Here is a 72,089-nt window from a genome sequence, read left to right as displayed (position 1 = left end):
TAAAATACAATCTCCAGCTGATGTTGGCACCTCCCTGTCAAGCTAGCTAATGAGTACTGTGTTACTGTAAGAGTCAACTGTCACATTATCTCTGGCCTAATAAATCGATTCTAAGACAAATAACAATACACAACTAAAATTCAGACTGAAAGAGCTTTTCATTTACTGTAGACTGGTGCAGCCCCATGGAGGCTCTCTAGCTGTCAGCACCATAAGCGTTGTCACTTTGCATGGGAAGTATTCAATAAGGGCACAGTCAGTTCAGGCAAAAAGAAATATAACATTGCTCCTCCAAATTCAAAGTTTATAATGAATAGCAAACTATTATTAATTTTAATTTATATGTCCAAACGTGTTATACTATTTAGAAAAAAAAAAAAAAAAGTATGTCTAACCTGAGTCTACCAAAAACTGAGTGGACAATGCTTGTGTTGGGGAAATGGTCAGTCACACATGGGGAATTTTTAATTTAAATAAGAATCTATGTCTTGTAGTGTTAAGTTGATTAGAAACTAACTTCGGCTCAGAATGAGCTCCCGCTCCAGCCTTGGCAAAGCTTGTCTTTCCAGGATCTGTAACAAGGAGAAGACTTTGCATAAGGACAGACTTTGCATTCATAATTTTGTTGCTTCCCAATATAGTTTGGCTATTTTTTAACTTTTCCCAATTAGAAAAAGTATGTTTATATTATAATAATAAAAAATAATTTCTAAATAGTTGTAAAAGATCAAATTTTCTAATAATAATGTGATAAACATAGTAAAGGGGATGACATTGAAATTATTTTCTCTAGTTTTCAATTCCTGGGAATGTAAGAACTCCAAGGAAGGGAATGAAAAAAAGAGAGGGTGAGATGGAGATGAGGAGAAGAGAAGTGGAGGGGAGGAGAGAAACAGAAAGAAAATATAGGAATAATTCAATGCCTTTGTATACTCAAATATATTATTATTTAACACATCCATGTTTTCATAATGTTACTCCTGGTCAGTTTATAATAACACAATAAGCCGGAATTCTCCTCAACTTCAGGGAACATATGTTGCCAAATAAACGGCAAAGAGGCTCATGTACTCTTTGACTCTGTGAGAACTGCAGAGTGGGATAAAAGTACAAAAGAATAACCAAAATAGGTTTTTAGTCTATTCAGCCCAATATTCTATATTATAGAAGTAGCTTAAGACTTGTTAGCAAATTTTAATTGTCTTCAATTTTTGTTTGTTACTTTCCTGTTGTAAACTGAACTCCAAAGACCTAAGAAATCTCTTTTTATCCCTTACAATACAAATGCATACATGATGTACTCTGCACAATACTGGCACATAATAGCTGCCTAAGAGCTACCCTATTTCCCCGAAAATAAGACAGTGTCTTATATTAATTTTTTCTCCCAAAGTTGCACTAGGTCTTATTTTCAGGGGATGTCTTATCTTTCCATGCTCTAGGTCTTATTTTCGGGGGATGTCTTATTTTCAGGGAAACACGGTATCTGTCTCTCTTCCTGACTCTTACCTTGTTTAACACCATCCCTTTGTCACCCTCGACCCTGGATTCAACTTTCAAACATTAATTGTCCAGAAGAAAAATCATTGTTCTAAAGGTGTTCACTCTGTAACTCTTCCTGCCACTCCATCAAATTAATGTCAAACAAGGTGTTTGCAAAGATTTTTCATAACTAAGGATTAATTTTTTATTCTAATATTAGAATCATTATCAAAAAATTCTGGTTTAGTTTATTAAGCAAATGAGATAGTGAAAATGTTAGATATTATTATTGCCAATGCTATATTATTGTTGTTGTTGCCACAAACTTTATTCATATTTTCTTTGGATTTATATCACCCTTGGAAAAATGAGAGCCCTAGGTTCACTTTCTTTGATTTGGAGTAGTACTTTTTTGTTATTTCTTCTTTTTCTTTCCTACAGACCTTATAGGAAAAAAGGTTCTAAAGCCAGTGAGGTTAGGTGACTGCTTCTAAATTTACATATTTTCAAGCTTTTAAAGGCTGCTTTCTCATTCTTGTTCATCCTTATCATTCTTCCAAAGTTCTGGAGACCTTGAATATCCATTATTACCTTATTAAGAACTGCCGTATGGGTGGTATTCATAATCTTCAAAGATTTTCATGCAGAATCAAATCATTTCTTATGTTCTTACAACACATTTGTGAGGTAGGAATTAGGGTTTTGTATGTGAGAAGATTAAATATGACCAGGGATAAATGACCTGTATAAGGTTACACTGCCAGAATGCTGATGATTGACTGAAACACAGGTCCTCGGGTCCCCATGCCACACCCCTTCCAGCTCAGGTGTTGTCCAAATCCAGAACCCTGTCCACCCCATTTTTAGAGGATAGAGCTTGTTCCTTTGCCAGACTCTAGAATCATTTCAGTCTTCTTGATCTGCCTTCCTATGGCACGCCTTGGCCCCTTACCCACACACACCATCGATCGTTTTTACTATCTTATCAGAGCTTTCTCCATAGTGCAGTTTCTGAGGTACATTTACATTGCAGATGTAGACACTTGGTAGTTTTATTCAAAGAAAGAGGAAAGGAGAAAGGAAAATTTGAGAGGGTACCTAAAGATGAGGAGAAAAATTGCCTTCAGCAAACTTTACAGTAGCATAAATGTGCCCTGTTGTTATCTCTTATAAAGCCATTATTGAAAAGGACATATTTAGAGACCAGAGATCAGTTCTTCAAATACCATTTCAGCCAACAGTCAACAGAAGAGTGTGGCTGAATCCTCCACAGTGATTCCTTCCATGAAATACATACAACAAAAACAAAGGTTAAGATCTACATGCCACGCACTTTACATGAGGATTTATGTAATCCTTACTGTAACTTAAAGTAACTACTATTCTGGTTCTGATCTCGCAGATACAAAAACTGAGGCATTGCAAGTTAAATAACACAACGAAGGTCACATCTTAATAGTCAGGACTCAAAGTTAGGCTATCAGACCTCTCCCCTCTCATAACAACAATATTCTGCCACGAAAAGGAACTCCCACTTGAGTGTTTCTTAGGGTGTTTTCTTGGGGAAGGGATTATGATCAATATTTTATATTCTCCTTTTTACAAAGCATCTGTTTCCAGAATCTGCAGACAACCACCCTAATCTTATCCAACCCGCTGAGAGAGGGGTTCTGTTCTCAGGAGGCACTTGTGGGCACGAACTGGAAGATTTTCCCTCTTCCACCCAGTCCTAAGTAATGCATTGTTGTGTGTTCCAGGCCTGAAAGGAAGATTTTCAGTAAAAGGCACGAGCTGGTAACATTCGTGGGCTCTCTGTAAGGGCGCAGAACTCCGAATGGCTGAGCCAAAAGCCTGGGTTAATTGGCGAGGACTCAGCTCCTCTCACTAAGCAGGCTCTCAGAGGCAGTGTCAGAAAAACACACTCTTTGTTGTATCTTCTTTGTGTATGGGGTGGGATGCTTTTCCAGCTGTATCTATTTGATGCCAACTTCATGGACCTGGAACTTTTTAAAAATTCACTTAAAAAAATAGAGAGCATGTCTAAGAATAATAAACGAGAAATTTATATCTTCAAGATATGTAGATTTGAGATTTGTTTTTGGGGGAAAAAAATGCACAAGCTCTACTGAGCATCTGTAACGATGATATATCTACACATTATATGGCCGGCTATCTTTAGTTTGTTTTTATATCCTGTGGAGTGTGACATCTGTGCAAAAATTATGAACTGACTCATATACATGAGGTGCTTATTCAGAGTTTGAAAAATGGGCCTTTTCTTCTACAGTCCAATTATTTATGAAGAAATTAGAAAGAAACTTGAAAATCTTGGAATCTTTTTCTTAATTTATTTGCGTGTTACTCTAGTCAGCCTGATCAAGCAGAAACCCTCTGTAACGAGGGTGAAGGTTTTTCTAAGTGGGTTAATTATATTTATTTTCATGGCCACCAGTCCCTCATTTGCTTTTTATAAATTACTCAGGGCAAGGGGCTAATCTCTGTGATCGCTCTCCATCTAGACATAACAGCTCAACCTTGCATTTGAAGTGGATCTTTTCTACTACAGCCCTTTTATGAACCACCTGTGAAAGGAAGGCTATATCCACGTAAAAATATAGATATATGCATATAAAAATTTACAACTATTCCCTAATCACTCAGACGTATAGGCAAAGCATCACTTATTCTATTATCAAAGAAGTACATTTACGTGGGAAACTAGAGAAAGCTTTTATTATGAGAATAAATGCTCACTGATCCTTAACTCTAATTGTCCTATTCAGACAACAGTAAGGAGGTTCATTCATCTTTGTCAGTCCATACTTAAGCCCCCTTAAGTGTGTCTTCAGGCAACTAAGAGAAATTAGATGCTTCTCCCATTTTGCTATACTGGCATGAAATTCTTCCTCCCTCCTTCCCCCTTCTGGATTTTCCTTCTGCTCCTAAATAAGCTTTTAATTAACTTTCCAGTATTGGAATGGAAAGTTAATCCTGCATGTATTTTAAAATATTTGTAAACAGCTATTTGTCCCAACTGTTTTGACATCAAACCATGGTAAGGGCAGAGGTTTCGGCGGTGGAAGAGTGTGGGGGTATAGAACACACGTCTCCTGGAATAACCAACATCCAGCCAATTCACCTTTGAAAGTTGAGTTCAAGGTAGGGGGAGTGAGAGAGGGAAAGTAGAAACCAATAGAGAGGGGATGGGAAAAAGAAAATTACTTTTCCTTGAGCATCTATTATGTGCCAAGCACATTAATGTATAGTATCATAAGTAATAGGTTTTTTTTTTTCAATTTCTCTGGTTTGGGATGTTTACTTTGTGACAAGAAAATAATAAGCAGTTGAAAACTTATGAGCTTGGAATTAATTTTCCCTTTGGCTTTAGGGATCCTCACTATGTAAGACTAGACATGTACATCTCATAGATGGGCCTGCACCTTCCTAGACCTTGTAGTTTCTGTAGCAGGGGCCAAACGTATAGGGGATGTGTTCTCCAGCATCCCATTGAGCAGCGAAAGCTTTACAAATAAAATAGATAACTTGTCTACTGTATTAAAGGAATTATTTAGCCGAAACCGGTTTGGCTCAGTGGATAGAGCCTCAGCCTTAAGACTGAAAGGTCCCAGGTTCAATTCCAGTCAAGGGCCTGTACCTTGGTTATGGGCACATCCCCAGTAGATGGTATGCAGGAGGCAGCTGTTTGATGTTTCTCATCAATGTTTCTAACTCTCTATCCCTATCCCTTCCTCTCTGTAAAAAATCAATAAAATATATTTTACAAAAGAAATTATTTAACAGCACCTTCATTCACAAATTGTAACCCCTTCTCATGTCATTTTACCAGTAGATTTGTTTTTATATTCTCCACTTTCTATTTTTAGGTTTACAGATGGGTCACATGTTGAGTCAGCACTGGGTACTATCTTGTCAGTGAATTGTCTAGCAAGTATTAGTAGGAGATGATCAACTCCTTTGGGATATAAGACATGGGCCTGAAAGATGATCTAGGAATCCCATCTAAAAGGAAGGGTGGCTGGGAGGAAAGAAACTTTGAACAGAAGGAAGTGTGTTGGTGTGTGGAGATGAAGGGATAGATTTGTACAAAATCAATATCGGCTAGCTGTCTACATTTTGCTGAAGTGGAATGTAACACAATTGTATGAAAACACTGAAAAAAATAAGGCCATGTAAATTGATATATTTATAAATTTTATTGGCTGTTTTGACTTTTTAAAAATGCCATCATCGTGTAAATGCAGTCTCTGCCACCGAAAAGGAAAGCTGATTCTTGCTTCAAAGAGAACTAAGCGTATATGGACTATCTCAGGAAATAGCAAAATCAGTTGTGAGAGGAATGGGACTATGATTTTTTGAATCCTAGAGAATCCCTGAAAACAAGATTGCCAGGGAATTGGCAATCGTGGGTGGTGAAAAATTACTCTACTGTTGCTATTTTTCCTTTCTTTTTGTAAATAGCTTATTATTAAAAAAATTTTTTTTTCAGGTCACTAAAAATGAGAAAAAAGCAATCCGCAGAGACAAAGCCCCTTTAATATTTTGCAAGGCTGACATCATTGTTGTTAATAAGGCATTTATTGGGGGCCCACTGAGCAGTGTAACATTCCAGCCCCCCGCTCCCACTCCCCACCACGCTCCCCGCTGGACGCCAGCCTCCCGTGCACAGTTAAATGTCTGTGATGAAGCCCTCTCGGTTTATTGTTAATTAACTTTAAGTCTAGATTCCCTCCACATACAACTTAAAATACAAATTGTGTGCACTTTGAACACGAGGTCTTTGAACATTCCTCACTAATTGTTTAAATGATGTGTGGATTTTGTCTCTAGCAGTTAGTTTCACTTTAACCTCTGGACAAATTGAAAACTTTTTTTTTTCTCAGTAAAACTCCATTCTGCTTTGTAGTCTTAATTTTGTACCACAGGGACTGTTTAATAAGCAGTTTGCAGGTAGAAAAGAAAGACCTGACGACCCAATATTCTCTGTTTTCCCCAATGATTAGACGTAGAAATTAGTCAAAAAAGGAAAACTGGATTATGATTGGTTACATATAGAGAGAGACACAATTCCCTGAAGTCGTTAAGGGAGCAATAATGAGAGAAAGTTGTTGCTAAAATTGATTTTAGGCGGAAGCCAGTTTCATTTCCCTAAAAAATCTTTTGTGTATTTATTTAGTAATTGGTCATGAAATAGTGCTTCAGACAGGCATTTTAGAAAGCATACCTCCTGTTTAATAAATCTGAGACTTTGATAATTATTAATGCACAAATGCCGGCAGAGGGATGCTTTATTCCCTATGTCACGGTACAGCTATTAATGATACTCAAAGGAGTGGAAATTACCATTTCGGAAGTGTCCAAAGGAGTAAACTGGTAAACAAGCCTGCAGTTAGGGCTATGGATGATGTGAATCAACAAGGGTGAAAAGATTTGGTTACTCTGTATATTAGTGTTAATGGGAATAGATTATAGAGGAATATTTGTGATATGACCTTCTGTGCACTAATTGAAATAGTATTCAGAGTCAGCATTGGCATAATCAAGTTAAACACGGAATCATAAATCATCATGAAAAGTGCTGTCACAACTTGCCGTTAATGCCCTGGACTGCTGGGCAGCCTCGAGAAAATATCTGCTATACCGATCTTTAGGTTAATAGGAACAGAAATGGCATTTAAAGACTATTTGGATCAAATCTGCTCTGAGGTTGAAAGTGTTCCTCTGTTAATTTACTGGTAATTTGAAGTGATGTAGTTAGGGTTAGAAGGAGCGCAGCTGAGCCCCTTATAGCAAAACAAAGGGCTGTGGGAGTTTCTTCTACTATTTATTTAATTGCTTTAGGGTACAATGCTAATCAGTTTTAATATACACGTGTAGTTTCCTTTGTTTCTCAGATACAAAACACTTGGCAAGGTGATCCGATGCCCATTGTTAGCACTACAGCGTAAGGTGATGCACTTGACAAGAAACACTCCAGCATCCTTATATTTGTCAGGCAGAGAGGTTTTATTGTGTATACATGGAAATATTTCTGACAAGTTAAACTATGAAGTGTCCTGTGGAGGAATAAGAATTTACTAGCAATGTTTTTCTTCTGAACGTTCTCTATTGATTGAATAGAATCCGACTAACAGGCTTAAGAAAAAGCACAGAGGAATTTGTTAAGAGATGATATATACTATTGCCAATAATGCCGCATGTCTCAATGCAGGGAAAGGTTGTGCTAATTTAATCAGTTACTCATCAGATCATGTAGACAATAAGATGTATGATGCTAAGAAGTAAAGGGCTTGTTTATTATAATTTGCCACAAATGCCATAAATTAATATAAATTCCAGCAGGCAACTGATAATAGAATCTTTTCAAAAGTACCATATTTTACTTCAAAACTGGAAACACCTCAGCTCTACCCAACTTTAAATAATGTATTTAGAACTTCACAGGCAAGTTAGGTGCATAAGGGTAGGTCTGTTTGGTAAATAATCCTAGAGGGAAATTTCTTCCTAATTGTCTTTCAGGTGAGTCAGAAAGGAATGGAAGAAATAATTATTTACCTGTTCAGGACATGTTTGAGTCGCTACTAAATTTCAAAAGGCCTTCCAATTTGCCTACAGAAAGAAAAAAAATAGATGTAGAAAATCTGCGGTCAGTTTAAAGTTTAGGTACGTTAGGTTCTTCCTCTTCAATTGGAGGGTTTGGCAAGGCTTCAGGTTACTTGAGTTGTATTTTCAGGATTTTGCCTCTAGCAAGTTGCAGAGCACAGGTGGCTGGTCTCAACCCAAACTCAGCTTCTAAATAAGGCAACTGAGGTTCAGGGTGAAGCAGCTTGTCAAAATCCCAAAACTAGCCAATAGGTGCAGCATGTAATGGTAACTGCTCAACATAGATATCCCTAAAACAGTCCTCTGAAAATTCTCACTTTTGATTCTTGTTAAGAAAAGTTTCTTATCCTTTCTATGATATTTTGATTTTGTATGTAATATTTTTAAAACTTTTCTACCTTTGACAATGATCCTCGAAAACTTTCAGGTCATACCCTTAGTAGCCAATCACCTGCTACCAGTTAAGAGTACTAGATAGGTTTTCCTACAATTAACAAGTATCAGAAATAATACCTACTATGAAATGACTACATGTTAGCTAACAGAGTATGTTCACCACTTTTAAGAAATGGAGGTCAAATTTTAGGAAAATTACTTTAAAGAATGTTTTAAAATTATTCAATCACTTCATTGGGATCATAGGCTGATGATCTCTTTGCATTAATTTCTCTAACAATAAAATGGATTAGTTGTCATAATGCAGAGAATTGCCTACCTTTTGACTAAGACGCTGGTTCTACCTCAAATATGCAGAGTGAAGAGAGAAAGGAGGACTCTAACACCCCAGGAAAAATTGTATCTCTCATCCTTTCTTCCTTTGTCGCCAGACATACAAACATGAATTAGATATATAGTTGCTGATGTTGGTAAACTCCCAATTTAATAGGGACCTATTCCTAGAGTCAGAGAGCTAGATGTGACCTTAAAAAGCTCTCAGTGGGTTAGTGGCAGGAGCAGGGTTTGAGGCCACATCTCTGGACTCCTGACCGAAGGCCCTAATTCTCCACCACGGAGCTGTGCACAGTCCACCCCGCCCCATCCGCAGCTCTGGGATCCAGTGGGCAGGAAGGGAGGAATGCCAGAGACAGTCCCCACGTATCTGGGGATTCTACAAACATGCTCAACAGCATCGGAACTGGCTGTAGTCAACCCATAACACAATCACCCTTTCACAATAAGATATAGTCCCCTAAGCAGAAAATCTGAAAGGGACAGTCATGGAAATATCAGGGAAATACTTTGTAAAGTACAGTATATGATTGTCTAACCACTGTGCTATACACTTGAAACTAACACACTATAATATTGAAAGTGAGTTTTAATCTATGTATATATATAAGGCTAAGTGTCCATCCTTCCCTCCAACTGGTAGCTATGATGCACACTGACCACCAGGGGGCAGATGCTCAATGCAGAAGCTGCCATGATGGGCACTGGCCATTTAAAAATAAACAGCACCACGGACCTGGTACTGACCAACCAACACTTGACTTCCCCCAAGTGGGACACAGGCCCTGCCATCACCCCAAAGTGACACCCCACCAAATCACAGCCAATGCTGCCAAGACCCCCCACGGCACAAATGTGGCCTATTGCCAAGACCAGCCCCGAAATGGTCACTGTGGGTGCCGGGTAACAACGTGAATTTAGTTGACACTTCTATTATACAGAAAGAGTGAATAGCAAAATTAAAATATTCCTTCTAATTAATTTCCTTTCAATGTGCACAAATCCATGTACCAGGACACTAGTTTAAAAATAAAAATAAAAAGATAAGATTCAAATTTTTAAAAGAAAAATCTTCCTCTCATGGCAAGTAACAAATTGTTGTTTCTCATTTTTCAGGTGATACTTTCCATGTAATATCAATTAATATTTAAGGCAGTCAAATATATGTGTGTAAGGTGTGTGTTTTTTTCTTTATTGCTCTCTGCTGCCTTCCGGAAACTGAATACTGTTTTTGATTTGGGGTCTCCTTTCTCATTAATGACCTAAAATAATGCCTGGCACATAAGTGCTGCAGAAATATTTGTTAAATTTTAAAAGTTATTCAGGTTCTGTTTAAAATTTTTAAGATTTTTGTTTGCATATTTCTTAAACAGTAGAAGGGTGCATGGAATGGATGTCTGAGTGGAGATGTACCAATTCCACACCTGACGCTAAATTTAAAATCTTTCCTCCCAAATACCATCTCCCCACCTTGGCTTTATAGGCTGACCTGCCATCCGTGAGCAGGGCTGTGTCTCTCCTCCTCTTAAAGATCCCCAGGAGCATAATATAGTTGGTGGGAGTGCAGGACAGAAAAAAATACACACTGCTTTGCACACAGCCTGAAAAATCAAGGCATAAAAGAGGGAGAATAAATCAGTGCACCCCATTCTGTCTTTGCATGCATAATTCATTGGTAGAAATAAGTACCCAAAATATTTTACCAGTGAGTGTAGGACAAGCAACTTTATTGTTCATTAATATCTGAATCAATGCTACATCCCAGATCAGTCCAATGTAGATCATTTGGGCAATGTATTTAAGATATATAAATAGCATCAAGTTTTTGAGTTTAAAGATATTTTTATTATCTTAAAAGTAAAGTCCATTCTGTTTTAAGTTGATCTATAAAAATGAAAATAATGCAAAAACAGTTATATTCTTTTACAAACAGCTCAGACGATCAAAGCATCAGTGCCTTAAGATTTTGAATGGAATTGGCATTTATTGAACCTCTACAATATTTTGAACACTACAGTAAGCATTTTTTAACATATTAACTCACTTAATCTTCCCAGTTGGCCATGAGATTAGTGCTATTTTCTCCATTTGCAGATGAAGGCACTGAGGTCCAGAGAGATACATAATTCACCCATGATCACTCAGATATTGAGTGGCAAAGTCAAGATTTCATCCCAGGTTTCTCTGATCAAACATCTGTTACTACCTCATGCTGCTTCTCTAATTGGGTCAACAATTATATTTTTTAAAGCTCTGCTTTTGAATATATATATATATATATATATATATATATATATATATATATTCCATACTATTAGGTCAGTGGATAAATGTCAGCAGAATTGCAAGGCTTGAATTTGGGGTCCATTACCTACTTACTCCTTTTTTTATTTTTTAAATACATATTTTATTGATTTTTTTTTACAGAGAGGAAGAGGGAGGTATAGAGAGTTAGAAACATGATGAGAGAGAAACATCCATCAACTCCCTCTGCACATGTCCTACTGGGTAGGTGCCCGCATCCAAGGTACATGCCTTGACTGGAATTGAACCTGGGACCCTTCAGTCTGAAGACTGATTCTCTATCCACTGAGTCAAATCAAGTTTGGTTTTGTAGGGCTTCTTACTCCTTCTTTGCTCAGTAAGAATAACCCTTCCAGCCCCTTGCAAACATTTTCTTCTTGAAGTTCTCTCCTCTAGCAAGAAGAGCTTTTGGCATTTGGGGTTCGATGAGATGGTGGCTGGGATGGGGCAGGTGGAGAGAGCTCTGCTCTCCAGATAGTCTATCTGCCTTAGATATTTCTATTGCAATTAGACACCCAAAGGGATCACATACATCCAGAGATTTGCTTGGTAATAAGGGATGAAGGAAAAGAAGGCTAGGAGCAATAAATACAAAGGGGATAAACACCAGACACAGAATGTAAGGAAATGCTTTCTCAAAAAGTCTGAACTATCACCTTCCATTGTTATAAGAGTTCTGAAAGCACAGTCCACTCTCTGCAAAGTCACTCTCACAGGAATTATCTTGACCTGAGACCTCCATGCCAAGGCTGTTGGCCTGCATGCAAGTCACTCTCAGGTCTCTGTAAAGGGGTCAACAGGTTGAGCTTGAATCCCTCTCCCCCAATTCTCTGATAAAAGGGAATATTTAGCTAGATAATTTCAGGTAAATAAATCATCATGCTAGGTATGTTTTATAAATTATACTTTTAAAAATTTGAATATAACCCCCTAGATAAAAAGTTGCGATGAAATTCACTCTAACTACAGATATTTCAACCTGTGGTCTTTAAAAAAGCCTATAGCGAAATCATAGATGACATTTAATGCATTATGTGATCAATTAAAAATATTTTGTTGGTGTGAATACCCTGTAAATTGCATTTAAAAAATAAAATCTGTATAAATTATTGCATATTTAATATAGTCAAGTTTTATCACAGCTTTTTTTTAATCCTCAAAATTTTGCAAAGGCAATTATTCAACTCATGAAATAAGCATATTTATATCAACACTGTCAAATTCATAATGTTTTTCCAGGTCTAGTTTCCCAAGGAAGTTTGTCTGGGAAACATTATGAGCCTGCAATGTCTGTATATAAAAAGAGCCTAATTGAATTTTGACATAATAATTATATTCATCTTTTGAGATGTTGTCCTACACTAAGTCCTTAAAGATTTTCAAATTAAATTGTTCAATTCTAAAACTCCAATCATAGTTTATTTTAGTTGAGAGGTAAAAAAATGCTTGAAATATGAATTAATAAAATTCTATCCAATACATTACTCTGCTTGACAATGAACAAAGTGCTTGCAGGAGAGATAAATCTAATTTAACATTATAACTCTTTTAATAATAAAAATATATAGACTTAAAACCTCTTCGGTGACCCTGTCTCACACAGTATAATTCCCTAAAACTTCTAAGTCACTCAATGATAAGAGGCTGATCTAAACGCTTCCACTGCATTAATCAAATACCAGGTCTAATTAAAAGAGCCATGCACAAAGCTTTTTCAAAATGTTGCTCAGGTATTGCAATAATTTCTGATCACCCAAGCCTGGAAGACAAATAATTAGAGCTGCCAGAGCATTCTGATGAGTGATGTCAGCATCTCCAAGTGACCTTCCCTCCACTAATTAATTTTCATCTTAAGAAAAGAGACCCTGTTGTTGCACATTATTAATTGAGTTCACTAAAAGATGCGCCTGATTAATTTTTGTTGATAATACTTGTCATTCTAGGCAGCGGCTGTAATCATTCTATTGGGTTTTATTTTTTTAAGTTGATCTAAGTCCTTTGCAATGTGACTGATATATCTGATACAAAATATCATGCATAAGGGCATATCCTATAATGTGTCTGGGCTATTTTTCATTGCCGTTGTTTGCCAAGGTAAAATGAAATGTCAGAGGGGAGTTTTCTGATCTGTGGGTAACTGCGAAGGTGTCTTATCACTTTGCCCTGATAGCCTAGTGAGGCCACTCATTCTCAACTTCCCCAAAGAGATCACTGTACCCATTGTAGCCTCCTCTTGGGTCGTATAGTGAACTACCCCATCTCCAGAGAAAACACTGCACTCCTCTTACAGTTGTTCTTCATCCCATTTCTGTTATTACCAAAGGATTTCACACAACTTCCTTTGTTCACAGAATGAGATGGACGGTCTGCTAAGTAACTCCAGCCTTCTGACCCTGTGTGAGAACCCAGAACTTGGACTGTTGCCCTGTTCATTCAGAAAATATTAGGATTAGAAGACATTGAGAGAGAGCTATATTAAAGTATTTATTTCATTAGACTAAAATTAAACAGGAAATTCAGTCACACACCTAATGAATATAAGCTGTACTTTAACATTGGAACATTCACTTGTCATTGAATTGAACTATTAAAACCATCATATGTTTTCAGTGGAACCTTCTAAGTGTAGAATTAATTTATTGGGAAAATATTGTGTTTCAGTTTCTAAGTGAAAGTATTTCATTTGTACTGGGAAAATGAACTTGCAAGGCTTCTTAGATTTTAAAAGGGTCCTATAAAGTAAATTTATATAAATTAGTATAAGTGAACAAAAAATAAATTTCATGGATACATGTGCTTAAAAATTAAGAGAAAAAAAATGCTTAATGAAATGTCATTTTTGTTTTGGTAAATCTGAAACCTTTGCAAAGTATCCTGAGTCTTTGTTGAAGCAGGCAAGGTTTGGTTTTGTCATCCATGCTATATACTATTTACTATTTGCTTAGAGGTTGAAGGGAATCCATAAACATATAGTATAGAAGGAGAACTAACAAAACTATGTCTCTTAAAATCTCTTTTGAGGAAACCTCTTTTTTTGTTATAAGCCTGTTTCTGCTTTCTGTTTCCCAGTGGTGAATGCAAAATGGCCCTATACTACCCTAGATCTAACATCAGGTCAAGCAGTCCTATCATTTAAGCCAAATTCCCACCTCTCCATGAGCAATCTTCAATGGAAGAAAACATAGCACAGACTAATTATCATTAATCAATGCTATTATTAAATATCCACCAGGAACTGGATGATTTGTACATCTTTTAAATTTTGGGAGACCTAAAGCTGAGAAATTTCATGCTTTGTCTTCCCAAGGAAACAAAAATAGAAAACCCTAAGATTTGGGGTTAAAGTTTAATTCTTACGTCAGTTGAAGTATAGATTTATAATAATAAAAAAAAGCAACATGTATTGACACCAAACCTTATGTTTCATGGAATGTTTAATTATCACAGTATTTTAGAACTGAAAAGAACTTCAGCCATCACTTGTCCAACCCCAGTATTTTACATATAAGGAAACTAACTCCCAAACATTTGATTAATTGAATAACAAAGGACTTAACCCTTTGTTGTGCAAATAAATTAATAAAAATAACAATGATAAACACTAACTTGTATTTAGTTAAAACAACTTATTTTGAATCCAGAAATAGTATGCAGAGCATTGCTTGGTATCTGTATGCATCATTACATATGTATATATCAGTATGGATGTCTTTTTTGCTCTAGGATACTAAGGAACCATGCCTGTTTACTCTGCTGTACCTATTCAGATTATTGCCTTTTTCAAATAGGAGGCAATAAATGGAAGAACAAAGAGGAGGAAGGGAAATAGATGAAGAGAAAGAAAATTTAGGGAAGAAGAGAGGGAGAGAGGCATAAGATTATTTGGTCCCATTTCAATTTTTTTCTCATTATGCTTTCAAATTTTAACATGCAAACTTAGAAAAGGTTGTCTTCATCTGACAATTTGTGGGCAAGTGTAACTTCTTTTATTCAAAAAATTAACCTCAAATATTAAACAAAAAGGATAAAATAAAATTGGGAAGGTTTTATTTTATAATATTCCTCATAAATTCACTTAGTGCAGCTTCTACAAGCTTCTTACTGATGACCTAAGCACATGATAGTGACTGATCTCAATAAGTGATGGTGTATTTCCAAAACACTGTAAATGTGTATTTTTCTTTTTAATTTGAAAAAGACATAGTGATCTGAGGGAACAAACTTTTGGACTCAGGGAAGGAAAGACAAATATGATCTAGAATATATTCCCAAGGACGTTGAAAAAGAGGATGGAGTGGACTGTCAGGTAATGCTCTGAATCTGGTCAGTATATCTGAAAGAACAATGAGACTAAGAAGGGATTTTTTTTTTTTTTTTTGTGATGTGATTTAAATCAATATGGAGAGATCATCTTCGGGTAATATATCTGACATTAATTTTCTAATTAGATTTCACCTATAGTCTGTCAGCATTCTGTTCAGAAATCATCAATATTTTACTTGGATGAATACATCAGAACCTTTCTACTTTCTCTTGTGGCTTTATGCCTATTCTAATATTATTTCATTTTAGTAATCATACTTAACCAAACTAGAATCTGTAAAATGGTTTTCTGAACTTGGATTCTGACGTTTAGCTATGCCGTCACTCTTGACACCAAATGGAGTCTTCAGTTTTGTACAAAGAACACTTATACACAGTAGATGTCATTCAATAATATTTGGCCCTAGGATGTACATCCATCTCAGCTAATTAACTTCAATTTTTATCATAATTTATATTGACTGAGATGTCCTCAATCCAATAAGTATTTACCCGGCGAGTGAACAAATTTAATCTGTAGCCACAACATGTGTGGACATGAGGCCTCCAGACCCCCAATGGCATTCACATCTGTATTCGATGTGAAGGATGTGGTAGTAGTGGGGCTCAGAGGATACGTATAAAGTCTGGAGTTAGAAAAAATATATACTGTGAGATTTAGAGTTAATCTTTAGCTGGACTCTTTCTTAGAAAAGTTACTTAAATTACCTAAGACTCAATTTATATATCATAAAACTATAAATATATTTTACATTTACTTCACAGAATTGACAAGAAATAAACAAAATATTAAAGCACCCAATTCAGTGCCTGACACATCGAAAGAGCTTATTAAACATAATTGTATATTCCATTGAGGTTGATTAATCCACTTTATTCATGGAGAGATTTTTGCCTTTTTACCAGACCAACTTAACCTTCCCTCTCAAGCAAAGGAAACATGAAGAAACAATAAACTCTATAGAATCATAGCTGGGCCCAACCAACTGGGTCTACTACAGAAAGCGTGGCTTCCAAGACTGGTCAATGTTGCATGATGGGATTTGAATTCTAAAGATGTAGGGCAAAGTTTAAACCCTTACTCAAGATCAACCTTGTTAGAACATTTGAAATCATATGTCATAAAATACCTCATATTCAGCAAGTTTTAAAAAGGGTTGCTCAGAAGGTTTTAGATGCAAATAGGGTAGGAAAAGGATAGCCATTGGCAGTGAAATTTAAAGTAACAATTATGCTGTTTTCAACCTGAATTGAAAGAAGAGTGTTAAAGCTTATAAAAGGCTGGCAAGCGTCATGATTTATGGTAGTTTAACTCCTTAAATGGAGTTTCACAGATCTTGCTAACTTTTGACACATCTCACATCATTTAGTTTTTTAGGAGATGTATTTGACCCAAGGTTTTTGAAATACCTTTATATTTGACCTAAAAGTCACCTTCAGCCTAGCCTCTTTTAAAGATAATTTTGACAGAAGTTAGCTTTGGCTTGTAGCCATACCTCCATAAGTTTTGACCTTGAGTGAGCTCCAATTTCTAGTAGTATTTGAATAAGTGACTTTTAGATGAAAGTAAGAGGTCAGGAAATAAAATATCAAAGTTATCAGAATTGGTTTTTATTATTTCTTTCTTGTTAATTGCTTGTGCACTAGCCCTTTCCTTCCAATTTACTACTCTCTGAAAATTTTCTTCATTGTGTGGGTCATTAATAGTAATTTTAATGTAGGTCTTATTCTATTATAACAAACTAGAGGCCCGATGCATGAAATTCTGCAAGAGCAGGCCTTCCTTCCCCCAGCTGCCGGCACCTGCTTCCCTCTGGCACCTGGGACCCACGCTTCCCTCATAGTCCCAGCTTCATCTGGAAGGGCATTTGGTATAATTAGCACATTATGCTCTTATTATTATAGATTCCAAGACTTGTCTGATGGAATGTGGTAGAATGGAAAGAGCTTTAACCTTGGAGCAAAAGTGTCTGGATTCCCATCCTGGTTCTGCCACTAACTAGATGGATCAACAATCTTTACCTTAGATGAGATGATTATAATCATCTCTCCAGCCTCACAGGGTCTTTACATAGTTTACATAACTTTTTGCCTGTGAAAGTACATAGAAAGCTGTAAAATGTTGCACACGAAAAGCCTTACACTAATTAAAGTATGTTTTTGATTTATGGTCTCAAAAATTTGAAGATCAAATACTATTTCAATAAAAGACCCTTGGAAATAATTTTATTTTAAATATATACTGAAATGAAAATATTTGTATTTATAGAATTTAGGCTATAAAATTCACAGCTGCATTCCTAAAATAATTATATTCTGAAAAGTTGACCCTATATGGTAATAACAGCCTCATAAGAGGTCATGCTGCTTCTCTCCTTGTCCACTTAGACTCTATTTTCGACAGTTGTCCAAATGATCCTTTTAAATAATGTCAGATCATTTCACTCCTCTCTTCAAATATATACAATGACTCCCTCTGTCACTCAGAGTAAAAGCTAAAATGCTTATAATAGCCAAAAAGACTTAACATGATTGGGTCCCTATTCACTCTCTGACCTCATCTACTACTGAGTTCCCCAGATCCACATTCCTTCCTTAGGACATCCATTGCTTCCTGCCTGGAATAGTTTACTCTCTGTTATGGCTAACTCCCTCATGACATTCAAGTCTTTGTTCGGATGTCATTTTCCCAATTAGATTTACCCTGATCACTCTCCTTAACACTGTCTCCTCCTCCATAAACTCAATAACACTTATTTTGCTCTGATTTTTCTTTTTTCTGTATCACCTTTTAATACACTATATAATTTGCATGTTTATCATGTTTATTATTTACCTCTAGCCACCATAATTTATATAAACTCCTCACAGAAAGAATTCCATCTGTTTTATTCACTGATATAACCTACATATCAGTGCCTGAACAGTATAGTAAGTGCTCAAAAAATTACTCATTGAAAGAATGAATGAAATAATGATAATACCACAGACACCTTTGTCAGTAGCTGGGCTGACTTCTCTGACCTATTCTTGTTCTCTGACCTTTCAGAGAACATCTGTACCCCAAAAGTTGAGAAATGTGTGGCTATAAAAAAAAAAAAAAGAAAAGAAAACTATCCAGCTCTTCCAGACACAGAACTCATGACCTTGGAATATTTTTATACCTTTTTTAACCAATGGTGTTAACAGGATTTCCTTTGTCCTAAGTCTATAGAACATGGCAACATTAATCTCTTAGTAAATTTGCATAAAATTTGCAAATATAATTTCATGATCTGTAAAACCAAAATCAAAGTATAATATAGCAATTTCACTGACTTAATCTTCCAGAATTCTATCAAGAAAGTAATCAGATTTTCTTATCATTATTTATCCTTTTTTAAATGCTTATAGTCATCATCCTGCTATTATCCAGAGGTTGATTAGGAATTTTCCCCTTCATATTTATTCCAATATTTAGTTGAGATTAATTAATTATATCTGGTACTTAGAATTACCTGGTTCTTTCACCTTTTAAACTTACAAGATATTGCTTTTTAATTTATATTTAGAAATTTAAAGTTTCATACTGGTTCTTTAAACCCAGTATGTATTGGGTCAATAATTCTACTGCTTGAGTGTCTTATACAGATGATAAAGTTAGTGCCTATAATGAGGGCTGTCATACCTCCCTTCATCAATACTGTGATTTTAGTGGTGGCAACTGTGGTCTTCAGTTTACTGTTCCTAGTATCAGTCTTCTCCAGTTCACAGCTGTATACCAAAATGTTGATTCTGTCCCCAAATGTCCAATATGAAGCCAAGATATTCCATCTGAGCAGTCCGTGTATAAACAATAAAAACATAATGTGCAAATTGACCAAACAGCAGAACGACCATCTATCCAGGTGACACACACTGGCACCAAGCCAGCCAAGGTGGGTGTGATGCGATTGGTCAGGGAGCCTTCTCATTGCCCCATGATCTCCCCAAAAAGGGAGGCCCAGGCCACAGACCAGCAGCCTGCAGTAGGTAGGTGGGGCCTACCTCTGTGGGGCAATTAATACAGGGCTCCCGGACTGTGAGGGCTCAGGCTGGGCTGCCCCCACAGTGCAAAAATTTCATACACCAAGCCTCTAGTTGTAAATAAGAGATGGTCTTAGCAACTGGTCATGATTTTTTTAATTATTTCTATACATAGTCCATAGCATTAGCAATGTTGAGCCTTCCAATAATACCACAAGAGTAAGTCTATTTGTGCAGTCACTGAACCATGAAAGTTGTTATATTTTTAATCTAATCACTCAGTGACTTTTTTTTAAATACTTTGGCCAACTCTCTTTTTCTTTTTTCTTTTTTTCTTTTTTTCTTTTTTTCCCCCGGTTGGCTGAGCAACAAGAATGCCAAAGGGTTAGTGAACACTTTCCTAAGGATTTTCATTTTTCTTACTTCTAATCTAAAGCCTGAAATTCCCCGTTTCTCTTTTGTCTTCACTAACTGTGACCCACTCAAATGTACTCTCTTTGGTTTTTAGGGGAATTGAAATATTTATCAAAATTGAAATGAAAGGTAAACCTACATCTATATCTACTTCATGAGCTGGCAACTATATGTCAGATATAAAGAAACCTGAGTCTGTTTGTGTAAATAGGACTTATCAGACATTTTTTTTTTAAACAACACAGTGCTCCCGCCCCCCCCCCCACCCCCCCGTGTATAATCTGGTTTGTTTTGTAAAGTTTCAAACATGATCATACAACATCATTCTATAAATTTGTTTCCTAAAATTTCTTCATTCCTCTAGTTAGCCTTTAAAAAGTTCATTATTTGCTCCCTTACCAGAAGATATTTATCTAGAAACATTATGTGGATATTATCCAGGTGTGCTAACTCCAGGGTTTTGGCTATTGTCCAGCTTGAACAATTAGTTAAAATTCTCTTTTAGTTTTAACCAGATGTTATAGTCCTCATTTCCTGACCTAAAAGGCTCTTTCAAATTATGAAGAACTTTTAAATACTTGTCTCACTCACTTTCTGAGCTAGCTGCACCTTAGAGCTATCTTAATATGGTCTGATATTCAGCATATACATTTAATTGGTGAAGTTTATACAACATTTGGAATAAATCAGACTTAAAAATATTTACAAATAAGAAAGCAAACATTAATTAGCAAAGATTCACACATTATATATCTGTTGAGTTTAAAATCTCCTTTTGCCATAGTTTTAAGTTGAGATTTAGTTACTGAAGAAATCATTGCAATAATTTGAGCTTTATAAATTTCAGGTGATTTATCTATTCCTTGAGACTGCAATCTTTCTGAAGATATGCTTTTTCCACATTTTGCGGCTTATCCAGGACTTGGTCATTGCTGTTTATGTTGTAAGTCCTCAGTATACATGTACTAGTATTTACTAACATGTAAAATGAAGTTAAGTTATATATTTTTTATATTTGACTTTTTTAAAATATATTTTTATTGATTTCAGAGAAGAAGGGAAAGGAAGAGAGTGATAGAAATATCAATGATGAGGAAATCATTGATTGGCTGCTTCCTGCATACCCCTTACTGGAGACTGAGCCCGCAACCAAGGCATGTGCCCTTGACCGGAATTGAACCCATGACCCTTGAGTCCACAGGCTGACACTCTATCCACTGAGCCAAACCTGAAAGAGCTATATTTGACAATTTTGAAAAGCCACCAACAGAGTCAAATTATATTTAGCACTAATAAACATTATTCACCCTTGATCAGTATCATTTAATCTATTTTTTCTCTTGGTCTCTTATTTCCTAAATGTAGTTAACCCCTCATAGACCTTCAGGGAGCCCACGTAAAGCCATTGTTCCCACTCTTCATTGATTACCGTAATTCCCAAGAGTAGGCCCAGGATAGTTGATGGGCAAAAGCATCTCCCCTCAATTCTGAGCATCCAGGAATAAGAGTGATGGGATCTGTGGAGGAAAAAAATAAATAAATAAACATTTTTAAAATTCAATCAGGAGAAAATCCTCAAGATGCGGTCTACGCAATACACTTCTGAAAGAAAATACCAGCCAGAAGCTATCCTCAACCCTCCCAATTCCTTACCCTCATCACCTAATGAAACCAAATACTTAGGTATTGTAAACACAGTCTTCGGGTTGGCGGTGCTCTGTGTTTAGATAAAGTTGAGTTCAATATTTCTTTATTAATTTTAATGGTATAACAAGAATGGTGTATCATTTTGACATAAAGAGTTCAAAGTTACTCTGCAAGCACTCTTTCATTAATCTTTAAAACACATTTGCTGGGTGAGCAGCCAACAGAATCCTGCCTAAACATAAAAGAAAATAGAGAGCTTGTTGATACAGTGACTTGTTTAAAGCTGCCCAACAAGTGTTTAGAGAGAACGCTCAAGTTCCCACCGCCGCCTTGGCTGTGGGTGCCTCTTACTAGCACGTGAGGTGCTCAGGAGAACAGCAAGAAGCTGATGCTTGGGAATTGCAATTCGCTTGATAAAGGGGCCTCATTCTGATTAGTTCTGCACCTTTCAAAAGAGAATTGCATAAGTGAAATTTCTGAAAAGTTTAAAAGAGTATTTCACAAGTGAAAAAAAAAGTATTTTTTTTTCTGTCATATCAGTATTTTGAGTTGTATCCCTTGCACAGTGTCAGCTTTTAATTATCTAGAGAATAATTATCCATTTGTGGTTTATCAAAGTCCCTTTCTTCTCTATTGCTTCCTGCCCTTCAGCCATTTCACTGCTCATTAATATTTGCATAAGAGGCCAGATCTGCTGTTTTGCTGGTGAATCTGGTTAAAAGATCTGGTACATAAAGAGAGAGAAACCACTGAATATGTAAAATTTTGTGATTATCTTGAGTTTTAATCCATCTATAGTAGACCAGATAATTAAACTCAATAACAAATGATAATGTAATAATTCATTTGTCTGGGGGAAAGGGTTCACTCCTTTTTGCCTTTTACTTTTCCCTCATTCTATGCTTGATGCTTATTATCAAAGATAATTGAAATTTGACAAAAGGGGCAATCATCTGTCTGATGGCTTTTGACAATGTTCACTTTTTTAAAACTCTGTCTTTTCTCACCCCTAGAAAGAAACTTCAATAAATACATCTCACGTGTATTAAGGGATAAATAAAAGAAAGATGTGCTTGTTCCATATCCCTTGTGGGTTGGGACACTAACTATGGTCCTCAGCCCTCTGCCATCACTCCCCCCTCAAAGATCTCCCTGGTTACAGAGCCCAGGCCAGTGGTGGATTAGTAGGAAGTCAGGATGGCCTCGTGAATCGGGGTGGAGCTTCTCACAGGTGGCAGGGTAATCTTCCCAGTCACTCTGGGCAGTTCTGTATATTCTGTGATTATCTCACAAGGATATCCTTGAGGGAAAACGAGGCTGCCTCCCCAAAACACAACTAAATGGAACAGACAGAAAGGAACAGTGACCATGGAAGAGAGAGCAGCGGCAAGGATTCCTTTAGATCTGAATCTACACAAATAAAATGGAGTGTGTCGGTGAACTCCCCGTGCTGCTGCTCACAGCCCTATTCCTAGAGCTATGCTGACCACATCAAAACAATGCTGCTGCATAAGCAAGGAATAAACAAAGCAGAGACCCATTAGCTCAGTTTCCATTAGACACACAGAAGGTAAAGGGAAAAAAAAAATCAATAACAGGCAAACAGAAGATAAAATTGATAGGATAGAAATGTTAATTTTAGAGCTTTAAAACAAGGTATTGCAAACAATGGCATGCAATAAAACCTTAAATATTATTTTTAAAACTTTCAAAATCATTTGCATGGGGAAAAGAACTCTAAGCAGGAACACATACAGCATATTAAACTTTAGTGCATTTTTAATGACTTGTCTTAAACAAATTATGCATGAGATAGATTACATATCCCTCACCCACTTAACAAAAAGGCATACCCACGAACAAGAAACAAAACCAGGTGGCTTTTAAAAAGAAATTAAGTGTATACTGATTGGGAGAAATGCCAAGTGATGGAAAGGGCCTCATAGAATAGAGCTCTCTTGAAAGAAGCTAGATTGATGGGCTCTTCAGCCCAGACAGTAGGCAGAACAGTACAAACAATATCAGCCTCCACTTTGGGAGTCCATCCTGAAAATGTCCTCAGCAGACAGGAGAGGGGAGCTGAAAGAGCAGGACTCTGGGTGACAAGTCTTAGATTTCAGTTCCAGCCCCACCACTTAGTAACCCCAAACTCGGACAAGTACTTCACCTCCCCTTCTTTTCCTCCTGTGTAAGATGGAGATAATGATGATGATAATAATACTGTCTTGCTTTCCTAGCTTGGATTGAGGCTTAAACCTCACTATTTTTAAAGCTCCCACCTTACTAGTATCTATCTATATCTATATCTATATCTATATCTATATCTATATCTATATCTATATCTATATCTATATCTATCTATCTATCTATCTATCTATCTATCTATCTATCTATATGGCTAATATGCTAAGTGTTCGACTGTCTGGGTAATGATGTCATGTAGCAATGCCTAGCTTCCTCCTCTCCCTAGTGACTAGCCTCCTTACGGTTTCTGCAGGCTAGGAACATGACTTGCTTTATAAGCAGGTGGAAACATTTTACACTTTAATCAAATGTCTGTAAAGTGTTTTCATGTGCGTCATCTCATTTGATCCTCACAGAAGTTCTGGAGTAGGTAGATAGGAGATTTGGTGGAATCCTATTTTCTTTTCATTAGATGAAAAATGGAGATTTAGAAAGTTTAGAAACTGTACCTTGAAAATGACTTCAGGTTTTCTCATTGCACAGAATATAGTCAAACACTGTTGCAGTTAAATATTTTACCCTTTGTTCTACCTGCATGATTTACAATAATAATCTGCTTCATCTTGATATATACTGCTGTGTTGCTGACAATTACCTGGAAGAGAAGTTGGGATGCTTTACTGGGGTGGAAAAAGCTTAGCTAAATCATAAAGCAGGTCTAATTAAGCAAGTTTATTCTATATCTATAAAAGGCTAAGATGACTTGTGCATGCACAATACATATAAAGCTCTCACTGGCGCCAATCACACACATGTGTTTCCATCTATCATTGTCAATCGTGGATTTAGTTGACACCTCCAGTATAGAGAAAAGGCAAACAGCGATATTAAAATATTTCTTCTAATTAATTTTCTTTAAATGTGCATGAATTCATGCACCGGGCCACTAGTTATAATATATAGACATGGTTCAAAACTTCAGGGTGAATTGGAATCATCTGGAAGCATTTGCTAAAACACAGACAGCCAAGGTCCATCCTCAGAATTTCTGATTCAGTAGGTCTAGGGTAGAAGAGGAAAGAAATGCACTTACAAACTATCAGGTAAGTCTGATGCTGCTAGTATGGCGGCCACAGTTTGATAACTTTCAGTCAAGCCTTGTGATTCTAACATGGTCCACAGACCAGCAAGATCAACATCACCCCAGAGCTGGAGTCCAGACCCACCAATCCTTGTTGGAAATGCCAATTCCTTCTGTAATGCCAGAACAGGCATTTCGCAAGATCTCTGTGTGGGGGTTTGTATACACAGTATATAGGTAGTGGCATACTGCTCCAGAGTACCTTTGAAAGGAGTGGAACCAATAACAGATTGTGAAAATCTGCTGGAGGGTAGTTGTAAGAAAAGCCCCCAATCTAAGCAAAAATGCAGATTGTTGGCATTGGTATTTCCCACAGGAAGTCCTGTTTGTGAAACTGACAATATGCACCCATTGGAAATAGCTATTTTCACCAAGACTCCCTGCTGTGGGTGCCAGCCAGACTGCTGGTGCCTTGTGGAGAGCCAGGCCAGGTTGAACAAGTACTGTAGCATGTTTTCACTGTTAATATGAATTTTGTGTTTTTTGAGCATCATCGTTTCAGTCCTCGTTCTCTTTTCTGTCATCCTATGGAGACTTGCCTTGTGTTTCCTGTTGATGTGCTTGTTTTGTATCTAATTATGGGCTTGGTGGTGATAAGAATTTCGGTCAGAAGCAAAGTAAGCTGAAAACACCAAGTGCATTTCCACCAAAGAGTTCCTTTAGGCTAAAGTCACTGGGTTAAGTGTCAATGATCTAATATCAGCCTAGCATCAAAACAATCCCTTCATTCAAACAGGTCTTCCCATTACAGGGAATACAAATCAGAGCACCAGCTTCACATTTGTGAGATTTATATGACCATTTAGAGAAATTCTTCTTGTAGCTCCTCTGATAACATCACTGGCAATACAGAGCTGAATGGTTCAAATCAGATTTCATCTCTACTATGTAGTGGTTTAGTGTTTGAGGATAAACTTACGGACTATTAAATTTATAAAAAACAAAGACAAATATACAACATAAAACAATTCAAGTTCCAAAAGCTTTATATTAGCTTTTGGAATAGAGCAGCTACAAGAAGAAAAATGCAGTGAAGATAAAATCTTTTAAGATTCAATTTGTCTATCCTGCCATATAAGGCCTACTTGCTGGAGACATAGAATTATGCCTTTTAGTCTACAACTAAGAAAAGCAGCAGATACCATTGTGATCATAAGTTTTACAGTAAGATTATTAAGAAATATGCTAATTTCCAAGAATTACTAATAGTGTAAGTATTATGGCAATAATGTACATATTCAATATATCATTAAAAATCCATAAATGCATGGATTTTTTTTAAATTTTGCTTTCATGTGATTTCTTTCTTAAAGGTGAAGACATGGTAAACTATTAGAACCTGAGGGATATTTTAGGACTGAATTATTTTTCACCCTTACAGCCAGTCTTTCTTCCTACCAACATTTAAAAAAAAAAAAAAAAAAAGACTTATCTTTTTCACACAAATGAATCAGAACTCCAAGCACTGTCTCCCTTGAAGGAGAATGTGTCCTGCTTCTAATAGTTCTATCTTCTTAATCAGCTATTTCTCTATATAAAAGCTTCTTTTTTCTTGATGCTAATATATTGCAGTACTGAAATTTTTTCTTAGCTTTTTAAAAATTAAAGAATTCATGTTTCTCCACTGCCAGTGATAAAAATATTTCTGTTCCCTGCTTTTAGGCAACAGACCTTATTAATAAGTCATATTACATAACTTGTCACTTACCTGTGGAAAGAAGTGTGATCATTCCAAAGCTATATGTAGAGCCAAAAGTAGCTCAGTTGTCTTATTGTGTTTTATATATTTATCTTATTAATGACTCATTTCTGTGGGAAGGGATGATGTGCCTAAAAGATACAATGTATTTTTAAATATCCCTATTTATGCAGATACTAAACCCTGAAGAATATTAAATGTTGTTGAGGTAGCATTGCCTTAACAAACAAAATCTCCTAGGCCACAATTTATTTTATTTTTTTAAGTAGCCCAAATACCTTTTCTCAGACATCAGGAGACAAGGGAAGTTCGGAGCTGAATCTAAATCCCAGCTAGATGGTAACTCCTTGAAGGCAGGCATTCTGCATGCAAAGGGCCAGGGACTCTGCTTATTGAGTGGATGGATGAAGGACAGAACTTTCCCCAGTTATAACCGCTGTGTGCAACCACTTCCCTAAGTATAACCACATAGTTAAAAAAAAAAAAAAAAAGAAAGAAAGAAAGAAAGAAAGAAAGAAAGAAAGAAAGAAAGAAAGAAAGAAAGAACTGCTTCTAGATAGCAGTGTTAAACAGTGAGCTCTCATTAAGACCCTAGTCCAAGCAAAAAGAGAGGCTTTGAACTTTTGGAATAACTTCTGTTTACATCAGCTAGGACAGGATGTTAAGCTCCTTGAAGGTTTTTGTAAACCCCACCAGGCCTGATCCAGAGCTTTGTGCATAGTACATAGTTGTTCAATAAATTGAATAGGATTGACTCAGTAAAAGCCATGCACTGTTGATAAAAAATAAATACATTAATACACAACTTTAAATTTTACTTATTAGAGTCATACTGTTTTAAACTCTCCTTTCAGATTTTTTTTTTAATTATCAGCTAATGAATGCAGATGGTACAAAATTCAAAAGGTATAAAAGGGACATAGTGAAGAGTAAGTCTCCACTACTCTGGCTCACAGGTACTCAGAACTCATTGAAGAAGGAAAATCTGAAAACTCACCTTTTCTTTTCCTTTTTTTTAAAAAATATATTTTATTGATTTTTTACAGAGAGGAAAGGAGAGGGATAGAAAGTTAGAAACATCAATGAGAGAGAAACATCGACCAGCCACCTCCTGCACACCCCTCACCGGTTGCAGGGGATGTGCCTGCAACCAATGTACATGCCCTTGACCAGAATCTAACTTGGGACCTTTCAGTCCACAGACCGATGCTCTCTCCACTGAGCCAAACTGGTTTCGGCTGAAAACTCACCTTTTCATAAAAGGAAGGGTTTTGTTGTTGTTTTTAAGTACCCTGACAACTAATGTGGTCTGTGCTTTTTCTTAAGCATTTTATTTTATTTTTTAAATATATTTTATTGATTTTTTCAGAGAGGAAGGGAGAGGGATAGAGGGTTAGAAACATCAATGAGAGAGAAACATTGATCAGCTGCCTCTTGCACACTCCCTACTAGGGATTTGTCCATAACCAAGGTACATGCCCTTGACCAGAATCAAGCCTGGGACCTTTCAGTCCGCAGGCTGACCGATGCTCTACCCACTGAGCCAAACAGTTTTGGCTCTTTAGCATTTTAATCCTCATCTTTTTTTAGTCTTTTTAGATATGGAAAATAACTTTGCCTGTAAGATAAATAAAACTCAGTAACACAAACTGAGATCTACAAACTAAGTCTGATAGGAGCACATCTAAAAGCCATCACCTGAGACCAAAGGGCTCTCCTGTACCTTCTCTGCTATCAGCAAGAATCACTTTGCCAACAGCACCATCACAGGGCAGGTCTTCCCTCTAACAACCATGGTCCCTATACTAACCATCTGGATAGAAGATTGCATTGGAAGTTTCTTGTATTTCTGAGGTTATCCCTCAGAGATATTCAGTCAAACCGTACTTTAAGAAAGCAGTGAGTAGTTTACTGCTTTTCCAAATCCAGTGGATAAAGATAAACCACTCAGAATAAGAGTAAAGATTAAGGATTAAGATCAATAGACAAGAGCATATAACCGCAGTATTTCCTAATGTTTCAAATCTCCTGCTCTTGTATTTTGTTTTGCTTTGTTTTGCTTTTCTAGGCTTTTCACCTGCAAGGTATAGCAGTGCAGAAACTTCACTAATGCACAAAAGAAAACATATGTTTTTGTGTGCTAAGTAAACAAAGACACACAAAAATGCATTCTGGCCCTAACCATTTATGATTTTGCATTATGTTTTAGTAACTTGAGAGAAATTCTCTAAGATTTCTTTATATGCTTAGCAACTTTTACTCTAAATTGATTTTAAGGAAATAAAACAAAAAGAGAAAGAGTTAACTTAAAATATATATATACATTTTGGAGACAATGACAAAGGCATCCTATGAAGAATAATGAAACATTTCATACCATGCCAGCCTCTTTCACACAATTCGATAACACTGGCCTCAACCAGAGATAACTACTTTCTAGGCATTAGATAAGCATTAAATTGTCTTTGGATAGTTTTTAAGCACCTGCTATTTCTAAGGTACTACTTCATGCTAAATTAAATAAGAGAATACTACAAGCAAATCGTCTTGGGCATTGCAAGTTTGCAAATCAATTCCACAACTGAGGGTGCTATTTTGTTCTCAGAGCAGTTGGTGTAAAGTGATACATAATTTGAACGATCATCTACTAAAACTAGCATGCACATGCCTAATGCTGATTCTTCCAAAATATGTGAAAATGTACACTGTATATTTGGAGGTAAGACAGAGCTCTTAACATTCCCTAGGGATGTGTCTTTTTTCTTCAACAGCAATGGTCTTTGCTTCAGATTCTCTAGCCTAAAAATATTGTATGAATTATTTCAACTTTGAGAAAGTGAATCAGATTTAATCCAAAAAGAGAGATAGTAGCATTTACAGATTTCTGGAAGCTAGCAGCAAGATAAATCCAATGTGACAAGGCTCTGTGGGCTACTAAGTGGATTTTGTTATGGAAACTATACATAGGCATGCCTAATGAGAAAGTAGGGTGCTGGTTTTGAGAAAGAGGCTATTATTTTGAATACTAGGTGGCATCCAAAAGAAATACACTTAAGAATTTAAACACAGAATCTCTCCAGGGCCTGGACTTTGCTCTAAGCATTACTCAACTCAGAAAACATGGTAGGTGATCCTTCAGATAACCACACATTTTATAGGGTAATCCATAAGTCTTTCAAGCCTCTGGGCATTTCATTTTGTGAAGCAAGATTTCAATCTGGAATTGCCAAGGAGAAAGCCTGTGTCACAGTAGAGAGACCTAGGATTCAGAAATTTTAGATTCAAATCCTGCTCCAGACCCCAGTTTATTTATCTATAAAATAGTATAACACCTGCCAAAGCCCACTTCACCATGTCCTTGTGAAGTTCATTACAATGCATTCATTGGAAAGACATTTTGAAGTGCAAGTGTTTTAATACTTGGGAATTCATTGTGACCATTTAGGATTCCCTCTATGTCAAAATTGCCCCATGGCCAGAATGCGGCCAGGCAAGCTCCTCCACCAGCCCAGATTTTATCGCTAAAAAGAGCAGAACATTACTTCCATGAGTCAATCCCATTAATAGAGGAACTTTAATCTTTCCACCAGATTGTGTGTGATTTATAGGCCCAGATCTTGCTTTGTTCATCTCTGTGTCCCCAGCGTCCAGCAGAGTTGATTTTCACCAAATGAGTGAGAATGAGGTGAAACGAGTGAGATGTTTGCTATGAGCAGAGGACTATGTTAAGCATTTTGAGAGGAATAAGAGTGAAAATTCAAACAGAAGCAGAACCACTCGGAAATAGATACATACTAAGGAAGTTATTATAGGAATTTATCCATTTGGTTCTTACTCAATTGTGGGAACTGGTTGAACTGTACACAGAGGCTGTTGTTTTGGGGTTTCATGCTGAAGTCTAAAGTTAGCAGGGCAAGCAGCTGGGAAGAAAAGACAGTCGTGAAGAAGGGAAGCAAGGATGAGGCGCAACCTGCAAGGATGAGGGAAATCTGCAAAGAGGGACCAGAACCTACATCAGTGTCTCACTGTCTCCAGGACTCCAGTTTCAAGGATAAAGGTGTCTTGCAGGTAAACTGCATACTCTTCCCCAGAGAGCTAAACACACACCTGGCCCAGAAATTAGAGAACCTGGAGGAGAAGATTCCAGGAACCCAAACTCTGTCTGACACCAACCAGGTGAGCCAGCAAGTTAAGTGAGAGCATGCATGAGTTGTTACAGCACCTTAAGCCCTGTACAGATCTTCCAACCCAAAAGAAAATGGCGGCAGTTTCATTTCCATCTTCCAAATGGTCCATAAATGATGCAGAGAATGGAATTCTGGGAAACAAGTGTTAAACGTCTGCTAGTTTCCTGACACTTTGTTTACTCAGTGGAATCCTACAGCTCTGTAGACTTATGGTTTCTGTTTTATAGATGAACTCTCTAAAATCCCTTACATAACCTCCACGGAGTTTTGCATGCACCCACCCCCAGGCCTGCAGCCCTTGCCCTCTTCCTACACTTCCTCCTACAGAGCAGCTGGAGCTCTAATGCAGGTTCTCATCCTGGCTTTGAGCATGCCTCAGGGGAACTCTAAGAAAAATTGACAGCATCTAAAAAGAACTTCTTTAATTTCCCCATTCTCAGCAGCAATCTGGATACAGAGCTGATGATGGGCACTCTTCCACATTGTCACTTCAGCATCACTTAAAGAACTCCAGGGAGGAAGGAATTAAGAACCCAGAAAGCACCCTTGGAGTGGGAAGAGGTGAAAAAAGCTGATGGAGCCATCCAAGTCCTTAAAGTTTGGTTTAGGTCTCTTACTGAAAATGTTTCCATGTGCCCTCAACACATATAGCATGAGGATCCTTCAGGGGCCTGGCTGTATTTATACCTTGGGTTTCTGCATTTCCAGAGTGAGCACCCAGGTACCTTTACATCATAGCAACCAGAAGGCCCTTGTTACCTAAGGTTTCCAGAAAACAAGCTAACATTCCTAAATAGCCTCGTTAGTCATGTGGGTACATTTTACAATTCCTAGTTTCTAAAAGTCCAACTTCTCATACATCTATTTCTGGTAGTTGTGCTCTCTCCGGCACACTCCTCCAGCATCTCCTCAGGCTAGAAGTTCTACTGGAAGTCACATTTTATTTTATCACAGAGCATTTTTATAGCTTAAGAGTGAGGCAGAGAAGTCACCTGTGAGTCTGTAAATTTGAGGTTCATTACTTTTTCATGAAAAAAAAATTGTATTTTTAAATCTATTTTATAGATTTATGGGCAAATGTTACAGAGAGTGTGACATTTGAAAACTTTCAAATATTTAAATATAAACACTAAGAAAATCAACTAAAATGTAAGTTGTATTTTTAATGTCTCTTTTTGCTATTAATTGTGTGCATAAGTTGAGTGAGGCATAGATCAGTTCTATTTCATTTCAGAATTAGCATGTCTTTCTTCTACCCAAGGCAGGCCTTAGGCAAATTGGGAAGCTGAATATCTCAGAGCCCTCCAAAGCTACCTCCTGCCAGAAGGCATTGTAGAGTCCATAAGCCAGAAACTTCCAAACACAAAATTAATTTCTCCTCTGCCCCTTTTCTCTGAGTCCATCTATTATATCAAAAAAATTGGATTAATACATTTGTATACCAGGGTTAACAATGATCAGAGCTGATAGCACAATTTCTTTATACAAAGATCCTGAGCTTTAAGAAGTGATTGACAGAGGGGGGTTTTATTTTCCTAAAGGGCTAATGAGATCGATGTTTTATTAAAGTGGTCAAAGAAAGTCACAAAAAAACAAAAAAAAACAAAAAAACACAACAGATTTGCATTTTTAATTATAGAAAGATGGAAATTATACAGAAAAATATTGTGATCATAAAGTAAATAAAATGTGACTCATGGCAATTTGCACTTTTATGTAATTCATTATTTCCATGCAGTAATATATTTTTAGGAAGATAAAAAGCACCTTTCCCATCTCTCTTCCTATTTCACATTGCAGTTTTTTTCCCAAGGTCGTTAAAATGAAAGAATGACAGTAGACTTTCTTATCAACAGCTTGTTCCAACAGATACAATACATGGGTTGGGGATCAAAAAGATCATGAGAAGCATTTCTGCCAACATTGTAGAAAATATTGAACATCTGCTATATCTGGGATCCTGGGAGTTGTAATTATAATTTTTTGAAATCTGTACACAAGAGTTATAAATATTAGAACTGTAGCCTGTGAAAGCCATGAAATATTTAACTTGTTTGGCAGGCTTAAGCAAAACTCATAAACTTAATTTAAGCAAGCCAAACACTATAGTTTTACCAATTTTATATCTTTCATGTCATTAGTTAGATAAATTAAAGCAAGCTATAAAACAGCCTAGAGATTGCCAACTGAAAGTCCTGGGGTATACAAAAAAAGAAGTGCATTTTGAAAATTAACTCATTTTACTGTTGGTTTACCTTTCACCTTTCCCAGTTATCTACACTTATCAAAGATTCTTTGGTTTGGGAATGGGGATTCAGATTTGCTACTATAAAATGACCTCAGGGTAAAGAGAAAAGAAGGCTCAAGTATTTTATTTTATTTTTTAATATATTTTATTCATTTTTTACAGAGAGGAAGGGAGGGGGTTAGAGAGTTAGAAACATCGATGAGAAAGAAACATCAGTCAGCTGCCTCTTGCACACACCCCACTGGGGATGTGCCCACAACCAACGTACATGCCCTTGACCGGAATCGAATCCAGGACCTTTCACTCCGCAGGCCAACGCTCTATCCACTGAACCAAACAGGTTTCGGCAGGCTCAAGCATTTTAAGCAGGTCCACAATAACCACAATAAGAACGGGTGAATTCCACAGATACTGGTTTAATTTACAAAAAAAAAAAACATATGCCACCCTGAGTGAAAACCTTTCAAATATGAATACAAAGGTTAGGTAAGCAGCTCAGTGCTGCTGCAGGAGGTAAACTGAGAGACTAAGAGAACAACTAAGTTTCCATTTTGTTAGCTCTGTGACCCAGTTTCATCTTTGGGACTTATTGTTAGAAAGATATACAGGCTGGAATATATTTGGCTGTGTCCATCTAACATGTGCTTTTTAGAATTAACTCAGGAGAGTAATAACCAAGCCAGCTTTAGTGCCTATTTTTAAGATAAAAGTACTATACATATCTTCATTGTTTCCACATATCTTCATTTACATCCTCTCCATGTCCCCTACCATTATCCCAGACCCAGAATGTTCTTCATAACAGACAAAGGATGACGATATTCACATTATAGATTCTGAATGAGGAAAATAATTGGTGATGCTAGCACTTTATGTATATGAGACCCTCTGTGATTGAACCTCAAAGCAACACTTTTTAATACTATGTGTGACTTTTACACATTAAAAACAATAAATAGCCACTAGAAGTTACAAGGTACGCCCACTACCACACAGCTGATGGTCCTCAGCCTGGCCCTGAGGTCTCCTGATGCTTGGTGGAGTGCTCCCAGTCACAAAGAGTCAATAGAACATCTGGTCTACAGGAGACTGAAGCAAGAACAAGTCAACAGATTCCAGCCCCAGACAGTTGCTGGTGGTGTTTCCAGGACTCACGGTGCCCCTCCTCCTGGCCCTTTTCCACACCCTGGTGCTTTTCAGAGTCAGTATCTCAATGAAAGCTTCCTACTCCTCATTCCCTGCCTTCTCTCTCTCTCTTAACCCCTACAAAGGACTGAAACTGGCTGTCAGCTCGGGGGCTTGCCACAGTCATAGTAGCCTTTGTTAACAAGTTAAGAATCTACAGGAATCCTCTCTTTGCTGTCTTTACACTCGGTACATGAGAGCAGTCGAATGGATCAGCTGGGAACCCCTGGCTGCGAATGCATAAAAGAGCAAATGAATAGGAAAGTTCAAATGAGATATTTCACTGAAACATCCTGCTGATCCCGTTTCATTCTGCATTTAGGAAAAGAATACCCATGCCCAAACAGCCTCTTTCTCCCTGGAGCAGAGGATTGATATCACACAGACTGTTTACCAGGGGAACCAATTCAAGGCAGAACTGAAAGTTCCAATTCAATTCAATCAGCCTGTGTCATGTGTCTGGGGCCAGTCCAGCAGGGCGTAGGATGTGATCTGAAAGAAGCAATGTGAGTTGCTGGTGGTCCACACAGTCAGGAACCAATACTTCAGGGTTACTTGGATGGGCACCGAGCATTCCGGTTGTTTTAGTGTCTCCTGTGTGCCAGGCACCGTGCGAGGCTTTTGATCCGTGTTTCTTAGTTCAACCTCACAATAAGTTTATAGGATAGAGTTAGTACTAGTATGTGTCCCCCTTTCAAATAGGCATTAAGTCATTTCCTTAAGATTAAAAAGCCTATAAGTAGAAGATATAAATATTGTATGTGAATCTTCAGCAAATGGAAATTTTAGGAAGACTACATTTGACTCACTCTTGAGAATTGTTTATTTGTGGGCTGGCCTTGACCTGGGAGACAAAGCCAATATGGAAGGGAATATGCTAATCAGGCTGTCCTGGTCCTTCCCACTTGGGACAACTGTGGAGGTATTAAAAAACAATCCGAGTTAGTTCTCAGGGTGACCCTATGCAGGGAGGTGAGCCTGCATTCCCTCTCCAGCTCTTTTCTTCAGTCCCCCCAAAATAGCTATGGTCCCTGCAGGGCATGTGGTCCCATCTCCTAGTGACCAAGGAGTGAGGAACAGGACAAACAAGGGCCCTTGTCTTTTCTCCTGTCTTCCTTTTCCTTTTGATTCTCATCACAGGTAATGTAAAAACGTAATAAAAAAGGACCGGGATCAAGACTCAAATATTTTCCAACATGGAAATTAAAAAACACAAATTCCATGACTCATCATTACTTCTCCTTTTGCAAAGAACAATAAGCTGGAAATTTCAACATCTTGGCAGTGGCTTTCAACTCAGTTCCTTCTGTAGTTGAAAACTGTGTTCCTGCTTCCCTGGCACTGAGTTTTCTCATCCACAAGGAGGGCATCCCCTCTGATGACATGGGCAGACTGGAGCTCTTGGGGTCAGGCCCAGAGCGTGATGCCAGGAGAAAACAAAGCCGGAGTTTTGGGTGAGACCCGCAGTGCGTGCCGCCAAGCTCCTGGGTGCTGACACCTGGCCACGCGTGCTCTGGCTGTACACAGGCAGGGTGTGCTCAGGAAGCCTGTCCCGGACAGTTGTGCAAAAGGGGAAACTTACTGCGCCGAGACCGAGGAGTGACAGAGGCCACTCCGCTGGGATTTCCTCATCAAGCCACCACTGATGGGAACCTCATCTTCCATTAACATCGCTGGGCCTGTTTACATGTGCGCTATTATGAGCTACAGTAATCTGTCCACAAGAGACAGAAATCCTGGTATGTCAATCCTGAAAGCCTGTTGACATTTGTCCACTTGGCAGATCATAAAAGCCCCTCGAAAATCACAGGAGTAAATGTGTAAACCGCTTACCAAATTATATGATGTAAACGCCAAGAGGAGGCCTTCTGCAGGATAAGATCGCTGAATCGTGACTGCCTTCTGAACGGAACTTTAGCTGGGTCTTGGGTTACATGTGAGGTTTTGCCAAGAACAACGGAGAGAGACAGAGATATATGAATTCAGCCCAAGAGCTGACTTTCAAGTTCTCTGTCTTCAAAAAGGCTGGAGATTCTTTATTAGATGTAGTTTTATATAAACAATCTCTGCTAACAAGGTTTTCTCCAAATATCAGTTAAGTTTTAACTAGTTCCCTGTAAACATTATATGAGTGCCAGAAATGATCTCGGAGTTTTGAAGAAAAAAAACAAAAAACTAGAACTAGAGAAAGCTCCGTGGCATAAATACACAGATAAAATGCACACTGAAATGGTTGGAAGCAGTCAGACTGCAAAGGGGCTAAGAGTTCAAGATCACTGCCACCACGTTCCCAAAAAGATCTCCGGAGAGATTTCTCAGACGACTGAAGGGGGGTGTAGTAGGATAATTATGCATGAAGCAATGCTAAGCACTGTCTCGTATAGTGCAGGTGAATCTCTACCGGAAGCTGTTATGCCTGAATTGAGGCTTAGCCCAGGCTCTTTGAGAAATCAGGTCCAGAGTCTAAAACCCTCTTCCTATATCAGAGTAATCTCCATAGGTTCCGTTTTAAATCCCTTGCCTCAGTTTAACAATTAATTGCTTATATTTGAATCTTCTATAGAGACAGTACATTCGTGGTATTACATCTCTCCACTGTTTTACACATTGTACTGGATATTCAGCTAGAAGTGAGAGATGAGACTCAAAGAGGAAAGAGGGGAAGAGAGGAGAGAGAGGCCGGGAAAGGGAGAGGGAGTGAAATGGGAATGAATGCTACTGTGAATACCTAGGTAAAGATTTCCTTTAACAGTCATGCATCTCTTGCAAGAACAGTAAAGCTGATGATAAGCAGTAGTTTCCAGGTCTTCCCCCGGGTGACAGGAATCCCTTCAAGTGTGGAGAGCTCATATAGACAGGAGGGGTGGGACTTCCTCCTGTGGGAGGGGCCGGAGCAGGGTTTCTGGCACTAGCCAGGGTTCCCACCTGTTTACCAGGATGAGGGTTATAAATCTCCTTGCTGGCACCTAAGGTTTCGCTATGGGATTGTCAGACCTGTGACTGTTCTTCAACCCGTGGACTCCAGGTGCATATCACACTTTACAGTCCTAAGGGACCTTACAGGGCAGCCAGTTCAGCATTCTGTTGAATGCACACATCCTCTCTCCAGCATCTTCACTCACGTCTCATCCAGTCTGCACGGACAGAGACAGGGGCTGAATGCCCTGTCCCCAGGCTCAAACTCTCCAAAACTAATTTTTCTGAAATAACCAGTGCATTTTCTACCCACTGGCATTAATTCTATTCCCTCAGGCCCCTAAAGAACAAATGCAATTTCTCTCTTCCTGAAATATGAAACAGAATTCAGGGCAGTCATGCGTATCATCGGTAGCCTTTTCCTCGCCTTTCTCCTCAGTTTAGGAAAAGAAGAGAGAGAGTCTAGGATGCAGGCAGCTGCCCTTACCTGGGCTCCTTGGTTTGGGGACTCTGTGGCACACCTTGGCAGTACCACATTCCTGTGGGCCTTTATGGAGAACATCTCTTTGTCGATTTCTAGCATGTCAACTGTGCTACCTGTACTGATGGAAAAGATTTTTAACTTAATCCATGTGACAAACTCTACATATCCTCTATTCACTGCACATACATTGAGTGGATGACAGTTCTGTGCCAGTTCTAGATTTTATATTAAGTCCAGGGGAATGTAATGATGATTGAGACAAAATCTTTGCCTTTGAGGAGCTGAGTGTCTAAAGGGAAATCTAGACAAACAGACAGGTCTGCTACATCATGGTTAGGATCACAAGAGCTCAAAGAAAGGGCTCTAACCCAATCATTGGAGGTCCTAGAGGAACTGATGTCGAGAGAAGCAAACACTGCTTGAGAGAACAGTGCAGAGCAGGAGACTTCTATTTTTGGCTTCAAAATAGAGAGAAAAATAAACAAGTAAAAGGAACAATGACAGAATGCCTCCCAAAGGGAATAGGCAGGCCAGGAAAAGAGTGAGATATATTCCTGGAATGTCATAGCATGTAAGGGGGATGGGGACAAGTGCTTTTCAATATCCTGTGACTATATCACTGCATGGAAGATATGAGAATGATGCCATGGTTTACACCAAAGATTTTATGTATTGAACTGTGTGCTTGTGATTACATTACATTTGAACTTTAAGGGTTAAAATAAAAATCAGAGATCTAAGCACTGAGATGCAAAGAAAATGTTCTTGGCTTTGTGGAACTCATGGTCTGGTGGAGGGACCATTTTTTGAACTTGCATGCTGTCCAAAACATTATTTTCAAATAGCAGCACTAGTTATTTAGTTTCATGAAAAGTTTTTAAATTGTTTTGAGTATTTGAGTTAAGTCTTCTGAGGCAGAAACACAAAATAGAAGTCTTCTACTCCACACTGTTTTCTCTCCTCTTAATCAAAAATAGTGATAGTCATCGCAAATAGTAATCCCTATCCTTGAGTGTTAATTGAAAATCAAAATGCATTTTGGTCAGCGATTAGCTCAATGACTGTTCCTTCTATTGACCTTTGAGTCTCTACAGAGCTAAAATGATAAAGAGCTGAATAGAGCTGGAGGGGAGACAGGTGTGTAGAGTGCAGACATGGCAAGGAGTGGGCTGTAGGAAGACGCTTCCTGTGAGAAAATTCTGAAACAAAAGGAAACCATCACTAGCAGTTAAATGTTTACCAAGAAGAAAAGACTAGAGGACTAAAGAAGACAAACTTAGTCAAAGAAAGCTGTTCTGATTTCTACTTAAAACCTTTCCTTGCCCCCATTCAAGGAATGTTTTCTTGAAATATTCCTATTTTAAGTGGAGGTTTCTCAACTTTGGCACTATTGACATTTGGGGCTGGATAATTCTTTAGGCCGGGGGGGGGGGGGGGAGGGGGGTGGTGAGGGGGGGGGGCGGGGGGTGTTGTCCTGGCCATCATAGGACATTGAGCAGCATCCCTGGCCTCTGTCCACTGCATGCCAGTAGCTCCCCCAAATACACATCAGTTGTAACAAACAAAAATGTCTCCAAATATTTCTAAGGTCTCATGAGGAGCAAAACTGACTCCCTTCAGGACCACTGATTTATGCTAACAGGGATAAAGAGGCAGAATGATTTAGTGAGATCGTGAAAGGGATATTTATACGAAAAATTATTTTCATTTCACTATTGTAGATTATAAATATCCTCCAAAATTCTTAGCCTGAATAATCTTTAGAGTTTGTTTGACACACATGCACACACACAAATGAAGTGGATTTTTTCTAACCATTTTTACATTGTGTTAGTACGCAAATCAGTTGTGCGTAATATAAAAACTAAATGGCTTTCCAATTCAGCTTCCTGGGGTTTCAGAATAATTTTATGTTACTGTATCAGTGTTGGGGAAAAAAATGTATCTCATCAAAACTATTCCAGAAGCACCTCATTTTGATAGAAAAGTACTTTGTGATGATTACCTAATAGGCAGCATTTGTTGAAATGCTTTTAATAGACCTTTTTTATCACATGGAAAAGAATTTCAATGCTGGTTCAGTCTCCTGTTTCATTCTGTCATGAATCAATTTGTAGAGACATTTAGAAGTCAATAATCCACTGCAGCTTTGATGACAGGTGATTAATTTCTACATTTTAGAGACATAATAAGATTTAGCAATAAAAAGGCCTTGAAGTAACCTACCAAACAGCTTTAATCTCAGCCTTGGGACTGTTGCTAAATATGAATGCTTGTACACAAATGTGAATGATTTAAGTTAGTAGGTTTTATTGCAGACTCCTTGTGTTTTCGTTTTAATCTTGCTTTACAATCAGCCTATCTATACAATCAATTTATGTTGGATTTTTTTTTCCAACACAATGCTTGGAGAGAGGAGGGGGCTAACAAATTATTTACACACAAAGGGTTGGTTCTACAAAAGAAGTCATTTCACATGCTTATTGCTGAGGGGATGACTGATTTTATTGTTGTAGTCAGGGAAGAAAAAAAAAAAGTGAAGGTGGCCTTCAAAAGATTCAGACAGGGGACAGGTTCAAAAAATGGATGGTGATGAATGCTGAACAATAGCTAACATGTCCTTCCAAATAATCAGCTGCTCTTGTCTTTATCGTGCCTTTCTTTCCATCTTTTTTATTTTTAAGATTAATAGAGGCCTCAGAATACTTTCTAACACTTATCAAAAGATATCTGTAAATCCAAGTGCTAATAAAAAAAAATGAAATTAACCTCACCTAAGAATTTGTCTTCTGCTACGGAGAAATGTTTATAAAGACCCAAGTGCGGATATTTGTTTAAAAATAAATATATAAACAAAGACTCTTACATCTGATGCTCTACATAATTTATCATTTCTGACCAACAAATGGTATGTTCTTAGAAACACTAAGTATTCCTAAGGCAGATGTTCCCAGTTCGGTCAAGTTGTACATGCTTGTTAAATCTTGGTTGCTGGAACTTCTGCTTTGTTCTGACATGTTTTTGATGTGAATGGAGGATCATTCCTGAGAGTCTTTATGGAAGAGATGTTCTTTTGCTTTGTTGTTGTTTTTTTCTTTCAAAAGGAAATGACTAGAAGAGATGTGGCTGCTTGATACAAATACACACAAAAACAGGAGACAGCATGCTTCTGGGGAAGATCCAAGAACAAGACTTAGAGACAAAAATAAAAGACATCTCAAGAGACCACCCAACCAACCCAAACTCACACTCACCTCCCATCACTGTGCTCTTTCCTTTCCCCAAACACCACAATCGAGATCTTGTTTTCCTCATTATTCTTCTTGTTTTAAAGATTAGACATCTATTATATTTCACTTTTTCTTTTTTATCTAAACTTTGGCCTGACTCCCATTAAAGTGTTTCTTAAAATAACTCTTTTTATTCTCTGATTTAGGGGACCAAGCCCTTTTGACTGGGTTGTCCCAGTACCCTCAGGCTTATCCTGCCTCCAGCCTTATCCTGACCACCCCCTGCACCACCCCAGTGCTTCTGCAAGACTAATCTTCCCACAGAACTCCTTGCTTATCTATCTGCCTTTCTTATGTTCATTCACACATTCAAGGAGCAAGTCTGAGCAATTGAATGCTTGCCGGGAACTCTGTTAGGCACTAGGTATTTAAAGGTGAAGAAGACATGGTGTCTTTATTTAAATTCCAAATCTGTCCAGAGAGACAGACACATAAATAAGTAGCAAAGTGCTAAGTTGTGTAGTAGATCTGTGTGTATGTATTCACAAAAAGGGCTGTAGGTACTCAGGTGAAATTAATACCTCCTAAGGAGAAGATACCAGGGATGGACCCTGCCAAATATTACCAAGAAGAGAAAGACTATTCATACAGAGCAAGTAATAGAGTAAACACACAGACTCAACCAGTCCTTAAGATAGAAACATAGATATATGATGATGATAGCCGGATAGATAGATAGATAGATAGATAGATAGATAGATAGATAGATAATAGATGATAGAATCTTCTCTGCCTTTCTCTCCCTCTCTCTCAATTGCTTTCTCTCTCCCCCCTCTTCCCATCTCTTCTCATCTCTTGCAAATTTCTTGAATTACCAGCCTATGATTGCTGCCTTCTCACTTTTTTCTCAGTCTACCACTCCACTGCCCTGCTTCCCCTCCACTTAAAAGATAAGTGACTTCTTAGATGCCAAATCAAATGCATGCTTTGCCATCCTCATTGTACTGCATCACTCATGCATTTTTGTATATGCTTTTACTTGAAAACTTTATTTCCTTGGCTTTGACACACATGCAAATTTCCTTGTATGTCTTCTCCTATCTCTAAGACTTTTTTATGGGCTCTGCTTATTTATCTACCTTTAAATTTAGGTTCCTGAAAGATATATTTTCACTATACACACCTTCCTTTGGGGCAAGTCATGATTTCCATGTTTTTAGCTAGCACCTATCACCACTCTCCATCCGTCTTCAGACCAGACCTCCCTCCTGAAGTCAGGACCATTATATCTGACTACTAATGTTGGCTCTAACTACCTATAGAACATCTGTCAATGGGCCACAACATGTTGCTGTTTAAGAAGAAAGGAGGAAAGACACACAAAAAAAGTGGAAAATATACTTCATTTGATAAACCAGAACCATTAGTCAGAGAGGTAGTCTGTAAAACAAGGCACTCATGCAGGAGTTATACCAGATGATCCAATTAGGATGAAAGGAGATCGCACACTCATACATGAATCTAATAAATAAGTGTGTGTGTGTTGTGTGTGTGTGTGTGTGTGTGTGTGTGTTTTGTGTGTTTGTTTAAGTGTTGTACAGGCATAAATTATAATTTTATTGATTAGGATGCATGATCCAAAAGATTTGGAGATCACTGAAATAAAGTAAAGATCCTACCAACACTGCTGTGAGTTCAGTCCTGTTGGGAACAATTGATTTACTTTCTAAATAATTACATCTCTGATGCTGTGAGTTTTTTTCTCTTTGTTCAATAAACAAAAAACCAAACTTAAAACCTAAAAATAACAGTTATCCTAGCCACATAAACTTATTTTACATTTCATGATACCTTTTGAGTTTCAGGGACTAAATTGTAGTGACACCACCAAAATAATAATAATACCATGAATATTTAATACCAAGACAAGAAGTTCGGGATGACTGTTCACTGGTCTTTCAACAATTTTCATTGGCCAAATAAAGAGCTCAAAACACATAGATACACACAATACCTGTGTGTATATATCTGTTCATCTCTCTTTTGTTTAAATAGAAATATCTAGGTTTTACTGAAGTTCTTGTGACAGGTTTTAAGTATTATATATGCATTAATTTCTTTTCTTTTTTTAAATATATTTTTATTGATTTTTTACAGAGAGGGAGAGAGATAGAGAGCTAGAAACATCGATGAGAGAGAAAGACCGACCAGCTGCCTCTTGCACACCCCCTACTGGGGATGTGCCCACAACCAATGCACATGCCCCTGACCGGAATCGAACCTGGGACCCTTCAGTCTGCAAACCGACGCTCTACCACTGAGCCAGACCGGTTTTGGCGATATATGCATTAATTTCTTTAAACTTTAGAAAAACCTGCTGAAGTACAAACTATTATTATATCAATTTTACAGAAAACAGAAAATAAGTAATTTTCAAATTTGATAGAAGTATATAAATAATCAAGAACTCTAAAATATAAAATTCTTAATTCGATATGAAAAGAAAAAATTTACTTCAACTTCTCTTTTAATATATTTTTATTTATTTCAGATAGGAAGGAAAAGAGATAAAATATCAATGATGAGAGAAAATCATTGATCAGGTGCCTCCTCCAGCTGGGCTCAACTGGGGATTGAGCCCATCACCTGGACATGAGCCTTGACAGGGAATCTAATTGTGACCTCCTGGTTAATAGGTTGATGATCAACCACTGAGCTACTTCAACTTCTTGCTTTAAAATATATATATATATATGTCTTTATTAATTTCAGAGAGGAAGGGAGAGGGATAGAGAATTAGAAACACCAATGAGAGAGAAAAATCAATCAGCTGCCTCCTGCACACTCCCAACAGGGGATGTGCCCACAACCAAGGTACATACCCTTGACCAGAATCAAACCTGGGACCCTTCATTCCGAAGGCCTATACTCTATCATTGAACCAAAACTGCTAGGGCCAACTTCTTGCTTTTAACGTCAATTATAGATTTACCTTGTATAGTTGCAACATAGTGAGGGGGCAAGAAAAATTATTAAAAACCATAACTAGCCTTATGATTCACTCTTCGGTAATTTTTCCTGATATTTTTATGGTCTTTAGTACAAAAAAGAGTATGAAAATGGAAACACTGCTAAGACAAAGGGACAATTGTTTGCTGTGTTAACCTCAGAGACCTATTGCAGTGCAGTAACATCTGTAATAAAACAGCAGCTGCCTATTTTTTCACCAATGTCAAATCATTATAAAATACTGAGGAGAAGGAGGAATCAAATCTTGCAGTCCTCGAAATCTGATATGAGGTCTATCACCAACCCTGTTAGAGACAGGTAGCTTTTACAAGAGGACAAACACACTGTAAAGGAATGAATCAAAGCAAAGGATTAGATAATTGAGAAGGTGACAACATATCAGATAGCAGGAGGCAGAGTGAGGTATGGAACAGGAGTTGCCTGCCCAGTAACATACAAGAAGAGTTATGACATTTATGCATTTTCATTTCTACAGGTGGGAACCTCAAATCATTCCATAGACTAGCCTCTGAGTACCTCTAATCCAAGCCTGCCAAGGCTCAGTTGATATACTTCTGTATTGTCAAAGATGGACCCAACATATTTTCAACAATATTTTTTTTGGTCCTAACAAGACACATTTTAAGTCTAAATAACCTGTAAATTCAAACCTTATTTTCTGTGTTTAAGAAATATGCCCTTATAGGTTCTATTGTATATGGCCATAGATTCAGGAAATATTATATTATTTGACCACCTACTCTGTGCCAGATTGTGCAAGACCATTCTCTTATAACCACCCATTCAATCTTAATGTTGTGTGTGTCATTATCTTCCTTTAGTGGATAACAAAATAACGATCAGAGTAGTAAAGTGACTTTTGAAAGATAATATATTTTAGAAAAATGCTTTTCTTCTCCTGGTATGGTAGCTCTGATTGCAGCTGGAATGTTGAAGGACGGCAGGATGAGAAAGTGCTTGATTTCTACCTGAGCTCACCATAAAGTTCAAGGTGCTTTCTCTCTTCTCTCAGGACTTTGAGTAAGAATCTCACATCCAGGGAGTTCTCAATCAAGCTGTTCACTTGTGGCAGCAAGTTTTTCATTTTATTTCAAACAAATCTGTCCTTTATTAAGATAACATAAAATTGGATTATTTTTTATTTTACTATTTGCTACATTTTACAATTTTTCAAGATTTGCTTCTCTTAGTCTTTAGCAAATGAAACAACAGCATATGGCTAAAAGGCCTAAGGATAAGCCAGCATTCCAACAAAGGATAATTAGCCCTCAAAATAGATTCCAACCCCTCCTAACAGATCATCATTCCAATTTTAAATTATCCTCTTGACCTTAAAGACAAGGCTCTGTGGGAGCGAAACACCTAAAACCACTGCTCTTCATAATTCAGTCGAGTCATGAATTTAAAGTTTCCCCCAAAATAGCAATAAATCCGGATCCAAAGACAGCTTAGGAAAGCTATAGGAAAAGCGTTGCTCTCTCACCTCAAGGTCTTTTCAGTCCGTACATAATTTAATTGTTTAAAATGTAGGGTCTTGAATTTATCGGACTTTCTGAAATTAGTCCGATGTCTCAAAAAGTCTGCATTGTAACCTTAGAAGACATCAAAGGAAAGTCAGACCTGGAGACCACTTTAGTGTGATCTTGCTGCAGATTTTATCTTGAAAACAAATTTTCTAAACTTTTGATGGGATTCCATGTAGGAAGTCATGTTGAATGAGAAGCACATACTGAAGTGAATGAAATAAAGTTAATGGTAATTCTGGCTTCAACCCTACCAATGATTTAACCTAAAAACCCCGAACTCAGAACTCTGAGCACTTTGTGGCCACACTTGAAAAAATGCAGGATCTTTGACTAAGTTATTTGGAAACTTCATCTTACAATTCCCACCATGGCCCCACAGAGGGAGGCCCAGGATAAGGGCATGCAGTGCTGCAGCAGGTGGGTGAGGCCTCCCTCTGTGGGGCGATTGATCTGGGGACCCCATTATCAATAATGATTGTTCTACAGAGGGGGGCACAGGCCACCAGCCAGCAGCGCTATGGCAGGTATGCAGGGCTGACCAGCAATCACCCCACAGAGGGAGGCCCAGGCCAACCAAACAATCACATCTCACACCTGTCACCACAGAGGGAGGCAATAAGTGGCAGGGGGAGAGGGGCAGCACTGCCCAGATGGCAAGCAGTAGCAGTGGCGGGGGTGGGGCCAGCTGCCAGCAGCTGGGGGAAGGCAAGCCCCGATAGGCCCTGATTGTCAGCCAGGCCTAGGGACCCTACCCAAGGGTCCCAGATTGAGAGAGGGCTTCAGCCCGGCCTCCCTACCCCCTGTAAAATGAGTTTTGTGTACTGGGCCTCTTTGATAAATGACTAAGGAAATGAACAAATGAGTGAACCTGTTTCAACCTCTTCATTTTATAAATAAGACCCAAAAACAGTTAAGGAATTTGTCCTGAACTACTAACAAATAGAAACTAATACCTAAATTCTTTAGATTTTCCTCTGTGACTTTCCCTGTTTATAACCTGTCTGTTTGGTTTTTAAGGTTTGGAAAATTTAAGCCTGTATTGAGCAAGATATAAGTCAATTGAGGTACTAACTTCCTTCAAAATGCCATAGTTATAATGTGCCTAGTTATAGAAATCATCTGGTGTATTTATTAAAAATGAAGGTATCCAGCATCTCTCACCAGGCAAGTCCAGGAAATATTGGCCTAGCCAGCTCACTGGAAAAGAAAGAGAGATCCCTTTGCTCTCTACAAGAACACCTAGTTCAAACTAAAGAGGAGACACTGTTCTGCCATTGGGGCTGCAATAATACAGGATTGCTGGTAAGTCAAAGGTCACTGATGAGAGCAGTGAGAGAGGTGATTCTGAGGGCAAGAAAACACCTGAGAGAGACAGCACTCGCCTTTGATTCATTAATTAAATTTGTAGAAAGGCAGCTACCCAAAAGGTCCTGCAGCTGCACATGTTTCACTCCACCTTTTTTATGAGAAAGAAACAAATGACCTAAAGGCAGACCAATGTAGGTTTTTTCTTTTCCAGAAACTAAGTTTTAGCACCACTGCTAAAATCAATACTCAGCCATTTCTATGTTTCATATCTGTTATTTGGGCATTTTCACCACTGCTACCATTGAGCAGAAATGGTTAATATATAAATATTTGCTGAAGAATGAATGAATGAATGAATGAATCATTTCCTCTTCAAACACTTGCACTGACATATTACACCTTAGCTTGATAGTCCTTTTCTAGAATCAATGTAATTTCCTTTCAAAGACATCTATACTAATAAAAGCCTAGGTGGCATCTCGCCCTCACATCATCACAAGATGGCCAGCAAGGAAGAACAATTGTGGGCGATCAGGCCAGCAAGGGAAGGCAGTTGGGAGTGATCTGGCCAGCAGTGGAGAATAGTTAGGGGTGATCTTGCTGGCAGGAGAGCAGTTAGAAGATGATCAGGCTGGCAGGCAGAAGCAGTTAGGAGCTATCAGGCAGGCAGACAGGTGAGCAGTTAGGAGCCAGCAGTCCCGGATTGTGAGAGGGATATCTGACTGCCAGATATCCGAAGGGTCCCAGATTGGAGAGGGTGCAGGCTGGGCTGAGGGACACCTCTCCAGTGCACAAGTTTCATGCACCAGGCTTCTAGTCTATATAAAAGCCTAAGCGACCCATTACGATGAAATGACTGGAACAACCAGTTGCTGTGATACGAACTGACCACCAAGGGCCAGACACTCAACACATGAGCTACCCCCAGTCCACAGGCCCCGATTACTGACGGGGCCTGTCAGCCAACCTTCCGGTCCCTCCCCCTAACTGACAGGCCCAATTGCTCCATTGGAGCTAGTCCCCTGGGCTAGGATGGGAAACCGGGGATGGGTGGAAACTAGGGGGGGTCAAGGGCTGGATCCAACCTCCCAGTTTCTCTCCTCCCTCCCCCCCCACAGCCAGCAGGCCCTGATTGCCTGATCGGAGCTGGGCCCTGGGCTGGGACAGGGAACTGGGGGTGGGTGGTGGTGGATGCAGGCAGAAAGGGAAGGGGAAGCAGGAGGCAGGGAGGAGGGGAGGCAGGGAATTATGCAGTGGCAGCACGTGGGTGGCAAGAAAAGGAGGAGGCAGGGACATGGGGAACTTGATCTTCCCTGATTGCTGGAAAAGCCTAAGGACCTCACCCATGCATGAATTTTATGTACCAGGCCTCTAATATGCCTTATAAAGAATATTATTATGGATTAGAGGCCCAGTGCCTGAAATTCATGCACTCAGGGGGGTCCCTTAGCCAGTCCTGTACCCGCTCACAGCCCTCGGAGGATGTCCAATTGTCAGCTTAGGCCTCCTCTGGACCTATGGCAGCAATTGAGCATCCTTAGCGCTGCCATGGAGGTGGGAGAGGCTTCCACCGCCATTGCTGTGCTCACCAGCTGTGAGCCTGGCTTCTGGCTGAGCGGCGCTCCCCCTGTGGGAGCACACTGACCATCGGGGGAAACTCCTGTTTTGAGTGTCTTCCCCTATTGGTCAATGCATGTCATAGCGACCAGTCATTCCATCGTTCGGTCAATATGCATATTCATCTTTTTATATAGGATATTAAAAGAGAAAATGAAGGAAGAGTCAATGACAGAATCATAGCAAATAGAGGATTTAGCAAACATGCATGATGAAAGCCGTAAGGAAAATAAAACATGATGAGTAAACTGAAGCATTACAATTGCAGTTCGGTTGCTGTGATGGAAGGCATGTAGATGTGCTTAAGAGGGATTTGTGTCTTTTTGTTTGAAGTTTTAATGAACTAAGCTAATGTAATCCTGGAAAATTTCATGAACACTGTATGTAATTGCTGCAATGTAAGTTTTACAGGGATAAAGTCAATGTCTGTTTTACTTACTATATATATATATACATTTGCCTCAGAGCCTGCCACATGGTAGACAATAAATATTGGATGGATTGAAGGATGGATGGATGGATGGATGGATGGATGGATAAATAAATAGGTGGATGAAAGATGGAAATAGAAGGGTGGCTATATACTAACACATACCTATGCCCTTTTTATATTCAAGAGACAAACTGTAAGGAAAAATCCATTCCATACCTCTCACATCTTCCAGTAGTTTACTAGCAATATTTGGCATTCCTTGACTTGTAGATGCATCACCCCAATCTCTATCTAAATGTTAATTTGGCATTCTGTGGTGTGTGTGTGTGTGTGTGTGTGTGTGTGTGTGTGTGTGTCTTCACATTGCTCATTTTTATTATGCTGGTTATAGTGAAATAGGGCCCACCTTAATTATCTCATTTTATCGTGATTACCTCTGCAAAAATCCTTCCTGAATTTGGGGGAGGAGGGTCAAAAATTCAACCCATACCAACTAGTTATGAAAATTAGTGGTGCCTCCTAGGATGCATATAATCTGCAACAAAATAAGATTAGTTGTTGTTTAAGTTCTTATTAAAGGGGAGAGGATAGCCCAATAACAAAGGGATAGTAAGTAAAAATTAGTACAAACTACTCATTATTACTTAGCATTTCTAAAATGTCATTGATATTCTCATTTAATTGTTCTGTGCTAGTTTAGTAAGTAAGCATGTTCACTTATTGTTTAAACACACAGTTATTGTGTAAAAATATTTATAAGAGAGCCTTAATAGATTTAGTTCCAATATCAGTTCTCTCTCATCCTCTTTCACATTTAATGGTTAAATTCCTCCAATACAGTGTTTTTAAAGAACCTACCCACCATCATTAGAAAATATATAAAGTATTGCATATCTTTTGAAAATATGTCAATCTAAAATAAATTTCAAGTTATGACCCTTGAAAAGATAATGTCCTCAGAAAATTTGCTTACCCAAATAGCTTATTTCCTGACATTGATGAATAACTGAGATTGTGCTATTTATAGAAATAATTTAACTGGATATATACCAATGATAAAATTCAACTCATTGTATGTAGAACAAGTATCTTTATGACGAAAGAAAGGGGATATTTTAAAAATATCCAGCCAAAACATTAAAAGCTTAGCTATGTTGTATAAACCACATCCATTGGGAGTTTGAAAAACATTGAGAGGAAAAGATCAGATTCACTGTTATAGTAACAATCATGGTATTTGGCATTTTTGCTCTATGAAAGAGGCATCAAACTCTCCTCTGAGTATGCTAAACTCAAAAAAGAGAAAATTAAGAAGGCTAAATGTTAAGTCCCACATTCAGAAAGTTCATAAAAAATATATTTATGATCATACATTCATGGATTTTAACTGAGAAAATAAAATGAGTGAAGAAACTCTAAAAAAAAAAAACATATTTCACTGTCTAACAATTATAATTAATCTTGAAGAGGGAGAATTTTTTTTTAAATCAACAAGGCTTTGATATAAAATCAAGGACCCATTGTATTTGAACTAATAATAGAATTCTACAAAATGATCCAATAAAGGAATTCACTTAAAGACAGTATATTTCCACCCTGGCCAGTGTGCTCAGTGGTAGATAATCCTCCCATGAACCAAAGAATCTCTGGTTCAATTCCCAGTCAAGAGCACATATCTGATTTGCAAGTTCAATCCTCAGACCAGTTGGGATGTGTGTGGGAGGCAACCAGTCAATGTGTGTCTCTTTCATATCAATGTCTCTCTCTCTCTTTTTCCCTCCCTCTCTCCCTTCTACTTTCTCTAAAAATTAATAGAAAAAATATCCTCAGCTGAGGATTAACAAAACAAAAAGACAGTGTATTTTCTAAATAGCAATATTCAGTTAGAAATATGCAATTTTTAAGTCACACTTACAATTGCATCAAAATGTATAAAGTGTTTAGGAATAAATTAAGCATATATGTAAATGAGAATATGTAGATCTATATGCAGAAAAATGGAGAACTATAGCTAATTATTGAGATGGTTTAATACTGTATAAATGTCAATTTTCTTAATCTACAAATTTAAGATTTTTCCATTGAAAACTTCAACAGAATTTTTTGACAGAATATATGTAAAATTCATCTGGAAAAATAATGTGCCAGCATAACCAAGAACATTTTTAGAAAGAAAACTTGCACATGGATTTTCCCTGGCTGATCTTAAATGTATTTTTATAAAGCTATTATAAAGTTACAGTAATTATATGACTTCAACAGACTACCTAATGACACAACCTATTACTAGTATATGGCTGGGAAAATATATAAGCTCCCATAAATTTATAAACTTAGACTTCAGTTTCAAGAGTAGGGAAAGCATTGGCAAACTAAAATTTATCTAAAGAAAGCAACATTGCAAAGTGGATTGCTCAATGGTAGAAATTTAACATGGAGGGCATTTCCGATGTTCCTTCCCAATTTCACTCTATGAAAATGATGTAAAATGTATGCAGAAGACTGTGACTCCAAGTCTTTTTTTTTTTTTTTTATCAGAGTCCTAATATTTTATCAAAGTGACCTAGGGGTCCCTGTGGCAGTTTAGGAGGAAGAAGAAATGGGTACATTCAAGTTCGCATATCATAAAGATCACTTAACAGGAATGTGATGAAGTAGATGGTGAAGGACAGTCAGCAGGAAGACCAACTTGACAACTATTGTAATACTAGGGGCCCAGTGCATGAATTCATGCACTTTGAAAGGAACTGTGGGCTGTGAGGCTGCGGTGGGCACAGGAATGAGTCTCAGCCCATTCTCCACGCCCCTCTCCAGTCTCTCCTTCCACAGCCCAGGGTTCCCTGTCTGCCAGCAGCCCTGCTCCCGCCACTGCTGCTCCCATGCACTCATGGTGCCGACCCCACTTGCACCCACTGACAGCATGGAGCAATTGGGGCCTGCTCCAGCAGGGCCAGCACCTTCAAGGCAATTGGGGCCAGCATCCACCACTCGCTCCCATTGATGGCACCGAGCGATTGGGGCTGGCACTGGATGCCAGCAATGGGTGTGAGCAGCGGCTCTGATGCTGGCAGCAGGTGCAAGCACCAGGAAGGACCAGGACACACAGGAGCAAAGAATTTTCAGTAACCACCAGAGACTCACCCTGATAACAGTGACCAGTGTCCGCCTTGGTCTGGCGCCCCTGCTCACCTGCTCCACCATCCCACCTGCTGTTGTCACCCACTATGTTTCATGTGCAGCCCCTTGTGGTCAGTGCACATCATAGCAACCAGTTATTCAGTTGTTCCACCATTCTGTATATTTGCATATTAGGGTTTTATATATAGACTAGAGGCCCAGTTCACAAAATTTGTGCATGGGGTAGGGAGGTGTCTCTCAGCCCAGCTTGCACCCTCTCCAATCTGGGATACCTTGAGGGATATCCGACTGCCCATCGGACATCCCTCTCATAACCCAGGACTGCTGGCTCCCAACCTCTCGCCTTCCTGCCTCCCTGATTGCCCCTAACCACTTCTGCCTACCAGCCTGATCAATCCTAACAACTCCAATGCCAGCCTGATTGATGTCTAACTGCTCCCCTGCCAGCCTGTTTGACCCCAACTTCCCTCCTCTGCTGGCCTGGCCACCCCTAACTGCCCTCCCCTGCAGAGTTGATCACCTCCAACTGCCTTCCCTTGCAAACCTGGTCCTTCTCAACTGCCTTCCGCTGCTGGCCATCTTGTGGTGGCCATCTTGTGTCAGGATCATTAATCACATGGGGGTAGCCATCTTGTGTGTTGGAGTGATGGTCAATCTGCATATTACTCTTTTATTAGATAGGATAGAGGCCTGGTGCATGGGTGGGGGCCAGCTGGTTTTCCCTGAAGGTTGTCCTCGATCAGGGTAGGGGTTCCCTTGGGGTGTGGGTGAGGGGCCTGTGGTGGTTTGCAGGCCAGCCACACACCCTGGAGATTCAAGTGGAGGCCCTGGTATCTGGAATTTATTTACTTTCTACAATTGAAACTTTGTAGCCTTGAGTGGAAGCCTGGGCTAACCAGGGTGTGTGGAAAGCTTGGCTTCCTCTATTGCCAGGGGAACCCAAGCCTCTCTCAACTGCTCTCTGTGGCTGCAGCCATCTTGGCTGGGGTTAATTTATGCTCTGATTGGTTGATAAGCCTGGCTTGAGCAGAGTGATGGTTAATTTGCATATTACTCTTTTATAAGGTAGGATAATAGTCCAAGCAAGAAGGTTGATGGAGCAGAGTAGCAGTGGAGGTAGAGAAGGGGGGGAAAAAAAACAAGAATTATTCCTACACTAATATTATCTTGGTGATCAATAGCACATTATAATAGGTAAAAACAAAAGTCCAATATAATTCACAAGTATTATGCCTTAAGCAACTAGGTAGTAAGGAATAAAAATTGTTGGTTTAGAGGGGAAGACACTGAGCTCAATTGCTAAGATTTTACTTTTAAGAAAGATTGGCATTTTTACTTCTTTTGTATATCTGATGTATTTATTTTACATATTGGGCTCAACACATAATTTTACTTTTAAAAAGATTCCATTGGTGTTTTATTTTTAAAAGATTGAAAACTGAATTTGAATGAGAGCCTTTGCATAGTTATGCCAATTTATAGTTTTAAAAGAAAAAAAAAAAACCTAGATATAAAGTTACATAATTTCCATCCTATACCTTATCAATGTCAAAAATTTCAGCTCTACAACTTGTGATCCCAGCCTGTGTTCAGATCACTAGATCACATGTGGTACAGAACCTCATGAACATTGAACTTCTGACCTGATAAGCACCTTAAAGTTCTCCTTTGATTGTTCAGGAATCTGAATCCCAGGTGTCTGTCCTGGTTCAAACAGCAAAAGTTAGAATTAGATTAGAATCCACTAGAGTAAACCCTAACTGAGCATGTGACCCACTGCCACATCCTGCCTCACCACTGGAGGATAAATCAGGCAGAATTAATAGCATTTGATGACACTTTGAATAAATTGTATTTTTATTTAAAAATAGATTAAGTATATTATCTATTCAATTCTCATAACTCCATGAATTGGGAATAAGATATCTGCTGTATAGATAAGGAAAAGTTTGTAGAAAAAATATATTGCTCAAAGTCATGTAGCTAGTAAGTGTTAAACTTGATCTCAGAGCTTGGAACTACAAGCTCTTTACAAGAGAAATTAAATTAAACACAGGAAAAACTACTATTAATTTCACACAGGTCTGTTACAAGATGGTGAAAAATAAAATACACAAAGTTTATGTATCCTAAATAAAATCAGAATTTTTTTTTAAAAACTGCTTACTAATCCATTTTATCCTGACATCATAGATTACCTTTAATACTAACCTTGCCCTGATATATTTGACCTTTATTTATAGAAAATGAAAAACAGCTGTAAGGATTGATTTTTAGATCTCTTTATTCTAAGTAAAAGACAAGCCAAAATCAAATTTCAGTATGTCTAGTATTTATGCATGCAAAGGCAGTCTAGCAAGTGTCAACATTGGGTATATATTAGCATTATGGAAGATCAGCAGTTATTGGGTGAAAAGGCCATCATCAATAAGAAAATCTCATATAACAATAAACACAGTTTCAGAGTATGGTTTTAAAAATATACACAACTCCTCGTATAGACTGCAATTATTTTTAATGGTATTCCTTAAGTTTATTTTTCTAAAATGTATAAAACTAATTATCAATGCCAGATTCCAGAGAACTTCCTTTCTGATCAAAAATTGAAATAATTGGTCAATATGGTAAAAAAAAAAAAAAAAAAAAAAATTGGATACCAAGAGCTCTGGATTCTTGTTCTAGGCAACATGGCAGTAGGATTAAGGGCAAAGACAACCAACTATCTGCATTTCTATCCTGTCTTTACCACCTGCTGGCTAGGTGGCAGTGGCTCTGTGCTCAACTTTATAATGCCTCAGTTCACTCACCTATTAAATGGGGATTACAATAGTCATACCTACCTCACAGAGGTATCATCAAAAGTAAGTTAATACTTACAAAGCACATAAAACAATGTCTGGGATGAAGTGAATGTTGGATAAATTTTTGCCAATGAAACAAAATTTAGACAAGTCACTAGGTTAGTCACTTAACTTGCCTGATCCTTGGTTACCTTCTCTATAATATGAAATGATTTCACAACCTCTAAACTCTGCTTTAGTCACCTCTTTTGGGGATAATTAGAAGAAACTATATAATATAATAAGAAAGGTAAAGTAGGAGGAAAAATAAACATTGGACATTAAATCTTGGGAGACTGCTAGTAGGCTCATGGTGCTTGGTGTTTGAACTTTGTAAGCAGTTTGACCTTGGCAAATCCTAGCTTCTCCTGAGCCTGTGTGACAACTGACAGATTCCTTAGCTTCTTGGAGCCTCAAAATCCCCTTAATAGCAATCTCTAATTCATAAGTAGTTGGTAATGAGAATAAACATACAAAGCATTAGGTTTGGCACACCATAAGACAGTAATAACCAGTGTTCTGGTGGTGATAAGACGGATGATGATCATGAGGTCTATAAGGAAATGTAGCAATTTTATAACTAACTCTTCTATCAATTCATAAAATCATTGTAAGCTATAAAATTATATTAAATGTGTGGTGTGAGGCTTAGTTCAACTTAATTTCTACTTTTAGTTGTCAGACCTATCACACTTAAAATATAAAAACACTAGAGTCCCAATGCATGAAATTCATGTAAGAACAGGCCTTCCTTCTGCTGGCTGCCAGCACCTGCTTTCCCTCTAGCACCCTGGATCCGGGCTTCCCTTGCAGCCCCATCTTAGTCTTAAAGGTCGTCCGGAAGAACGTCCAGTCTAATTAGCATATTTTGCTTTTATTATTATAGAAAACTAGAGGCCCAGTGCACAAAATCATGCACAGGTGGGGTCTCCTTGCCTGGCCAGCGATCAAGGCTGATCAGGGCCCATTTTGCCCAGTCCCAATTGGGGCTCATTGGGGCCAGCTGGAGGGACCAGCTCATTGGGGCCAGCAGTAGGTTGGCTGGCCATGGGAGATTGGCTAGCCATGGGAGGTTGGCTGTGGGAGTGCACTGACCACCCGGGGGCAGCTCCTGTGTTGAGCATCTGCCCCCTTGTGCATGTCATAGCAACCAGTCGTAACAGTTGCTTAGGCTTTTATATATATAGATATAAAAGTAGAAAAATAATTTGCCATCACAACTTATCTCTTTCACTTAAAAGTGCTGTATTTAAATCCTCATAACTTTAAAGTTCTCACATGGAATTTTTTAAATGACCAATTAACTATGAGATGATTTAGTTTTTAGTTTCAGGGAAGCAGAGCATTAATAACTCAAGCATTATGTGTGATTGCAAAGCAGTAGAAATCTGTCCTTCAGATGTGAAGAAGTTTCTGTCAGTGTCATTATCAGAGTGATTGGTGCAGCTTAAGTAAACAGAATTACTAACAATTTTACAGGCTGACTAGATTTTAGTAGACCAAATAATATTTTAAACTATATTCAAGACTTCCCATAAAACATCTATATCAAATCCATAAGAATGTCTTTGGAAGAAAAAATGATGCTAAGCACTAATTTTAAGTTGTTGGGTTTTGTTTTGTTTAATCCTTATAAAATTTCTAGTATTTTCTGTTTGTATTTTACTGCATTACTGTTTTTGATAAAATATGGTAAATGCCATTGAAAAATTAAATAATGTACAAAAAAAGATAAAAATGGTCCAAAAACTTGCCATTAAGGAATAATCTCTGTTAATACTTTGAAAAATATTATTTTTGACCTCTTTTCAAACATATATACATATTTGAATTATGTACATATGGTGTTACATTAATTATATCATGCCAAATGCTTTTCCTTAATATGATTTTCTTTCAACAATATGCTGTGGTCATTCTTTTTATCTCAGTCAATGTGGATCTATATCATTATTTTCATTGCCATATTGTACTCACTAATACATATTAGCAAAGTTCACTTAGTCCATCATTGATAAACACTTAAAACATTCTTTTGTGCCAAAACAGGTTTGGCTCAGTGGATAAGAGCATCGGTCTGTGAACTGAAAGGTCCCAGGTTTGATTCCGGTCAAGGGCATGTACATTGGTTGCGGGCACATCCCCTGGTTGATGTTTCTCTCTCATTGATGTTTCTGGGTCTCTATCCTTCTCCATTCCTCTCTGTTAAAAAATTAATAAAATCTATTTTAAAAAAACAACATTCTTTTGTAATTATTTGTGGAATGTGATTATCTTCTCCCTCTGCTAATCCTTATATCTAAATAAAAATATTATTTAAAAATATTTTTAAAAAATGAGATTCCCATTCATAATCAATTTAAATTATATTAACATAATATATATTTAATATGTTTGTATTTAAAATATATATAAAGAAATATATATGTCATATAATAAAACTATAAAATTATTAGAGGCACAGTGCATGAAATTTGTGTCCCTCAGCCTGGCCTGTGCCCTCTTGCAGTCCAGGAGCTCTCGGGGGCTGTTCGACTGCCAAGGTGGTGAGAGAGGCTCCTACCACCACTGCTGCACTCGCCAGCCATGATCCCAGCTCAGGGCTCCTGGCTGAGCAGTGCTCCCTCTATAGAAGCACACTGACCACCAGCAGGAAGCTCCTGTGTTGAGGGTCTGCCCTCTGGTGGTCAGTGTACTTCATAGTGATTGGTCATTCCGCCATTCAGTCAATTTGCATATTAGCCTTTTATTGCGTAGGATACTAAAGGACAAAGATAAAACTTGAATAATGAAAAGATAAACCTTGTGACAGATATGAAGATTCAATGTTAATAAAGTTAATCTTTTTTAAACGATTACATAAATTTAATGCAATCCCATTTAAAATCCTAACGAATTTTTTTAATGATTTTAAATGTTATATAAATAATAAGTATGCAAGAATATTAAGACTACTCAAGACAGTGTTTTAAAAGGAGAATCAAGAGAAAAACAAGAGCAAGGAGGAAGAGGAAAGTGCAGTAGAAGATAGAGTATATTATATAGCCATCATGATTAAAACAATGCAGTGCTGTCATGGGAATATGTAATGTGATCAATGAAACAGTACACATTCTAGGAGGTAAATAGTGATCATATGATATTGGAATCATTTCAAATCAAATCTGAACTATTCAATAAATACCACTGGGGCAAATTATCATCATTTGTAAAATAAAATAAAATAAAATAAAATAAAATAAAATAAAATAAAATAAAATAAAATAAAATAAAATAAAATAAAATAAAATAAAATATAAAATAAAATAAAATAAAATAAAATGGTAGATAAAACCTGCCTTTAGACAGTAACAAATTCCAGATAAACAAAATATTTGAATTTCTAGAATAAGCCTATAAGTTATTATTAGAGAAGAAAACTATGATGATCTCTAATACAATATTTTAAAAAGAGACACCTTTAAACATCTCACAAATTTTAAATAATAAAAGGCTAATATGCAAGCTGTCCCCTCGATCAGGAGTTTGACCAGGAGTTCAACTGGGTGTTTGACCAGGGGGCGAGGCCAGCCAGACAACCGCCCGGGGCCCCTTCTCCCAGCTGGCCCGACCTGATCGGCCCTGATCAGGATATGCCAGCTGGACCCCATCCATGCACGAATTCATGCACAGGGCCTCTAGTAGAAATCATAATGGGAATGGATGTATCTATTTAACCATATAAAATTTTTATTTTTTATATGATTTTTTTTAAGAAACAATATACCTAATATTGAAAGTTAGGCCACAAACTGGTATTTTTTTATACCATTCCATTTTTTCATTTGAAAAAACACTTTTAATTTAATACTATTTCCTAAAAAGTGGTTTTATAATGCCTCAGAAATCCCAAGACAGGCTGACTCCTGGCCCACATCAACTATATTAAAAACTGCTTGGTCAGTTCTTTCAAATAAGCATCCACCTGGTGCTTAGCAATGATTTTTTTTTTTCCTTTGACAAATTATATCACAAGGTAAACCTATTCAATTGTTTAGTCTTATTTTATCATACCAGTAATTCTCACATTTGTCACTGAAAGATAAAAAGATATCTCTCAGCCTCTGAAGAAAAGTGGGGAAAGGGTTTCTTTCCACCTACCTGAGATATGCTTCCTCCAAGTACAAGGGTCCCTGTGGCAGTTAGCTCTAACTGATGTGCGTTTTCAACACTAAGCACTTTGTGAACTGCCCCACGCTAATGTAGGATGCACAATGGAATCATCATATTTTACTCTAAAATAATTTTTTTTGTATATTTGTTCCACTGTTGCTGCCAGAAAGATAGTATAGCAATAACTTAGATGAATTTATGTCTCTATATGATGAGGATTAAATAATTTAAAACAGTATCTTAGCACACTGTATGTGGTCAATAAATGGGTTATTAGTAATATTATTAAAAGGATTATTTATTCTAAATTAAGTCAGAAACACCTTTGAGGCAGGAGACCATTACCTATATATCCCAGTGAATAAACAGAACATATATATCTATCTGATCTTGGAACTGAAGTGAGAAACAGGTTCCAGGTGATAATGGTAACACACCAGTAATGTCATGACAAGGAGGGGTCAGGGAAAAGCAGAGTGGGAAAAGAGGGAGGGAGGACAAGGGGAGAGGCAGTCCATTGGTTTAGCAGAGTGGATTTAAATTGCTCCTCACACAAAAGTCTTGCCAGTCATGACAGAAGAAGAACCCAAGAATGAGCACAAAGACACCAAGTTGCAGACACAGTGTGGCAGACAGCATCACATCAGCTCAGTAACTGATCGGTCAGGCAGCTTGGACTTCTAAGGTAACTGAAAAAAATGCTGTTTTAAAGGAAAGTCCGTGCAAGTGAAACAGAAGCTGGTGCCCTGGGCAGATAGTATGAGGCAAGAGCTGTGGTGACCTCTCAGAAGGGACTCCGGACTGGACCACAACTAAGACTAATCCCCTTGCCATGCCAGCTATACTTGTTTTTAAAAATAAAAGGACTAACCTGCTCTGTTTTCTACTTGGGCTGATTCATCCCTCCTTAGGCAACCTGGTGGTCCCAGCTCCCGGGAGGTCACCATATTGATACCAAAGTTAGTGTGGACATCAGATTACCATGGTGTACTACAGAATTGTACATCTAAAACCTACATAATTTTTATTAACTAATGTTGCTCCAATTAATTCAATTAAAAAGAAAAATATTATCAAATAAATTTAACAAAGTAAAGGGACTGAAAAGTGATATCAGAACCCATCTACACGAATAAAAGAGAAAGATGCAAATTGACTGTACCTTCATGACACCCACCAGCCAATCAGGAGTAAGTATGCAAATTAACCCAACAAAGATGGCAGGTTAATTTGCATACACAGGTACCAAGCAGCAGGGAGAGGGGCCACAAGCAGGGATGGATGCTTGCCATCACCATGGAGATGACACAGGCATTCCACACTGCTCCAGCCACTCAGGGCCTCTGGGCTCTGTGGGAAGGCGGGTGGGGGCGGAAAGAGGCGGCTCTGGGACTGGAGAGGAAAAGCAGTGCCAGCAGCCAGGGGCCAATAGCCAGGGAAAGGAAGGCCCATTCTTGCACGAATCTTCATGTATTGGGCTTCTAGTATTGTGTATATTCAGTAAAGCACATGTTCTATTTTTCAGACCAGGAATTCAGTCAGTCTGAACAAATCAATAAACCCTGTTATCTTTTCCAAAAATTCCTGGATTAAAGGACACATAAAGATCAAAACTCTAGAACCCAGAATGGACAAAAAACAAGAATAAGAACATTTTCAAGCATCTTCCGACTCGCCAGCTCCTGAAACGGCTGAGCCAGGCGCCAGCGCCCAGAGCCCAGTGCCCCAGCCCGCCCAGGCAGAGTCTGCCGGTGCTCCTCCAGCTGCTCTGGGCTTGTGCCCTGCACCTCTGGGCCACATGCCCCCCACCCCCCAACCGTGCGGAGCGCACCATGCTGCAGCTGGGCGCTGGCTGGGGGAGGGGAGAGGGGGCACTCCCTACGAGCTGCTAGCCTTCCAGAAGGCGAAGAGCAGGACCAGAGCCTCAACAGCGCTGATGGTCCAGAGCGTGACCTGGCCTGGCCGAGCTCAAGTCATCGCTAGTCAATGAGTCTGAGGGTGTGGTGGGCGGCGCAGGGGTCCTGGATGCCTGCACCGGCCGGCAGTGAGGCCGAAGTTGGAGCCAAGGCTCTCCGGCGGGAACACACTTGGCAGAGACTGTTCCCGGACAAACTTCTGGAATCTCTGGAGGAAGGCCTGAAGGCCCAGGAGTGCGCCAGCAGCATGTACAAAGACACTGTCCACTCCGCCTCCAATCAGCTCATGCACGACCCATCCCCGGGGAGCAGGGCAGCACCCTCAGCCGCAGCTCCCACTGTAGGATGTGAACAAGAGGAGAACTTTGCTGAAGGAGGAGGGATGGCCTGGGTGAGCCACTTCCCGCTGACTGTTGACTTTTGTATTTCCAGCTTGCTCACAAGCAGGTGTAGGCCTTATCCTGGTGCTTGGTGATGCTGGGGTGTAATCTTCTCACAGTAAATTTGAGCTGAGACCCCCCCCCCCAAAAAAAAAAAGGAAGGAAGGAAGGAAGGAAGGAAGGAAGGAAGGAAGGAAGGAAGGAAGGAAGGAAGGAAGGAAGGAAGGAAGGAAGGAAGGAAGGACGAACATTTTCAAATAGTATGTTAACAAACATTGCAACCTGGGCATGCTACACAGAAGATAAGGATCTCTTAACAGTGTAAGAAACCTGGAAATTCCCAGAGACTTCACAGTTTTGTCTGTTTTGGTTCATAGGACATCTGCTTCAAACAAGCCTTCTATACCACAGAAAGAGGAAGTTTCCAGCCACAATATTTAATTAGTACCTAATTAAGAGCATCAACAGGATAAGTGATGCAGGTTCTGGCCCAGTGTTTATACCTGGATATGGGCAAACAGTTTCTAGTGAGTCTTGGCTGTCTGACAGCTCTGAGCTGTCATTGGCACCACAGCGCCCAGCGAAGGTGCTGCCGCTCCTAGGCAAGTGTACGCGAATGAGCATTCAAAGCAACTGGAGAAATCCAATCACACCAACTAACTACCGAAAAGAAAATATGGAAGTCTGTATATAGTAACATTCTCACATGTGTGTGCTTCATATTGAGCCTAACTTATTACTCCGGCCGCCTGAAAGAGTTTATCATCTTCTACACTTACCTGAAGTGCCAGCTATTTCAAGGATAACCTCAAGAATATTGTTCACCCAGGTAGAGTCAGTACAACTGCCAAGAGCCAAATAGTCACTGGATGCAAGTGAAATCCTTGATGAACTTCAATTACTAAATTGGCCTGCCTCTGGAGAGCAGCCTGTCTCATGCCAAGCCACTGAGGAAATAACGTCACTGTGAACCTGGAAATATCTGGGATTATTCATCCTTTTTGCCACTAAGCAACTCTTTTATAAAGGGAAACGTGGTGACTGAGCTCCTTGTACTTTGTTACACAGGATCCAGTCATACGACCTTCGTCTAGCCATCGAACCTTCCTGGGCCTCAGTTTCTTCACCTATAAAATGAGGGGATTGGCTTGAGCGCTTTCTCTGAGCGCTTCAGTTCTCAAACGATATGATCTGGTGCTGCGTATTTATATAGCATATTCCTTCTGCACATTTCACAATCTCTCAAGAGACTCTCATTAGTATTCTCAATATCGCTGTGAGGCAGGCAAGTGGCAAGGTTTATTATCCCCATTTTTTTAAGAAAGAGACAATGAGACAGTTTGCTGACACAGCACTCTTGACCAAGTAGAGACTGGAAGTTAGGTGTCCTGATACTAATCAAGAACTCTGCTAAACCACTTTGCTGCTAAACTAAACGGAAGGTCTCTGATGAATAAAATATTTTGTGCTCCTGGAAGGAAAAATATAGTTTGATCATCTTGCAGAGATGTAATGATTTAAAACGCTGATTTCCAAATTATAGCCCATGCAATATTCCTGGTGGTGTCCTCAGTTCTCAATGACATATACATATGCATATTTTCTCTTCTCTGATACAAATATCAAAATGTGAAGCCACTAAAGTAGGAGAATGTTAAGTCATGCTTACAGAAAAGGGAAAAGAGAGTTTGGGAGAAATAATTAAACTTGCAATGGAAATTTTTCAGAGAATAAGCTATATAATCAATATTAATATAAGAAATTATATCTAAATTCTATTATACATATCAGTGAAATGAGATTATCATCCAAGGAATAATCCAAACAGCTTTCAATAGTATGTATGTATTAAGAATAAAGGGCCCAGCTTGCTGGTGTGGCTCAGTGCCTTGGGTGTTGTCCTGTGCATCCAAGGGTTTCTGGTTTGATTCCCAGTGGGAAGAGTGCAGGAGTCATCACTCTCACATCATTGTTTCTCTCTCTTACTCTCCCTTTCTCTCTTTCTTAAAGTCAATAAAAAAATCTTTAAAAATAAAAAAAAGAACGAAGGGCCTAATATTTTACCCTTTTGTAAATTGGCAAGTTAGCGTACGGTAGTTTCATGGGTGCTGGCAAAAGACATGATACTCCTAGCATAGAGAATAGAATGTTATTACTAGCAGTAACAGCAATAGCCAGAGTATCATTACTTTTGCTTTGGTTTCCCAAGCCCAGTTCCCACAGGGTGATGCAAAGAAACATTACCTGCATCTGCAGTAGATTGCATTAAAGGAGACAAACACTGAGCTTAGGGATTCTGAATAGTTATTGTAATGGATAGTAAGCATTCTCCAAGGTTGTTCACTACATAAATCTTCCTGAAAGATAGTCCAGAACAATAGCAGTCAGAACCTCTACATGTAAAAACATATAAGACCCATGGAGAAAATCTCTCAACTGCATTTTCTGATTTTATTTGATAACTTAGAGAATTGTTTCCTAACTATATTTGTTTTATTTTATTTGACTAGGTATATCTGGAGTTCTGAGAATTCTTAAATGCTCAAAGCAAATAATGTAACAATGTTAATAAAGAATGGGACATTTTCCTCACGCTGAACCTCTACCGATGTCTCCTTGTTTTTGTCACCATTCTAGTAATTCAACAACTTCACACCAGAAAAACAACTTGTTTGGTCCACACTTCCTGCCTTACTCTCACTCCCTTTTACTTATTAAAGTAGGCTAATGTCCTTTCACGGTAATTTTAAAAAAACTTTAAAAAAAAAATGAAAACCACCCTGAAATCCATAAAATCCCACATGACCATAAAATTAAAATTTAAAATTCCTTGTCTTATTTCCAGGCACCCTACAAATTCATAAATTTCCTTTCTTATTTCACAATCACTTGCAACTCCCTTTGTTTCTCTTCAGCTCTGAACTTCAAGACCTAGTTAAACACCAATTGTGGCCAGATATCTAGAAAATAAACAAAGTCCTTGCTTATCCTAGTCATAGATAGAGGCTGACCAGCAAGCATTTGTTCCTGAGTGAAACTGCTCAGTATTCCCACAAAGTTCCTAGCTGCACCTGAGAAACCACATATGGGGTGGGTGAGCATGTCAACTGGAGAGTCAGGAGGTGGACATGCTTCTTTCTAGCTACAGGGACCTTGGTTTGGTGATTAAAGCTCTGTGTCTCAGCCTCCCATTTGTAAGATGAAAGTGACTACATTTAGCTCTTGGGAAAAGAATACATGAATTTATCTTACCTAATTATAGACAAACATGTAAAATTGACCATACCTCTGCTACACCCAAAGCCAATCAGGAGTGAGTATGCAAATAAGCCCAACAAAGTTGATGGGTTAATTTGCATATACAGGCACCTGAGCAGCTGGGATGGGCAGGACACGTGTTATGAGGAGGAGAAGGGTGGTGGAGGGAGCCACAGGAGCAGTGCTCCAGCTGGGATCGAGGACTTGCAGGTTCCCAAGCAGTCTAGGAATGAAGCCAGGGGAAGGAAGGCCTACTCTTGCATGAATATTGTGCAATGGGCCTTTAGTAGTTATATAAAACACTGCTGGGCATATAGGTGTTCAATGAAGGTATGCTGATGAATGAACTTTTCTACCTCACGTTGGGTTCCATCTTACCAAATGCAAATGTTAATAGCATTATTGCTAAAATACGGACATTAACAGAAATATGTAGATAATGAATAGCACATTCTTTGTAATCTGCATATCATTCCTAGTTTGTTCTTAAAGACTGGGGTGGGCAGGATAAAGAGATGTTAATCTATTCACCCATTAAAATAGAAAATGATTGCAGAAAATGTACTGTATTAGATATATCACATTGACTATTAAATAAGCATTTTCTGCTGTGCTCAAGATTTAACATCAAACTGCTACTTTTGTTTCCTAAAATATTACGTATGAAATTATGACTGTTGAGCTATGACCTTCCACTCTGTACATGGAAAGTTTGGTTTCATGTAAATACAAATCGTTATTGTAAGTGGAAATGCGAAGGTCTTAAAAGTGGTACGATCAAGTTTTATTCCCTGCAAACAAATATAGAACAAAAAGAGGTAAATAAATGGCTATGACATTTTGGAATATTTCAAGGGACCACAAGAACAATAAGTGCATTTTGTGTGCAACTGTCTTTGAAGTTCTAATCTCAGTTCATGCCACTAAATCATCAAGGAAGGTTATTTTTAACTTGTTATGTAAAGGCTTTAGAAAAAGAATCAAGGATCTCTCTCTGCATGTGAAATGTCAAACAGGAGGTTTTTGTAATTCTTAGTGTACTAAGGTGATCTATGTACGGATCAGAAAAAATTCATCTACCCCCAAATTGTCCCAAATAGCATGAAAAGATTAACAGAATGGAAATAATATATTTTCCTAAATATCTTCTTTGAGATACTGTGTAAGTGGAATCTTTGTGTGTGGCTAAACCACAGTACAGATTTAACTAATTAACGAAATATTGTCCCTGGAGACTAGATGTAAACCTGATTAGGAGGCCCCTCTGGGAGGAACACTAGCCTCCCTGCGAGTCCAGAAAAGAGCTTTAATGCCAGAGGGAGGAAGGACTCTTCCCTCGTAGGGAAAGTCCAATCTTTTCCCTCCCTCTGTTCCCTTCTCTCCTCACTTTTCTCTCGTTCTCCTCCTGTCATCTCTCTCAAGTACACGTGTAGATCAATAGTTTTTGCCTTTCTTAATCTAGTCTATCTCTTTATCAAAAATTAAAATTTCCATGGTGTCATCCTTCACTTGAAATAAATGGCAATATGCATGATATGTAATGTTTTCTCAGCTAGTGAATTTTATCAAATCATAAGGCAACTCTGTGATTATAAACACGCTTACTTTGTGTCTGCCTGAGAACCCCAGGGCCACCTTTCCTGCAAGAGAGTGGATTTGCTCTTTGGTATACACTGTCCACCTTCCTTTAATGCTGTCTTGAAATTTTTATTTTGAAAATGGGAAACATAAACGGTGCCATCTCTGCAGCTGAGGAAAGAACAGAAAGATCCAAATTTCTCTCACACTTTAATGTGGGTGAGCCTTGATCTACTTGTTAAAATTCTTGGATTGCTAATAAAAGTCATAATATACCGAATGGTGGTAATTTGGATGAAACAAGCATATCAATCATTGAGGAATGGGCTCATGGCTCTTTATCTGGGCAGAATCATTAAGTAGAATTTATGATATATAATGTATACTATTAAGCAGCTTCCATTAAACTTGCCTGCCAAACTCATTCTATATAGAGGGACGTTTCTAAAAGCAAGAGGTATGCAAGAGCACCACCTATAGTAAAACTTCCGCATTTATTTTACAATACTAAAAAACCCTAAAGTTATCAGGTTTTGAAGCAGAAAGTTTAGAGGAGAAAAAATATCAAGGAAATAAGATATCTGGTTTAATTTATAAGTCTCAACCATCTTGAAAATAAGTTATATAAAATGTATTCAAATATAAATATGCAAAGGCAACTTTTTTGTAATTAAGAAAATGGTGCTCTGATTTTACAGATAATTTAAACCATGGGGATAGCTTTTGTTCTAACTTAAATAAATAATAATTCAAACAAAATCGTTGCACTCTTTAAACATTCCTCTGTGGTTGTTTTCTGTTAATTGTACTTTTAATAATTGGCATTTTTGAGACCTGGAAACAATAGCTATTCAAAGTACAAATAAATCAACTTCTTTCTGATGTTTAATTTTTTAGAAAACACACCGCTCAAATACTTCAGCATTAGTGTAAGACAAATGAAGGATACTAAGGAAATGGTGACTGGTTGTGAAATATCCTTTAGGAGTTGGTATCCACAGAAATTTCATCTTAAATACTTGTTACTTTGACCTAGAAGCTAATTATGAGGGAGTTGAGCCAAAAAAAGTGCGATGAATAAAAGAAGTTTCACCGGCATTACAGAGTAAGTTGCCAGAAACAGCTTACAAATTATGAATCTAGGCAGAGATGAAAAGTTGAGTCTAAATTATTATTTGACTGTCTCCTTAAATCAATGAAGAGCAAACAGTGATTACAGCGGACCTTTAATTTTCAGCTATAAAAAGTCTATAAATGGTGGCTGGTTCAACAGGGTTTCACTGAGGCCTTAAGAGAATCTTATGCTGCTTTTCCAAAGAGAGTATGCTTAAAAAAAAAAAAAAAAAAAAGAACCTGTAGAAGTGCAATCATTGCTGCAGATCACATAGCTCCCTGACCAAGTGGTTGAGCAGGAAACGAACCAGGAAAGGAGGATGCCCTGAAGTAGGTCCTATTGTCTTAGGCTGGGGCCCTTTTGCTGGTTCCGTAGGCCCATTGCTCTTTTGGGTGAGGCTGGGTTTTAAGTAGATTCAGCGCTCATCCAGCAAGGTGCCAACCAGAGAGCACTGCAAGCTGTGTTTGCAGAGCACGAGGAGCTGGGACAGCAGCCGCCTGCCCACAGTGCCCTGCGACGGGGCCTCCTCTCGGCCCTGGGAGGCCCACTTCCCAGGATGAGAGGATAATTCACTGGCGATAGCCCATTCAATCTTCAGCCTCTCGGCTGACGCTGCCAACAGAAGTGCCAATTAATGCCAATTACAATGGTGACTTTTCTGATATGGGCACCTACTCTTATAGGCCATCAAACAGCCATCATATATTAATGACTGTCAGTCATTACCAATATGGGCGAAGTTTGAACTAGTGACCTAGAGGAGAACTGCTCTTTATCCCACTTCCAACTCCCTGGACCGTCCAATTCCCCTCCCCCTTTTCTTGGCCAATGTTCTTAATTATAGTTTTGTACCTGCATAATGAGTGCGCTGCATTTTGACAGTGACAATTGCTGAAACCGTGACAGCAGAAGTGCAGCTACTGCCTGCCATTTAGCAGTCCCTGTCACAGCCTTCAGGCCTGGGAGGCCAGAGCAGACCTTCAGGGGGCACTACTATGTCCCTTGTCATTCAATCGGCTATTTTTTTTTTTATTATTTGTCTTTACCGCTGCTTAGAAATAAGAACATTTTTATGCAGGTAAATGTGTCATGGACGTCTATGCAGATGCTGCCATTAGGCCTTTCTTATCTGCTCATTATTTTCTATAGCCTTATGAGACAGAAACTCCCCATACAATTAAATATACTGCAGATTAATCTGGAAATGCACCTTTTGAGCTCAAAAACAGGAAGAAAGTTAAACACAGTAAACATTCTAAGTGATAGAAAAGTCTCAGATTCCTTTTATAAAACACCCATCTTAACCTTTCTTTCCTTACTGTCAGTAAATCCAATTTGGGGTGCCACTTCTCAATGGCCACTGGCTGTCTAACTAGAGAGCGATGGTGTTTTCAAAGACCCGGAGACTCACCTGACTTAGCTCTCAAAATACACTCCGTCAGCAGTAGTTGGGAATATCTGTTTCAAGTGTGCATGAGTCCTAGATCTGGGAGGGCAGGAGGACTTTAAGAGAAAGAAATTGTTACTAAGTCTCTTTGCTCTACCTTTCAAGGAGCCTGAATGAAAACCCAGCAATTGCTCCAAATTTCTCACTCATCAAAAAAAACAAAAGAAGCCAAATGGTAAATAATGTATCAGGCTTCCAACTTTTCTCTGAAAGTGGCACCAAAAGACAACGTGTGAAAAATATTCTGGAATTTCACTTAACTTCTCTACATACACAATATGTTCCCCCCCCCAAAAAAAAAAGCTAATTTCTGATAAATGTAATTCCAACACATCAATTTAGAAATCAGGTTTCACCTGTACTATGCACCCAGTGAAGTGGTAGCAAAATTAAAGTTAAAACACAAGCCCAAGGCTTTTTTATTTTTCACTCTTTGTCGAGGCCATTTATGTTTGAAATCCTAGCAACCTTCTGTGGGTCCTCCACATACACATTCCAGGCAGTTCAAAACCTAGCCAGGATTTCCCGAATTCACCCATTTTGCTGGTAAGGAAAGGGAAGGTCTGGGAGGACAAGGCAACCTTCCCAAGACACCGCAGCATGCAAGTGGCAGAACCAGGACTGAAACCCAAGTACTGTGGGCTCCAATGAACAATAAGGAGAATCGTTCAGGTAAGTCGTGGTTCCTTACGCCAATTCATTCTGTTTTGCAAAGTCCTCAACCAGTCTTCTCAATTTTTAAGCTTGCAAATCATTTCAAGTTACCAGATTAAAGCAGGCCAGGCAGCATTCTACGCTGAATGAAGGTGGCAGAAAACACTCTCGTTTCCATTCTAGCTCAGCAATGCTAATACCATAAGGAAAAGAGACTGTGAGGCAAGAAACCCAAGGCTTTCCCACCATGGATGGAGCTGCAGCCTGATCATATGCTCTGACTGGGAATTGAACTAGCAACGTTTCCGTGCATGGTATGACACCCAAACAACTGAGCCACACCAGCCAGAGCTGGAAAAAAACATTTTTCTTTTTTTGTTAAGCCTCACCCAAGGATATTTTTCCCCATTGATTTTTAGAGAGTGGAACAGAGGGAGGAAGGGAGAGGAGAGAGAGAGAGAACGAGGGAGAGAGAGAGAAAGGAAGAGAGAGGAAGAGAGATCTATGTGAGAAACACATCTTCTGATTGCCTCACACATCCCAAGGTACTGCCCTTTACCGGGAATTGAACCTAAGACCTTTCTATGTGTGGGCCAACACTCGAACCACTGGTACACACCGGCCATGGCTGAAAAGTCCTTTTTTATGTATCAACCTCATGAAAAAATATCCTAAGATGCCCCTTTACCTTGGTAGAATATTTAAAATGACAGAGACTTTTACAATTTACAAGATTGAGGGGGAAATTAGACCAGTGTACACAGTAAACAGACTATACAAGTGTAGTAAAATACTACTACTAATACTAAAGGCCATCTCGCTCTCCAGCTTCAGCCTGCCTTTCCAAATAGTAACTACATGAGCTTGCCTGCAATATGAAGAAAATGTCTCAGGAACACAAGTCACTGACTTTTGGAAAACACGGGTGAAACCACCCTTCTACCATGCTGGATAGGCTCAGATACAGTATTTTCTCTCCATGAAATATATTGGCTCAAGAAGCCCTCCAAGAGTTATGTAAAAATTGTGTAAAATGTTGTAAATAATTCTGAGGATTAATTTTTCCCCTAAAACTAAAATTCTAACCCCTGATGTGACCAGTCTTCAAAGGGCAGCAGCACCATAGCCATGTGAGGCTATTCTGGACCAAACGCAAGGAAATGAGCCTGGATGATAACCAATTTTAAGGTCACAGTAAGAAAACATCTAGGATCCAGGGATAATAAATATTACGAGGGTTGAAATGCAAAGTCATGAAAGATTAAAGGAAATAATAAAATGTTTGTGACTTCAGGAAATGTGACCTTGAGGAAATGTGTCACACCCTGGGGAATCCGCTAATAGGAAACCCACCACTGAAAAGTAGGCATTATTTGTTGGTACAGCTGAAATCAAATAGCTTCTGATTCTGTGGAAAACTTACGTGGGATGCTATGTCAAGAATTTCTGACAAGTGCTTTGGATTAAAAACTGAAGGTATCTTTTAAAAGGACAAAAATGTTAATGTTCCACTCTTGAGGCCAAATAGAAAAATAAATATATGAAAGAAGGAAAAAATTAGGATGGGAATATTTTATTTAAAAACATAATTAAGAAATGGTAACATCAAGAATAAAAAATAAAAAGAAAGAACTAACGCACTAAACAAACTACATAAAATGTAAGACAATGATTAAAAGGTAAAGATTGAGGTGTGTGCATGAGTCTTCTCCCTGTTCCCACTCACAGGATCTAGCAATTTCTCATCTTATAAGACCTTTAAAAACTCTTCTCTGACTTCCAAATCTTAGCTGACAGCATTTGTCTCCTTTACCTACATTTTTCTTTCGAAATTTAATTATAGTTTTCTTTCTCTGGCTACATTTGGAATGCAGCGATGTCAATTTTTCAAACAGTTTGCATGCAAGATGTTGTTTTATGTAAAGAAGGGGAAAGATTGACAAATCGAAACCAAACAGGGAGGAATTATAAATATTTTGCTTCACTATTGCAGCTTTCTCCATATGCCTCAAATAAAACATTTTCAATCAAGCTTCACTTCTGCAGAAAGCTTACCAACAAAGTAGTCTTTATTAGTATGTAACATGTGTAAATGCAATTAGCTTTCTAAAAAGAAACAACTGAAATATGATGTTTATAGGAAGAAACTAGATGTGTGTGTGTGTGTGTGTGTGTGTGTGTGTGTGTGTGTGTGTGAATACGCGCGTGCGCACAAATGAAATCAGAAACTGCAGAAGCTATTGACAGACTGATGACTGGGTCAGCTGCCAGACACTGGTTAGGGAAGTCAGTGTGAAGGTCACTAATTTCATTCTGTCTTATTTCAACAGGACCTTGAAACAAAGAACACAGCCTTAAATACATGGTGAAGAGGGATGGGTGATTAAAACAGGGCTTTTCTATCAGGTCTGTGTGATTTTTAAAAATAGGAAGGTAGTATTTAATCAAAATATATCGTCTAATTTTTATCTAAAAATGACTGAGAAGGTAAGGAAATTATATTCATAGCAGTGACAGGTTTTTAATTTTTGCAATGTTCTTTGTATTTTCCTTTCTATTTGCCAAAACTGCTATAATTTGAAGCAAATCAGTTCAGGTTTTTTGCTTGTTTGTTTGTTTTTAAGTGAATTGTCTGAGGTGTGTGGAGGATATTCTTTGGGCAGTTTCTGGACTTTATTTATTAACAGTTGCTGTGCAGAACTCAGAACAGTCTTTTGTTTTGTCAACTTCATTTTTCTCATTAACAATGGAATATCCATCTAGAATAATAAAAGTGTAATATGCTAATTAGACCGGACATCCTTCCGGATGACCTTCTGGATGAAGCCAAGGCCCAGGGAGCCCATCGATGGGGTTCACCGCCTCAAAGTAAGAGGCAGGAGAAGTAGCTCAGTAAGAC

This window comes from Pipistrellus hanaki (genome assembly GCF_964339955.1).
Source record: "Pipistrellus hanaki genome assembly, chromosome: 3".
Taxonomy (NCBI): Eukaryota; Metazoa; Chordata; class Mammalia; order Chiroptera; family Vespertilionidae; genus Pipistrellus; species Pipistrellus hanaki.
The sequence above is the reverse complement of the archived record's forward strand: the minus strand, read 5'-3'. Positions refer to the sequence as shown.